The 72,089-nt window shown below is 40.2% G+C and overlaps 1 long non-coding RNA gene across 2 annotated transcripts; it reads right to left on the reverse strand.

Moving 5' to 3' along the window:
* Positions 1-26,336: 26,336 nt before the first annotated feature.
* Positions 26,337-37,719, reverse strand: LOC124100739 (uncharacterized). 2 transcript variants are annotated; one of them, XR_009227971.1, is made up of 3 exons: positions 37,199-37,719; positions 34,128-34,202; positions 26,337-27,944 (listed from the first exon to the last, which is right to left on the reverse strand). It is a non-coding gene; the product is annotated as an uncharacterized LOC124100739 (long non-coding RNA). The 2 variants fall into 2 exon arrangements; XR_006854395.1 differs by lacking the exon at positions 26,337-27,944 and adding an exon at positions 30,776-31,904.
* Positions 37,720-72,089: the final 34,370 nt, after the last annotated feature.

Here is a 72,089-nt window from a genome sequence, read left to right on the forward strand (position 1 = left end):
TTTGTAGAAATGAGTCATGTGCAGATTTTGTGAGGCTGTCAGACTCAACAGTGTGACCATCTCCTGTTGCCCTGTGACAAGCAGTTACTTTGCATGGCCCGGCCTTTGAAGGAGAACTCTGGAATGAAGCCGAATGAGATCTCAGCAGTTTCCTAAGTCCAGGTGTAGAAAGTGGATGACTTCAGCAAGAAAGACAAGCGCTGGGGAGAAGGAGAAGAGCAGAGGACGGATGGATGAGTCAGTCCACATTCATGGAAAGCTGGGGTTTTGTTGGGTGAATCTCAAGCTTTCATTTTGCAGTGTTTGGAAGCTTAATTCCCAGCTTCTAATTAAATGTATAAACTGTAATCACAAAGATATTTCACAATTAGTTTATTAGATCTGGACGAGGTTCTATGAACCAATCTGAAATGGGGGAGGAAAGGAAGAGGCACAGAGGAGTCGGGGGAGGGTTGAGCATCTTGTCAGCAGGAGGAGGCTGCCAGCTGACTCCGTGCTGGGGATTCTACACCTGCGCTCCAAAATTGGAGGTCTGCAGAGGGATAGAAGTGGAAATGGAGACGAGGGTAGAGCCTTCTCCTTCTTTTCGTCCAGGTTCTGCCTTCCTGATTCTTCTGACTGACCTGCTCCAAACCAGACTTGGATATGCATCCAGGTGTTTGGTAACACTGCAAACCAGCAACTGCACCCCAGGTCATCACTCAGGTTCCTATGTGGGCATACCACCACCTCAGAAAGGAAGGGCAAGTAGGCAGCAATGGGGAACATGGACTTAAACCACCTTCTCTTGCTCTTACTCTCTCAGCTGCCAACCAAGAACATTGGGGGGAGATATTTAATCGGGCTTCTCTCCTTTGACCCCAGTAGTAGTATTGTTCCCAAATCATCTAACCTCTCTATTGTCCAAGTGGAATTTGCCAAATACCAATCATATACTAGCTAGGGGCTGAGGCCCTGGGAAGGATTTTATATTTTCTGGAGGGGAGAATATGCAGAAGTCCCAACTCAAAGAGAAATATGGAGTCTTGAGCACTTCCTGCAAGGTTGCTCTCTGATCAGCTGTACCATTGACAATTACTTAGAGTTTTTATGTATACAAAGAAATTCATAGTCGTATACTATGCATCCTTTACATATACCCATCCCGATATTCTAAATGTATCAGCATGTTGAACATACTCAACATTCATAGAACAAATGAATCAAGATGTGCAGTATTTCTTCACTGACCACTTGTGCAGTATTTCTGATTAATCAGACAATAGACACAATTCTCCTAAACAAGAGGTGAGGCTACAAGATACAACTCGCAAAGGCAGTATCTGTACAACAGGCTGTAATTATTATTAGTCTCTCACCACAACTTTGTCCAGCACCTACCTTGAGCCATCAAGGTCTTGTCCGCTAGAAGCACTCAGACCTGGAAGTGCCTGGGCCTCTGCATACCCACCATCCAGGGGTTCAGAGCCAAAGATGGACTGAGGCAGGGGGATGAAAGCCCAGCTCCTCTGTCTCAAGCTAATATAATTTAGTCTGTAAAATAACTTAGAGATCATAGTTGTCCTAGGTTTCAAGCTACAAATGGGACTTTACCTGAAATTATACCCTTGCTAGGTTTCCTCCCTTACCTATCTTTCTCCCTCCACTCCCTTCCTGATTTCATAGAGATCAATTTTTTTACTGAATCACTTCCACATGAATCCTCTTCTTGAGGTCTGCTTCCAGGAACCCCACCTAAGACAAGTCGTTAGACCCAGTTTTACCAAACCGGCTCCCCCTATAACTTTATGCTGTAAACTCACTGTGCTCTAAGCTGCACTCAAGAAGGAAAACAATGCAGATTTCAGGTTTGAGTAGGTTGGCGCTTTGCAACACAGCCTCACCAGAAAACACCCACATTTCAAAGCAACCCCTTAAGAGGGAAGAGTAACTTCTTCAGCACTCTTTACAGAGCCTAAACTCAGAGACATTAGCCACCAACAAACTTTCATTCAAATTTGTTTGCACTTTCCCTCTTTATTTTTAGAATCTATTTTGACTACCAATCCCCATTAATACCTGAGGAGATTGAATAAGCATTCCATTGAAAAGCATGCATCTTAAATGCTGAATACCTGTTTAAAGTTGGGAAACCTATAGTTAAGGAAGAGTCCAGATAAGACTAAAATGAAACAGTGAAATTTGATACATGTTTCAATACGTAAAGTGGTACAAAGCTAAGTTGATTGAACTGGGTGATAGGGCAATACTCCATAGAAAACTCAACAGAGCTATTGTGCACCCACATAAAGGACATTATGACATAGGGTCCATGGTCCTAAAACAGATGGGAAGATGGCTTGTCCTTAGAAATCTAGAAATGGAAGGCTCTAACTCTTGGGTAGATCACAAAAATTTGGATGCAACAGCTACTCCATGACTTTCCATTTGGAAAACACTAATGGATCATAGAGAACCCAAGAGGGAGTTAGGCATGGTGATGCATGCCTGTAATCCCAGTGACTCTGGAGGCTGAGGCAGGAGGATTGTGAGTTCAAAGCCAGCCTCAACAACTTAGTGAGGCCCTAAGCAACATAGCAAGACCCTCTCTCTGAGGTCTGAGGATGTTGCTTAGTGGTTGAGTGCCCTGGATTCAATCTTCACTACAAAAAAAAAAAAAAAAGTGTGTATGTGTGAGAGAGAGAAATTCAAAAGGTCCCTTGTCCCATCCCAGACAGTTGGCCATTATGTCTTCTCATTTTGCATAAGGGGCAATGTGCAGCTTTATGAGGAGAAAAATGATGGCAACATCTCATGGTTCTATTTACTCCTCCCAAGCTGCTCACCTCTATTAGACTTTCCATCTGCAAATGTCCAAATTCACTTATTCTCACCCCCTCCCTCCTTCAGCTGAGTTAGAAATGGTGGTGGGACAAGTGTGGATGAAGACTTCAGTTCTAAGACTTGAAACCATGGGGTGGAAATTCACATGTATTTTCATCTATGGGAAAGAAATGTCAGCTGAAGAACATTGAAAAGCCAAACAGCTCAGAGAAGAGATCAGGTCGGAGCCATACTGCTAGTTCAGAGCCAATGGCAGCTCACACCCACTGTGCATCCTGGGACAAAGTTCTCCCCCTGTACAGGCCTCATTTTCTCCTTTGTCAAGTTAGGATGATGATACTGGGACCTACCTCATATAGCATTGTTGTGAGGGTTAAATGAGATAATATTTGCAAAGTGCTTAGTTGATTCCCTAACTCAGAGTAAATGCTCACTAAACATAACCTGTAATTGTTTTGCAATTGCTACTGTTATTTAAATCATCATCTTTTTCATCACCATCATTGTTGTTATCAGCCAGCCCTTCCCTAAGAAAGCTGACAAACTGGAAGCAATGTCTTTTTTTTTAAAAAATACTCTTTTAGTTGTAGATGGACACAATACCTTTATTCTGTTTATTTTTATGAGGTGTTGAGGATTGAACCCAGTGCTTCACCCATGTAAGATGAGCATTCTATCACTGAGACACAACCCCAGCCCCTGGAAGCAATGTCTTTATGTCTTTTTAATTCAAGGTATAGAAGCATCCACCCTGGCCCAGAAGTCCCCAATATCCATGTAAATCCCTCAGATTTGTCTCTACCTGCCTCTTGATCAAAAAAATTTATTTATTCTGTATAATTTTTACTCAAACATTCTTGCCTGTAGCCTGTGTAATTTCCCTAATGGCTCAGAAACTCGAGGGTCTCACAATAGGAACATTTTACTTATTTTATTTTATTTCATTGCTGTATGGATTGAATCTAGGGGGGCTTTCCCATTGACCCACATCCCTGGCCCCACACCCTTTTTTTTCATTTTGAGACAGGATCTTGCTAAGTTGCTGAGGCTGGCTTGGAACTTGTGAACCCCCTGTCTCAGCCTCTGGATATTGAACACACCATAAGAAAAGTATGGATCAAATAAATTGATTCAATTTTTTTTCCTTCCTCCTACACAGGCCCATTTCTATACAGTGTTTTAGCACTAGGTAAAACCAAGAATTATATTTTCATTGTCCTTTGCTTCTTGTTATTCCACCAACCTAAAGTGTTTTTTTTTTTAAAGTCAACTGATGTACAAGAAAAATTTGTTCCTCTTCTCTTCTTTCTTCTCCAGTGGATCCTACATTCAGTAGCAAAAGTATCACTAGTGTATTCATTAATTCTTAATACTGTTCTAATGCTCAAACTACTCTAATACTCAATAATACTAATACTGTTCTAATACTCAAGTGCTGAGGCTGTATAAGCAATTAAGTAAAACATCTGGTCATGACCAACTATGTAGTTGGCCTTTCTAAGCATGGGGCTGCATGTGGCTTAGATGGTCACAAGCTTCTAGTCACAACACAGCTACCACCCTCATCACCACTCAAACCCAACACTCTGTAAAGGCTGCCCACATCTCTTGCTTCAATGCAGCTTTCTTCTCAAGCTAAGAAAATAATAGTGTCCTTTTCTGTCATTTCACCTTCGGTACCCTGAACACCCTAATTCAACCTCTTGAGTCTGTTCAAGGTTTTCAGTCTCCGTGAAGACTTTCCAGACCAGTGCTGAGTAGCTACGATTTAGATAGAACATGGTAAGAACAGAACAGGCTGCTTCCCGTGTGGACCTCTGATCTCAGGATACTAGAAAGTGTTCTATCTCAGGATAGAACAGAAACATGGAGTGTGTTCCTTGTCTCTACGAACTCTCATCACCCCAGATCGCCTTGTTTGTTTGCATTTCTCATTTCCCAGAAGACCTAGTGCTGATATATATAGCTCTGAAAAGTCCATGAAATGGGACTGTGGCTGCCATCGCGTTTTTAGCAGGGTGTTTGTATTGTTATAGTCCCTGTCTCTGAAACCTCAGGATGTAAAGAGAAGACTAGGTATGGAATCAGAGCCTTGATTCCTAATCTAGATGCACACTAGTTGTATGATGAAGAATAGGTCATATAACCTCTCCAAGCCTCAATTTTCTCACCTGCAAAATGGAGTAATGAACACCTGCCCTGCCTACCTCATTGGATTGAAGTAAATCCCAAATAAGATTCCATGTGGGAGCATGAACCCCTCAAAGAAGGATCTCTACCCCGTTTGCTCTGATTCAGTCTCATCTCTCAAAACACAGCACAGGGCTGGTAGAGCCCTTGCCTAGCACGTGTGAGGTACTGGGTTTGATTCTCAACACCACATATAAATAAATAAATAAAGGTCCATCAACAACTAATAAAACATTTTAAAAAAACACAGCATAGTGCTAGTGTTCAACAAATGAATGAATGAATCAAAACCACTGTGACTTAAGCAAACTGAGTGAGGGCAGAGACATTTCTCTTCCATTTTTAATTCTATTATCCAGAGGTTTTAGAGCACCTTCCCAAGAGTGTAGGAGCATTCCATCCTTAACACAAATGGCTGCATTCCCTTCCCTATAGTTTCAGAACTGTAATGTGAGTACACAGTCACTTTTAAATTCTTTCCCATTTTCCACTCTTTAATTACATGGTGTCATGGGCCAAAAGATAGACCATGAGATCTTGAGGTTGCTACAACTTGCAAGTGACGCAAATTAGCATTAGCAAACTGCATCCGAAACTGAGTTAGAGCTTCACCCAAAACAATCCCAGGAGAAACAGCCCACTCTAATGACAGAGTGAAAGCAGAGGCGAGTTCACAGCTTAAGGAACACATCAGGACCAACCTGCAAATGTTTTAAAAACACTACTTATTGCTACAGCAGTTCACAAGGGAGACCAAACCAACTGCACTTATCTGTAACGTTTTTTTTTTTTTTAAATAATGCTACCAACGCATTTCACACGTGCTGAAAACTCCAGGCAAAATTGGTTGCGAGACATAAGGCCATCAGCGCATTCAAAGAAATAGTTGCTGCAATTATCACTAATTAACCAGCCCTTAACAGTTGGGAGCCAGTTGGAGAGGTTTACGCTTGAATGTAAATGAGGGAGGAGGGGCCTGCTGGAAAAGAAATAGTGTGTCATATTTGTTTTGTTTTGACTTCTTTCCAGACATATTTCAGTTTGCATAAATATTTGAAGGTTGGATCAGACAGGATTTACAGCACAATGGTATCAGGAATGTCTTTATAAAAACTTTGATATGGCCTAAATTAGATTGCAAGAAGGGGAGGGGCAGCTGTGAAAGCAGGAGTCGGCTTCTACATGTGGTTTCATACTGCATGTGTGACCTCCGGTTGACCTTGGGCTCTGGGATTTGAGGGTTAAAGTTGTCTTTTGGCATTGGTACCTGACCTTTTTTTCTCCAGAAGTATTTAGAGAAATGAGAGCAAGCCCCACCCTCTGCAATAGGGCAAGCTGTTTCCTGCAGGAGTTAGTGACTGTCCCAGTTATTCCCTGTGAAAAAATCCTTCTTCAGGAGAGAAACTCTTTCTCAGGAGGACTGTTCCTATGTCTATGTCAGCTTCGAACTTTCCATAGAGCTTATTTCAAATTATCAAGGTCTTCTGCGTGAAGGCAGATAAAGCAAAAGCAAGGTATGAAATGCCAAAATCTATGTGTTCTCAAGGTGAGAATTAGACCAAACCAGGAATCTGACAGGTTAAACCAAATGAAAAACTCCATCCTGCACATGAATTTCCTTAGCACCAACTGTTTCTTCCTAAAGGCGGATTGTGAAGAGGCAGGTGGATTATAGGAAACTTAAACACTATAAGCATTTCTCTAATAACTACATATTCATGGAACCCCAAGGTTGATTAGGGATATACCATGAAATAAATTAGCTTATTTCTGAGTGAAGCAGGAAAGTCTGCATAGAGAGGTTTAATTGTTTATATTCAATGAAAGGAAAAGTCTGACTTGAAGTACTCAGATTTAATCTCTGTCTGAATTAAAATGGTTCTATTGTACTGAGAGTTCGAGTGATGTTAGGGAAGGTGAATCCAGGATTTTTGCCCAGCCATAGAATCCCTTTATACAAGGGAGCTATACATGTAACCATGAATAGAAAAACATGCCTGGCTATTGGCAGCCATCCTCAGTGCAAGGAGAAGAGTTTATTTTCCTTTAGGAACCCACAGTTGAACAATGTTCTGGTGCCTGAGCTGTTTCATAACTTTCCGTGTAATTAAGCAGTTGGCATGACCTTGCCCAGCAAGATAATAACAGGAGTTAGTAAAGGCAGGGCTTGTACACAAGAATACTTTGGACTACCCAAGCTTTCAAATGAATACAAAACTGTCTTTTCAATTCAAAGAGCTTCCCAGTGCAGTGACACCCCCAACACACACACACACACACACACACACACACACACACACTGCAAGTGATCATGATGCAATTTCCCATAACTCAAGAACTGCAAAGCACAATTCAAAAATGTGGAGGGGAAGCAGAAACATTTCTCATTTCTCATTTCATCATTTCTCAAAAGCCACCTCCAGTGTCCAGATTAAGGGTGCATATCCCAGCCAGTTGTTTGTAAATGGCAAATCACTATAGCTTGCCAGAAGTGTGTTGGTTTTGAAAACATATATATATGATTTTTTTTAAACCATGGGCAAAGAGCAAATTACATGGCCACTAAACACCAAGTGGTTTAAAATCAAGATCCACTACAATAGATGTGTACCTTTCTTGGGACAGGAAAATTTGATCCTTTCTCTCCCTTGAGTAGCCCCAAAAGTAGGCAATAGATTGGAGAGTGTGGCGAAAAGACCCTAAATATGGCTGCATCATTGTTTTCCCTTCTTATACACGTGAGCTGCTTCTTTCACCAACATGGATAATTTAAATTCTTTGAATCTGAGCTTGCCTGAGTGCCAAACTGGAAAAGAAATATGGCAGAAATGAGGCTGCATGACCTTTAAGCGTAGTTCATCAGAGACTTGCAGCTTCCCTGGGGTCTTTTGCACCACCCACTTGTGGGATGCATCCTTCTGGAGCCAGCCTCCACACTGGAGGGGCCTGAACCTCAGGCAAAGCCACATGTAAGCACTCTGGTCAACAGCCCTGACTGCAGCTGCTGCTGGTCGCTGGCTCCCCACGACCAGCCAGCAGCAGCTGCCAGTCATGCAAGTCAGTCACTGTGGGTGTGCAGCCCCAAGCCACATCTGCCCACAACCGAGTGACGGATTCCAAGCAAGAATTGCCCAGCCGAGCCCCAGTTAACAGACCATGAGAAATAATGTGTGGGAACAAGGTGTGAAATTTCTTTGTTCATCTTTTTCTTCCAGTTCATAAGAGCTTTTTGTCAATGAGGGATAATAACTCTTTGCCTGATGTTTTAATACTAGACATTTCCCCCCATTTTGCCAGGTATCTTTGTTCTGCTATATGGAGATTTTTTGTTTTGTTTTGTTTTTGATGTAGTCAGTTATTTCAGTTATTTGCTTCTAGGGATTCTGCTTTCATCTGCTCTTTCATAGGCCTACTCCCCAACAAATCTGTGTTCTAAATCTATACTTATCTGATCATATGTGTGTGAAACTAACAAATTTGTTATTGAGCACCTATTCTGTGGCCACTTATTCTCTGAGTTGCTAAGTATACAGTAATGAATAAGATAGAATGGGACCAGGTCTTCAGTGAGCTCAGTTTTCCTATTGTAAAGTATGTCACCTGCAGTGATGAGCGGAATCTGAGCTGGTAGGCTGCTACGGAAGCCCATAGTGGAGGCACCTATTAACTTCCAGGGAGGTCAAGGAAAGCTGCCTATGGGAAGTGATGTATGTAAGTTATCTATGGCTCTGCACTGGAAGTTTTTACTTGTGAATTCATTTTACATTTAAGTCTTTGACCTATCAGGAGTTTATGTAAGTTCAAGTAGCAATTACCTAGCAAATACAGTATAAGTGTTATTGTTTTCATATACTGGATTTCTATGTGCACTCTCATCTGTTTTAGGGTCCTTTATCCTGTTTTATAAACCTATCTCTTTTGCTTCAAAGGTGCTATCCTTATAGTTGTTATTTTAAATTTGTATTTGAGCTAAAATAAAAAATCACTTGCTTTGCTTCAGTTAATATTTTGTACCCTAAATTATTTTTCTTAACATGCACTTGTACTTTGTTCTACCTTTATAACAAAATTACAGTGTTTTTATTATAGTTATATATTTTTTAAAAAACATATTTTGCTTATTATATTTACTAAAGTTTTTAGTTTCATGTTTGTAAATGATTATTATTAAAAGATTACACACCCTAAAAATGCACCTAACTTATATGGGCCACTTAATGAAGAATAATTTCACACCCCTACACCCCTTCATTGCTGTCACCCAAGTGGAGGGCCTCGTGTGTCCCTTCAGATCTGTCCACTGTTAGAGGCAATCGTATACAGAATCAGTACTAAGCATTCTCTTGATTTTCTTTATAATTTTACCATATATGTATTTTCCCAAAAACCATATTATTTTATTTGCCTTGTTTCAATTTTTTCCAAGTAGAATCATTCTAAATGTTGGTGGGTTTTTTTTGTAACTTCCTTCTATGGTTCAACATCAAGTGTGTGTATATATAGATGGATATATAGATAGAGATAGGTGGAAATGGAGTATGCCATATGCCCTTATTCTTACTGTGATGTAGTATTATATGTGTATTCCAAGTAGCTTTTATTCAATCTATTGTTGATGAATTTTGAATGATTTCTATATTTTTGCTAATAAGGATAATGCTTCTCTGAACATATCTTGATTCATGTGTAAAAGTCTCTCTAAAATAGATATAGAGGAGAAAAATTGCCATGTTGTGAAGTATGCATACATTCAACTTTATTAGTTAATGCCAAATTGTTTCACAGAATATTAAGCCACTACACTCCTGCAAGTAGTCTTTAACAACTCCTATTGTTTAATATTCTTGCCAACTATCAGTATTCACTGCTTCATCTTTGTTCATCTGATAGACATGAAAAAGATACCCTTATGTTTCTTATTAACATTGTCTTGATATCTAAGACTTAAAACATTTTTACCTTTATGGCCGTATGTTTCCTCTTCTGTTCACAGTCATTCTTCATTTTTCTATTAGATTATTCATATCTCTCTCTCTCTCTCATACTGGATATTGAATCCAGGTGGTGCTTAACCATTAAGCCATATCCTTAGCACCACCCCACTCCCATTTTTAAAAAAATTTGAGACAGAGTCATACTAAGTTGCTCCGTCCTCACTAAGTTGTTGATGCTGGCCTCAAACTTGCGATCCTCCTGAGTTGTTGGGATTATGGGCATGTGCTACCAGACCCTTCGCTATTTACTTCTTTTTTGATGACTTGAAGGATTTCCTTTTGAGATTATTATATATATATATCCAATAGCTTCTCTCTCTTAACTAATTTTATTTTCTTTCTGTGACAGAGAATTTATCTTCTGATGAGCTGAAATTCTTGATTTTAATGTAATCAAATATTCTAACCTTTTCTTTTATGGCTATTTTTTCAATGTCTTACATAGGATATTTTTCCATCCTAAAATCATAAAGATATTCTCTACTTTTTCTAAAAGGCTCAAACTTGGCCATTCAATTTTTAAGTCACAAATGTATCTTGAATTGACTTTGTGTCAAGTGTGAATAATAACGCATATTCATTTTTTACTTTCCAAAAGACAATCCCCTCCCTCTTAACTGAACAGTCCTTGCTTATCTGATTGATTCTATATTCATTGAAAATGACATCTTTTAGGACTCTCAAATTTATCAGAGGTATTTAGCCCCTACCCACCTACCTTAAGCTAGTTTTCACTCCTGTCCCCTGAGAGCTTGACCCACTAAAATCCAGGCAAACAGCACAGGGGATACTGCACAAAGCCACTGCTCACGTTTGCCTGCAAAATCACACTTTCTTTGGTTTCTGGCCTCCAGTTTTCTTCTCTTTGCCAGCTCAGTTCTACCTTTATAAAAAATATATTTCAAGCATCCACCTAAGAGATCTTGCTACACTTTCAATGAAACATATTGCCCTTAATTTTAAATCTAAGTCAAATTCATCCTTCTTCCAGTTCTCTTGACTTTGCTTATCAAGTTGGCTTGCTTTCTTGCTTCTTACATCATTGTTATTATTCTCATTCTGGTCGACTGAGTTATGTTTGCAAGAAGTTTTCTAGGAAGGACACATGAATGATTCCATTCCTGACAATATTTTAGTGTTGCCCTCAAATAAGAAGACAACTTGCTGAGTGACACTGGCTCCCTTCTGCACCCTAGAGATGTTATTCCAGTGTCTTGCATCAGGAAATGCTCTGGAGGAGTCTGATATTTGTCTAAACTCTTGGTCTGTTTTCATGTCTGTGGGGTGAGGTTTGTGGAGGTAGGGGAAGAAATCAAGTAATACTGACCTGTTTTATGTTTCGGTTGTTGGATTGTTATAGAAATTTCTCTCTGTCTCTTTCTCTCCCAGCTCCTTTTCTTCTGTAATGTTACTTAACTGCACCTGAATGCACCTTCATATGGGTTGTTATTTACTAAGTTTTCTTAGGTCACAGTAAACCCTTTCAATCAGCAGGTGCAGATCTTCTTTCATTTTATGAAAGTTTTCTTATATCTTTGACATTTTATATATTTTTTCACTTATATTTGGATTGTTATTTTCTGTGTATTGGATCTCCATTGATTCTTCTTTATGTGTATTTGTCTGTGTGTCCTCTATTCTGTACCATTGGTCTACAAATCTATTTTGGTGCCAGTACCATGCTGTTTTTGTTACTATTGCTCTGTAGTATAGTTTAAGGTCTGGTATAGTGATGCCACCTGTTTTACTCTTCTTGCTAAGGATTGCTTTAGCTATTCTGGGTCTTTATTTTTCCAGATGAATTTCATGATTGCATTTTCTATTTCTATGAGAACTGTCACTGGGATTTTTATTGGAATTGCATTAAATCTGGATAGTGCTTTTGGTAGTATGGTCATTTTGACAATATTAATTCTGCCTATCTAAGAACAAGAGAGATCTTTCCATCTTCTAAGGTCTTCTTTAATTTCTTTCTTTAGTGTTCTGTAGTTTTCATTGTAGAGGTCTTTCACCTCTTTCATTGATTCCCAAGTTTTTTTTTTTTTTGAGGCTATTATAAATGGGGTAGTTTTCTTAGTTTACCTTTCAGAGGATTCATTATTGATGTACAGAAATGCATTTGATTTATGAGTATTGATTTTATATCCTGCTGCTTTGCTGAATTCATTCCTTAAAAGAAGAAAAAGTCAATAAATGACCTAAGATTATATCTCAAAGCCCTAAAAAAAAATCAACACCAAAAATACTAGAAGAGAGGAAATAATTAAAATCAGAGATGAAATTGAAGCAAAAGAAACAATTCAAAAACTTGACAAAACAAAAAGTTGGTTCTTTGAAAAATTGATAAACCCTTAGCCACGCTAACAAAGGAGAGAGAAAAATCAAATTACTAAAATCCATGATGAAAAAAGAAAATATCACAACATACACTACAGTAATACAGAGGATAATTAGAAAATATTTTGAAAATTTGTACTCCAGTAAAATAGAAAATATTGAAGACATTGACAAATTTCTAGAGTCATATGATTTACCCAAACTGAATCAGGATGATATAAACAAGTTAAACAGATCAATTTTAAGCAATAAAATAGAAGATGCCATCAAAAACCTATCAACCAAGAAAAGCCCAGGACCAGACAGATTCACAGCTGAGTTCTACCAGACCTTCAAAGAAGAACTAATACAATACTCCTTAAATTATTCCATGAAATAGAAAAAGAGAGAACACTTCCAAAATCATTCTATGAGGCCAAGATCACCCTGATTCCAAAACCAGGCAGACACATCAAAGAAAGAAAACTTCATACCAATATATCTAATGAACATAGATGCAAAAATTCTCATTAAAATTCTGGCAAATCGAATACAAAAACATATTAAAAAGATAGTGCATCACAGTCAAGTGATACAAGGTTGGTTCAACATATGGAAATGAATAAATGTAATTAATCACATCAACAGACTTAAAGATAAGAATAATATGATCATCTCAATAAATGCAGAAAAAGCATTCGATAAAATACAGTACTCCTTCATGTTCAAAACACTAGAAAAACTAGGGATAATAGGAACACACCTCAACATCGTAAAAGTTATCTATGCTAAGCCCATGGCCAACATCATTCTAAATAGAGAAAAATTGAAAGCATTCCCGCTAAAAATTGGAACAAGACAGGGATGCCTTCTTTCACCACTTCCAATTCACATATTTCTTGAAACTCTAGCCAGAGCATTTAGACACATGAAAGAAATTAAAGGGATATGCCTAGGGCCTGGGGATATAGCTCAGTTGGTAGAGTGTTTGTCTCACATGCACAAGGAACTGGGTTTGATCCCCAGGGATATGTATAGGAAAAGAAGAACTCAAACTATCACTATTTGCTGAGGAAATGATTCTATACTTAGAGGATCTGAAAATTCCACCAGAAAACTTATAGAACTAATAAATGAATTCAACAAAGTAGCAAGATATAAAATCAATACCCATTGATTCTACTTTGTAATTTCATTTCTAATCTCTTACAACTTAGACCTCTTCCTTAACTGTTTTTGCATTTTTCTCAATTTTACCCTTTATCTAATGTCGGTTTTTCATAGTATAAATATTCTTCTTGTACAATTAAATTTCTCTAACTAGATGGCCTGGTGGTCAGGCAGTGCTTCAGATTTAAAACTTCATGTTTTGAACATGAAGGAGTGCTGTATTTTGTCGAATGCTTTTTCTGCATTTATTTAAATCGCACAATTTTTAAAAACTTCTATGAAGGGTAAAAATAAAATATATTATTGACTTCACCATGAAAGGAAGAAATATATATATATATATATATATATATATATATATATAAAATATTCATAAATGTATTATACAAATTAGCATTTTAAATTTCTTTACATCTTCTTATTCTCCTCATGCATTCCATTTTAAGAAGGAACTAAGAAAAAATATCCAGAACTGAGTAACTTTGACCACACCCAAAGAGTGAGCTGACAAATTACTTTCCCACTCTATGATCCTATAATATATAAGCTATAATTATGTCTTATACTGTTAAAAGTTTCCATCAACTTCTCTAACCCATTAAGAGCATCTTTTACTATTATTTTCTCCCTTTTTAATGAAATAACCAATGCTTCCTACCAAAATCAAGAGCCACCAAAGAAAATCCTATGCAAAGTATCAAAAGAAAGATATGGCAATCAGTGTTCCTCATTCTTTAGAATCTAGAAGAAATCCAAAGAAATCCTCTCTGTATGTAGATATACTCAGGCCACTGCTGAGCACTTCTCCCATCAGGTTGGAATAAAATTGCATTGTTTCAGCTATGGAATGACTTTACAGATTCTAGTTTCAATTATTATGTCCCCTTTTGTGAGTGTGAGGCTTAAATGCAGTGCAAGGAGCAATTCTAAAAATACCTGCTGAACAGAGAGTTGTATAGACCAGAACTCCTTATTCGTCAATGTATTTTTAAAAGCACATATGAGAAAGTTTTTGTAAGGACACTCTTGCCCCTTAAGAGTAGGTGGAAGTGCTACTCCAAAGTTGTCATTTTCAAGGGAAAACTCTGTGGGCGGCTTCCTTTATGCCTGGACAAATTAGAGCTGCACAGGGATTCGCTAATTAGTATGTGGTGATGGCGATGGCTCGGTTAGGTGGCCCTGCCTCAGGGCTTGGATCAGGATAACACGAGTATTTTTGAAAGTTTCTTCTCCAAGGACAATACCTAGAAGAAAAGATGAAGAGAATTGGAATTATTGGACTTGGAAGAAAGAATGCCCAGGGCTCAACTTGCTATTTTTCAAATAGCTCAGAAGAATGACAATTCTGTGTGGTCCTCAAAAAGGAAAATTAGGTAATTACAGCAGGAGTTGTTATACACCAAACAAAGAACTTTCCAATTATAAAGATCAAGAAGAAAAGCAGTAGAGAAACTGCAAAATAATAACAACAACAATTATAATCGGTATGATTTATGGGGCATTTTATGTGCCATTTTTAATTTTAAGTGCTTTATAGATATTATCTCATTTAATCCTCATAATAATGTTCTATTCTGTATTGTACTTCATCTTTAGTCTTATTTATTCATTTAACTATTATTTTTGAGGGCTTAGCACAGGCCAATCACTGTTCTGGGGAGTAGGATTAGAAATTCAAATATTGACAAGGACCCTATAGCTTTGTCTTAAAGCTTTTATTTGAGTATGGGCTGAAGGAGAGTGAAAGTAAAGAAATAAACAAAGCAACAGAAATAATAAATTAATGAGTGAAAACTAATAGCAAAGAATTGAAAATAGAGGGCTAAGGCAATTACCAGTGAGCTAGGTAACCAGTGAAAGTATCTCCAAGAAGGTGACATTGATTGACTGGCGGGAGACAGCTGGGATTAGGGAAGAGGCAAGAACATTGCTGGTAGAGAGGGTTAGGTGCAAGGGCAGCAATAAATTTGGCTGCTTCTAGAAGCCCAAAGAAGACCACCAAAGGATAGTGGAGAAGGGGAAGTGGTGCTAGGTGAAGACCCAGGAGCAGCAAAGAACAGGTTGGGGCCCTGGGAAGGTCAGGGTGAAGACTGATTATACACTAAGTGTTATGGCAAGTCCAGGGAGGCTTTTAAACTTTTAAACTATCAGTTTATATTTCTTACAGATTTCTGTATTTTCCTTCATACTTCTTAAACGTCACTCTGTCTTCCATGTATGGAGGCAAGAATGGAAGCACAAAGGTCATCTCAAGGACACCTTTCCCTGGAAGCAGGAAGTGATTTCCCCAGGAAAAGGAACCAGGCCGCTGACTACTCATCTGTGCTATTGTTTAGTCACAACTGGAGCCTAAGAAAAAAATCTGCCACTTCACAGCATGGGGCAGAGCCCCATATAAATATCTATAGTGGTAAACATGGTCTTCCACTTTTATTCTGGACTCTGAGTCTTGGCAGAAGTCACCTGCCAACATGCCCTAATTTCTACACACACATACACACAAATATTATACAAACATGTGTATCTATATGCGGCTCTTATCCTGCTTCAAATGAATACACACATGCACAGGGACGGGTGCATGCACACATACACACTGTGAAAAAAAAATCACTTTTGCACTGGCTTTAATCATGTGGAAATGCCTTAGAATGGAATGCGCCTGGCTCGGGTCAAATGTTATCTGTAATGCAAGGCCAACTCAGAGAAATTTTTTTCCCTTTCTAATAGTTTCCCAGAAAAATCAATAGCCATGAAGTCTCAAGGAACTTTTTGTGCCAGTGTGAAACTCAGACTGTCAATGTTGCCGAAAGGAAAACAAGTTTCTGCGGAGGTCACCCTTTTCATTTTACGTGTAAGGAGGAATTGATAATGTGACACAAAGACCCTTGTCCCTTGATGAATGGGACACTATCAAACGAATCATGATCATTGATGATGTCACATACACATAACCCATATTTGTTGAAGGTATCTATAGGTCAGGTTTTATTTCAAGTGTTTCTAGATATTTTCCAAGAGGTAGAAAATGTCTCCAGATCTGCTAGTGATGTGTGTATCCAAAATTGAGAGGAATCTCTATATTTTTATTTGGGACTTAATAGAAACATTTTTCTTTTAGGGAAATTTATTAGACAAAAGTAGTGCCTGGTTGTTCTGTTCCTCCACCCAAAAAAGAGTTCAGGGGATTTAATCTGGAAGAGCTCCCTAATGCTGAAAATATTAAAACAAACAAACCAGGTACATCACTGAAATCACACAGAGAGGAAAATACTAATACAGAAAGCATTTTATTCTTTTCTATGTATCTCTGTGTAAATGGTGTACTTTGAACACAAAAAAAGGACCCAGAATCAAGGAATCATAGTTAATATTATTATGTAAGATAACTATGAAAACATTTGAAGCAAAAAATAGAAAGCTTTCTCTTAATCCTTCTACCAAAATTCAGGACTTTCACATTAGATAATCACTGAGAAATATCGCCTCTGGTTCCTTTTCTTAGTGACTAATGTCACATTCACATTACTACGTTTTTAGTTATTTTGATTTTAAAAGTAGTGTCTTCTCACTAACTAAATCATGGAAAGTTAAGAACATTACAAAGATGAAAAGAAATCATCCATAATCCCACTTAGTGACCTTAACTTTTTGGTTGATTTCATTTAATTTTTTTCTTAAATTTGATATTTTTACACAGTTAAGGAAAAACTGTATGCACACTTAAAAAAAACTGTTCTTTTATACCCATGGGCAATTTCCTGTCATTAAAAATTCTTCATAAATGCTTTTTTGATAGGCATAAAATAATAACTTTCTAAACCTTTATTTTTAAACATTTAAGCTACTTCTAATGTTTTGTTACTATTTTTAAAAAGCATTCCAAATGCAATATTTATGACATCCCAGCACACCTCAGAGAAGAGTAAAATAGTTTATTATCCATGAATAAGTAAATAAAGATAGTATTCTTTCCTCATTTCTTGCCTCAACTTGGGTTACAAAGCTATTAATTGAAAGACAGAATAGAGGGTTCTCCCCAAGTATTGCATATCATTGAAAGGATAAAAGGCCTCAGCAGAGACCTGAAAGTTATAGTTCTTTTTTTTTTTTTTTTTTTTTGCCCATCTCACTACCATTTCATATCTTTCCAAGAAAATTGGAAATTAATTCACCCAAGATCTATTACATATCTGGAAATGCTCCTGTGCATCACAGCTTTCAATTTCCTCCAAAATCAAACAGTGATCTAGAATGTGCCCCCACATAGTACCACTGGGCCATATAACTTGAGGAGTACCATCTGTAGTATATTCTGTGTGAAGTTCTCCCATGGAGTAGTGCACGACATTGCCCCAGACTGTGTCCCCATGTTTATGCAAGAGCCAAATGAACAACAGAAGGACAGAGCAACCTCTGGCTACATAAAAAACACTTTTGTTACTCTCACCTCAAAGCTAATGCTAAAATCTCCTTTGGCTATAATACCCAAGGCTGATTGATGGACTTCTCAAATGATTTTGAACACAGAAAGACTTCTTAGGTGACATCAAACATACAGAGACAGAGCTTCTCTAAGACAAACTCTGAACCAGACAACAAAGAAACCCTCAGCCTCCTCTACCAGGTTTGTCACTTGAAGCAACAGTTTTAGGCTGGGTGAAGGTCAGGAACATTGAGAGAAATATTGACTGAGGCACAGAGCACAAGAGAGACTGAAAGTTAAAGATGGAAGAAGGACATATAAAAAATACTCCACTAATCAAACTTCTAAACTCAGCACAAGGTAATATTAGAAAACTTTGAAGTCAGTGACACACTGATGCTAACCATGACAGCCAAAAACCAAACATCATTCAATTCCTGATTAGATTGACTCAGCACTACCACCTGCCTCTCCAACAGATCACCTAGCAGAAGAGATATATGTCCACTTCTAGGCATAAAGAAATTTTGGACCTCAGTCTCTACTCTTTTACATGTTCAATTAGTCGATCAATTAAAAATTATAAGATACACACACACAAAAAAAAAAAAAAAAAAAACAAGGACTAACAACACACTGTCAAAAGACAAAGCAACCAACAGAACCAGACTCAGTGATCAACCAGAAGTTGAAACTATCAAAGAGGAAATTTTAAATAACTAATATCTTAAAGACTCTAGTAGAAAGGGTGAGTAATGTAAAAACGAATGGAAAATTCCAGCAAAGCAATGCATGTCATAGGAAAAAAAATAAAAATGCTAAAAATGGCACATGTTGGAACAGGGATAAAGAATGCCTTCACCTAGTGCTCATGAGACTTAACAAGCCAAGGGGAAAAATCAGTGAACTTGAAAGTAGATCAATGGAAATTACCCAAACAAATACAAAGAGAAAAAAAAGAATAAATAAGAAAAAAACAAAAAAACAAAAAACAGCAAGTAAGACCTGTGGGTCTAACGTGTGTGGAGTAGAAGAAATATTTGAAGAGATAATAGCTGATAATTTTCCAAAAACAATGAAATTCATTAAGCCACAGGTCTAAGAAACTCAGAGTACCTCAAACAGCTCAAATAACAAAGTAAAGAAGGAAGAGGAGGAGGGATAAAAATGAAACTCACACACAACTAGACCAATCAGCTAAGTGTTTCAAAACTAAAGATAAAGAGAACATCTTGAAGAAAAAGAAAATTATGTACAGAGGAATAAAACTAAGAATGATAGCAGGTTTCTCATCTGAAATTATGCAAACCAGAAGATAGTAGAATGACACCTTTAAAAATGGCAAGAAAAAAAAAACAAAAAATTCTAGCACAGAATATCTGTACAATGAGAATGTATTTCAAAAATGAAAGACAAATAGAGGATTTTTCAGATAAACAAAACTGAGAGAATTACCAACAGGCCCATACTACCAAAAAAAAAATGTTAAAGCATATTCTATAGGTTTAAGAAAAACAATGCTAGATCAAAACTTGGAGGGACTGGGGATTTAACTCAGTCAGTAGTGTGCTTGCCTCACATGCACAAGGCTCTGTGCTCAATTCCCAGCACCACACACACACACAAACACACACACACACAAATTTAGAATATGAAGTCAGCAGAACTCCAGAAATTGTTGAAATTAAGTTTTTTCTAGCTCTAGGTGAGCTATTTATAATACAGAAGTCAATCTAGCAGACTCTATTGGTGCCCACCAGATCTCCTTTACTGGGATAATGTACCTTTTCCATCTGGGGGAGGTGGGCAAGGGCACTCTCAGCTCACAGCTGTACTCTTCTGAACTTGCCCTTGGCCTATGGCAGCCTCTTGGACATAGACTATGTAGGAAGCTATGCCTTGTTTCCAAAGGTAGTCCTATGGTTTGAAAGTAGCTCCCAAAATTCATGTGTTGAAAATTTAATCCCCAATGTAATGGTATTGGGAAATTGGACCTAATAAGAATTGATTGGGTTATGAGGGCTCTGCCCTTAGGAATGGATTAATGGTGTTATCACAGGAGTAGATTAGTCATCACAAATGTGTGCTTCTTATAAAAGCAAGTTTGGTCCCCTCTTGCTCTCTCCTTTGCCTTCTCTTGCTTTTCTGCCTTCCACCATGGGATGATGCAGCATGAAGACCTTACCATATGCAGTGCCATGCTCTTGGGATTCTCAGCCTCCAAAACTGTAATCCAAATAAACTTATGTTAATTATACATCATCCAGTCTTGGATATTCTGTTATAGCAGCATAAAATGGACAAAGACAGGTGGTCCATAGCCTATGACTAACAGATGTGGAGGACCAAAAACGCTTGGTCCCTTGCCTCAAGGTGGCATACTCTGTGGTACCATTCATGTTTCAGAGTTCCCTTTGGGGTCAGCTGAGGTTAACTTCCTCTGAATCCACATCTGTGCCTAGTTTATTCATCAGTCTGATCCTGTTCCATCCTTTCTGGTGAGTTCCACCTGAAAATTCTCCCTCACAAACCCCCTTTCTTAGTCCCTGCTTTTGAGGACCCTCACCTAAAGCACTCAACATTTCACCAAAAAGCATAATATTTGCTATAAGCCTTTGTACATGCTGCTTATCAAATGAATAACTTCTCTTCTATTTTTATTTTCCTGAATAGTTCATATCAAGAATGAATATTTTTACAAAAATTTTCCCACATTTATTCATATGATCATATGATGTTTCTCCTTTATTTGGTTAATGTAGTGACTTATGCAGAATTGACTTAGAATTCTTGGAACAAATGCAACTTGGTCATAATTTTTAAAAAAAAATAATTTGCTAATCCATTAACTTAACACTTTTTACAACTATCAAGGCACAACCTGATTTGGAAAAATTCCAAATATATTCAAGCCTTCCAAAGCCACTAAGCATAAGAATATCACTGGCACATTTCATATGCAATGGGTTTGCGCTGTCCTAGGTCTACAAAAGGAGCAGTCCTGCCCATGGGTTAGGGTGGAACAAGAAGGTCCATAGCACCCATTATGTCTGGCTTCTAAAATAATTTTTTGCTTTACAAGGCAGTCAAACTCTATGCTTTAGTCCTTGGACAGAGTCCTTTGATGATCAAAATGCATGGCTGATAGATGGATTGTGAAAATAAGGAATATAAAATAAACCAGAGAACTGGTAGAGAACAGATTTTTAATAAATGTTGGCTATAAAAATATTTTTATAAAGGTTCTATCATAGAAAACCTTCCTCATCTTACTTTCTTCATTTAAGAAGGGGAAGAATAGAAGTTCAGTGGATTAGACAAAGGTGAATAAAGGGAAGGGAGGAGTTACAGGAACAGAAAAGACAGCAGAATGAACCTGACATCACTTTCCTATTTACGTACATGAATACACCACAGCAAATCTCCACATCATGTACAACCATGAGACTGGGATCCTAATTAGAATAAGATGTACTCCATGTTTGTATAAATATGTCAAAATATACTCTAACAACAAGTATAACTAAAGAGAACAAATTTTGAAAACATGAATTTTCAAGTATGGAATAATGTCACTGGCATTACTCAGCTTCACATCATTATACCAAAGACTCAAAATTCAACTTATAAAGAGAAAAGTTCTATCTTGACTCACAGTTGGCCCTTGCTTTCAGGCCTGTAGGAAGGCAACGCATCATGGCAGAGCCAAACCTCTTACCTCATGACCAGGAAGCAGAAGAAAGGAAAGAGAAGGGGCTGGGTCCCATTATCCCCTTCAAGGGCACACTTCAGTTATCCAAAAACCTTCTGCTAGACACTTCTTCAAGTTTCCACCACCTCCAATAACTCCAAGCTGAGGACGGAAGTTTCTAGCACATTAACTGTTGTGAATCATTTAAGACCCAAACTATAGCGGCTACCAGAGAACCCTAAAATACACAAGCTCTCTGGAATGATGATTTTACCCTGGTCCAACTAATTTATTCAGTTTTTCTTGTGGCCCCTATTCTTGAAATGGTCATCAGGGCTGATGACAGCATCTTTAGCTACAATATTAAAAGATTTCCATGTTTTTATCTACTGCAATTGTATTTTTGCATTTGCTGCTAAATTTGAAATGCTTTTAAGGCTGTGAATGTATCTTTTTTCCTGTCTTCACTATAAAACTATTAAAGACACAAGGAGTTGCATCAATTATTATTGAATTAGAAACAACTAGCCCTTTAGGATCAACCTCAGACCTTGGCTCTACTAACACTATTCTTTCACCAAACGTGTAATGAAGAAAGCGTCCACAGTGGCAAGGAAGACAGAAATACTCTGCCAAAAAGTAATCCTGATAAACTCTGGAATCATCAGCTTTCTCTAAATTTCTATCATCATTCCCATGAATTTATGATGCCCAGAGCTTACTGAATAATTGCAACCTGAAGATGTGCTGGTTATCTGTGAAAAAAAAATTTAAAAAAAAAAAAAAACTTGTAGGTTGTCTACTGGCCAATGACTTGCAACTTTTTTTTTCTTTTTCTTTTTTTTTTTTGTTTCAGGAACCCTCCCATGGCTCAATTTAATCATTCCATCAATGAGAAATCATGCCCTTTGTCAGATCAAACCACTGCCATAGGAGAAACTGGCCTCTCCCTGACTCTCCCAGACTCAATCTGTTCCTTCCCACACTTCATTACCTCCCTAAACAATCTTATTGGTGGTACAATTAGTATTGATTTGCCACGAGTAGCTTCCACTTCTTCCCACGACCCCAACTTTGCTCCATTTTTGGAGAAAACAACCATGAAAAATGTCCAGTGTGCCTTGCATTCTTGGCTCTTACTTTACACCAGTGTCCTGATCCTAAGCATTTTGGTTTAAACAACAGCATATTAAGGTACACCGCTTAATCTTATTTCATAGATCTCAGATATCATTGGAATTTAGAGCTAGAAGGAGCCTCAGTAATTAGTCAACTCTAGCATTTTACAAAAATCAAACCCCAGAGTAAATGCCTTAGCCTAGATCTAGAGATATCAAGTCTGGACCCTTTCTAATGAATACATGATATCACCCTTTATGCATGAACCAAATCTGAGAAGATGAGCAGGACATGAAAATGTTCCCTGGATCAGTATGGTCATTTAATTTAATCAAGCAAGACCTCAGTCCAGGTCCCCTCCCCCATAGGACAGAATAGCAGGTCAGGCCTGAACATGGACACCTCCTAGGGAGTCCCCACCTTATCCTGAGGGAGAAAGGGGCCCATGCTCACTTTCAACAGATCTCTCTCACCTGCCTGATCCATGGATCTTCATAACTGACACATGTTAAGGTTTTATTAGAAGAGGCCTCAAACACCTTACAAAGGAACATTTTAGAATCTCCCTGTGCTACTACTTGTCCTGCCCACCCCATCCTCACACTCCGCCTCCTGGGAATGGCTCCACAAAGAGGAGAGAGCAGAGAGTCTGGGAAGAGGGCCTGCTAAAAGCTGCTTTCCTTTCAATAGAAAATTATTTGTCTAAGCACCATGTGAATAGAATTTAGAAACTTGAACTTTGGGTTATGATCCAATACCTGAAATTCCTTTCATTCCATAATTAAAGATAAGGCTTTCAGTGTAAACATAGCAGGCATAAGCATTCTCCAGACTCATTAATGCCCATGAAGGGGAAAAAAAAATGACTTGACACGGATCATTTCTTTAAGCTGATTTTGAAAAAGAGGAGGGAAAGGAGAGGTCAAGGGCACTAAAGGGAGAGTGAGCACAGGATTAAGGAAGGCTGGAGGCACTGAGGAGAAACTGCCCACTTCATCATCTGCCCCAGTGATGCTAGATTTAATTGTTTCCAGGATCTGATCCTCACATTTTTTTAACCTCCTTTGTCCACAAAGCCAAGTGGTATAGCAGAATGAACCTGACATCACTTTCCTATGTACATACATGAATACACATTTTTTAATGGACCAGGGACACCTGGTAAGTGGCATCTACAGAGAAAGATGAATGGGAAATACATCCTTATAAACAGGTGTACTAGAAAAGGATTTCAAAACATAATGCATTTGTGCTATTGATTATTAGATTGCCTAATCAGGATCATATTTTATGTTAGTATGACCCAACCAATGGAGGATTCAAAGTGATAAAGGAACCATGGATTAATAGAAAATAGCAAAATCAGTTTCCTGAACACTCAGCAGTGTTGTATGTACTAGAAATCATATCCAAAAATTGGAATATAAAATCACTATACACATTAAAGGAATTTTTATACTGGTATAATTGTTTCCACAAATGGACAAGTGACATTAGAAGCAATGATAATATTGAAGAAATGGTAGAATGTAGTCTCTTGGTACTTTCTGAAGAGAGGGATGAAAGAGAGGAAGATCATACTCCTGTTTACAGACCTCCCTGGTTAATGTGTAATGGATGAGATGAGTGGCAGCTAATATTTGCCTCTCTTGTTTACTGTCTGGATGGTGGCCAGACACCTTCCCTCTCGGCCTGCCAGTGGGTTTGGGGTTGTAAGGAACGTAAGGAATGCAGTAAGTGGCTGATAGGGTCTCTGTGCCACGTGTAGGCTTGCTAAAGAAGACATTCAAGAAGACCTCCGGGGACATCTGGTGACATTCCCTCAGGTGGGCATGCCTCCTTGGCACTGTGGTAAATAGTCTCACTAAAAACAGCTGGGGTGAGCTGTGCTAAAGCAGAGCTGGGCTCAGCCCTGCCAAACTGCTCCACTGAGGAGGACAAAGAAAGGCAAAATGTCAGGATCCAGAGGAAGTTCTCCTTCTGTCCTATCCCTGCTGGGAAACACAGAACAGAGTGCTCCTCTGTCTGTAACTTGTCCTGCCCTGAGCGGTACTGAGGCACGCCTGGCCCTCCTCTGCAGGCTTACAGAGATGTGGAAGGCCTTCCTCCCCATCCTTCCCCATCTTCTTTCTAAATTCTTCCCTCTTGCCTGGTGTGATGTGGGACGAGCCAACAGACCAAGACCTTCCCCGACAAAACACAGACAGGAATTACATGGAAGGTACCGTGACCAGACTGCTCCCCTGCTGATCGTGTCTTGTCTTGTCTCTCACGTGGACCGGCGCGGTTTCACCTACAGAAACAAGAGCTCTGTGATTCTTCCTCACGTGGCATGGTTCTGATGTGGGTCACAAGTGTTCCTCTTAATAACCCCCACAACTTTCCTCATTTCCTAAGAAATCGAGTTCAGAATTCTGGCATGGGCTGAGCAGGGCTCTGTTTTGCCCCAGCTTAGCCAAGCAGTTTTGAAGTGAGACTTTTTATCACAATGTGAAGGAGGCACGCCCCGCTGAGTGAAAAGAGGCAGGTCTCCTTGGAGGTCTTGAATATCTTCTTTAGCAAGTTTACGTGTGGCACAGGGACCCTAGGGCTGGTACCATCCTATCTTTCCTACCTCCCCTCTCACCCCAACTTAAACTGTTTTTTTTTGGGTGGCTCTATGCTTTCCTCCTTTTACCACATTCACCTCCTTCTACCCACTGTCTCTCAGTGATTGAGCATCCTGAATCCCAAAAAGTGAACTCCAAAATTCTCCAAAACCGGAAATTTTTGAGTCCAACATGATGCCATGAGTGGAAAACCCCACACCTGACCTCATATGAAAAGCTGTAGTCAAAATGCAAGCACAGTTAAAATATTGTATCAAACTACCCTGAGACTATGTAGAGAAAGTATGTATAAAATACAAATGAATTTTGTGTTTAGACTTGGGTCCCATCTCCAGGATACCTCATTATGTATGTGTAAATATTCTAAAATCCAAAAAATCCAAACTCTTAAACACTCAGAAGCTTTTCAGACAATGGATGCTCACCTGTATATCTAACCCCTGCCCCACTAATATAAACTCCCACACGGTTGGTACTTTCCCTTCAGAGTACTCATCCCTACCATTATTAAATAATCATTTGTGTATCATCAGTGCAGTGGCTTTCTCCCTTGCTAGGCAATAGGTTCCCTAAAGACAAAGGATTGCACATATGGTATTCTTTGAGGTATATCCAGCAGCCTGCCTGTAGTAGTTGCTTAGGTTATCAATGAATGGCACCCCACCTCCAGCCTCTCCTAAAGGATAGGCTTTTGTTAGCAATTATCTGAGGCAATAGGGAAACTTTGTGCTTCCTATTCTCAACATCATTCTCCACAATCCATCATCATCATCTGAATCCTGGTCTTATCTCTCCTGCTGCTCCAAGGCTCCTTAGATAAGGGACTCTCATTTATTTTTTTGCATGGTTCACAACTCTGGACACCAAATTTTGCCTAGCTGAGACTCAAAAATTCATTGGTTCCTGAAGAACCAATGAAAGGAAAAGAAACCACAGAAACCAAAGCTGGGTGTGTAAAGGGTTATTTATTTGTTTATTTGCTTTCCACAGACCCTCATAATGCACATATATCACCTTTTCTGTCGTAGAGTAAGAAATTTAAAAAATTTCCCCAGCCCATAACTTCTTCCATCATTTCAGACTTCCAGCAGTACTATACAGGCTCCTTCTGGGGCATTCCATTCCGATCTGCAGTCTTGAGTTTTATATATAAAGGCAGGGCATGAAGGAGTTCTATGTTTTTGATCAGAGACAGCAGAAGAGGTAAGAGACTTGAGCAATGGGGAAAAGGACACAGCAAGAAAAAAAAAAAACACTTGCAACATGTGGTTGGGGAGAAAACATTGAGAGTTCTAACAAACTCAATAGAGTGATAGACTCTGAGCTGAACTCTTTATTCTATATATACTCTGAGGCCTTGGGAAAGTCACTTAGCTCCCTGGATCTATTTTCTGATGGGCAAAACGGCATTAATGATGCCTCTTTCTGATCATTTAGGGGATTAATATGATAATGTCCAAAATTGCTCTGTCAATTCAAAAAGGTTTATGCAAACCATTCCCTACATGGTGGGTGAAGATGGAGAGCTGGAGGGAGTCATCTGTATGGGGTTTGGGGGTTGATTAGCAGAAGCTTATATTCTGTCTGTAGAATTAAGAGTCTGTTTAGAACCCTGGGGAACCCAAAGTCTGAATGAGGAGATAACCAGAGTTTGAGAAAGGCACTGGGAGATGGGGGGAAAGAAGCAACTCAATTGGGTATGAATGAAGCATAAAATACACAGAGTGTTAAGGTCAGACCCAGAGCTTCTTGCTTAGAGGCAGGTGACAGGGGAAAGAGGAAGGAGGAGAGTTGAGCACTGACAGGCTGAAGTGAGGAGAGGGAGGTTGGTTGTTCTGCTGGAGATACAAGATCTATGTAACGAGAGAAGCTTGAAAAGAAGAAATCAGGATCCCATCAAAGCAGGTTTCAAAGGACAGAGAAAGCTTTGCCACAGAAAATGAACCTGGAGCAGGAGACACAAAGAGGTAGCAGTTGGGCATAGTGGTACACACCTGTAATCCCAGCAACTCAGGAGGCTGATGCAGGAGGATTACAAGTTCAAAGCCAGCCAATTTAGCAAGGCCCTGAGCAACTTAGCAAGACCCTGTCTCAAAATAATAAAAATGAAAAGGACTGGGGATGTGGCTCAGTGGTTAAGCAACCCTGGGTTTAATCCCTGGTACAAAAAAAAAAAAATGTGGGACAAAGTCTCTCCAAGGAGAGTCTACGCTCTGCTGAGATTACATAGGAGGATGGGCAAGGCATTCCTGAAGAACCAATGAAAGGAAAAGAAACCACAGAAACCAAAGCTGGGGAAAGTGCCCGAGCTAGGCTGTCTGCTGAGACAACAATCCCTTTTCTTCTTCCTGGACACACAGCCAACTGCATGTCTTAGGCTCCCTTGAAGTAAGATGTGGCCCCAAGACAGAGTTGCAGCCAAAGCAATGTGAACAGAATGTTAGGAGATGGTCATTTCCAGAGCAGGCCCAAGTGAACTTCCAGCTGTCTTTCTCCAGACTCTTCCTGTTCCGAGGTGGGTTCTCATGCCCTCTGTAACTTTGGAAGCCAAATGTTGAAGATGATGGAGCAACAAGTCAAAAAGACCTTAGGTTCAAAGGTCACCCCTGGAAGACAGAACCCTATCAATCAGCACATCCACATTCAGAACAAAATAATTCTTTTGTGTTCAAGCCATGTACACGTAGGGGTGAGTATATTACAGCAGCTATCGTTACCTCAATTAGCTCAGCACGAGGAGTCTGGGAATGACCAGGAGCCCACTGGCTGCATTTTAAAATCATTTAAGTGAGAATTGCATGAGATGATGTGAAAAAAACCTGTGCACCTCATGACCTGCCTGATTCCTGTCCACGCTTGCTTAGTGGCTCCCATCTACTCTTTGGCCATGGTATTTTAACCTTAAATTGGCTTCTATTTATAGCCACAAAAGAAAAATACCAATCAGATGTCTATAAAAGGTTTTTCCAAAACTCCAAGTTCTTTCTCTTGCTTTCTCTTTTTTTCCCACCAAAATAATTTTTAATTGTTTAATGTGGGAAAATATTTTATGGGAATTGCATTCCTTTCTGAGCCACTGCCTAGGCAATTTAAAAATAAACAATAGACAAAGACAAGCATTAACTTGGGGGGGGGGGACTTTTTATAATTACCTTCAGGATTGATTCAGGATTGGCTAAGAATATAAAAGGAGTTTGAAGATTGGTGGCCATCCAGGCTATAGGAAAAAAGCAATTAGCTTTCTTTTCTTCTTCTCCTCAACAGGTAAGTTCCAAATACAGACAATGCCTAATTCATTCCTGTTAGTTCTAGTATTGCTAAAATGTTCTTAGATGCTCACATAAGTTATTGACCAACCAGTGGAGATACTGAGGGTTGTTTTGCAGAGACTCTGAAGACATTCAAGCAAAGGCAAGGTGTAAACAGGATTTATTGTAATTACTATTATTATTTTTTATTGTTTTAAGCAGATAGTCCTATCTAAGACATGCAAACTTAGCTTTTGAGTTTTGGTCATAAACCTCTGGGCACTTTTCTAGTCCTTGTAATATAGTGCCAATGAGAGATTAAGCTAGAAAATAAATCTACAAATGAGTAGCTGTCTTATAATTAGTAAGCACTCTCCTTCATATAAAATTCCATGCCAGTGTCTAATAGCCACACTTTATACTCACCTAAAGCCTTTCATCTGAAATGCTCAAAGCGCTTCTTGTTAATACCAGTGCTAATTCTCTCAAAATTCCTGTAAGTCAGGGAGCTAGAATACCCATCCTTAAGGCACCTTGGCCATTGCTGAAGTTGGAGCCTTTCTGTCTCTGACCCACGTAGTTGTGGGTGGCACCCCTTCCCCAGGTTGTTGCCCCACCCCCAGCCCAATGAAAAGCAGAAGGGATTCTATCAGGGCAGGAAATTCGAGTTGCAGCCACATGGGAGGCAGTCATATAAAAGGAAGCTCAGCCCTTTGAATTAGACTGACTATATAACCTGGCTCTGATGTTTAAACAAATTATCCAAACTTTCTGAGCTTTAATTTGCTCCTCTACGATCAAGAATGTAAAATAATACTATGGTTATCCACACACATTAAGCAGCCAATAAATACTTGCTTTAGGGTATTTACATCCTTAATTTCACTGGATCTTTGGAACTAACCTGTATTGTATCTGGTTGAAGTTCTGCCACAGTCTGGAGGGGCACAAAATAACTGAGCCGCCACACAGCCTTGTAGGTTCAAAACAGGAACTCCTTTATTCTCCACACCCCCGCGAACTCCTCGCACTCGGCCTTCTCCCCGGACATACACCACACACCAACTGGAAATCCCTCCTCCCGAAATCCCTCCTCCAGCACTTCCCCAACCAATGGGAACTCTCCAGGGATTCCTGTGAGAACTCCAAAGTAGCAGGCTGAGGCGGACAGCAGGGGTCTAATATACAATTGAATACACAGCTTAACATAACCATTATCATCAATAGCTTGTGGCGTCACCTCTCAACCACTCCATTCTGGCAAAAATGCCATGCATCATTCCGACTCGGCTATGGCTCTCAGCAAAGTTCTACTTGGGAATACTGCCCATAGTAGACATTCAATAAATATTAGTGGAGTTGTCTTCTTTAGAAGAATTCTATCTCCAATGCTCATGCTACCCAAGCCAACTTAGGTTTTCCATAAGAATAGCTCCAATTTTGTCCCAAATAAATGTGAATCTCTGGATGTAAAACATTTATTTAAGCACAATTATAATCCTCTTTCTTCAATAACCTGGGTTGATTTGCTAAATCTCCCCAAGTTCTATATTTATTACCAAAGAAGAATATTGTTATGGATTAAATCACTTTGTTAAATACCAGATAATAAATTATTCATTATAGGGATTTGTTAAAAAGATTTGATCTATAAAATTATCTTATATATACTCTAATGTATGAATTATAGTTTATGGATTTGTGTGAATTATTTTTTAGAAAGTAATCTTTTACTCCTTTCAACTATTTAAAGACAAAATAGTATACTTTGGATTTTAAGTGTCACAATTTTACTAGATTTTTCATTCCTCTACCAAAAATCTAGCCAAGTCACCCATCAAGGAGTCCCCATTTTCTGGATTTGATAATAAAAATACATTTGTGAATTTGCTTAGAGGGCCATGATAGTGATATGGTATTTACTCAGGACTTAATTGTCTAATGACCTTGGCTGGTTCAAAACATTGTAATAACTAAAAGGTAAGAACAAGATTGGAGAAGAGAAGCTTCCAAGTAAGCAAAATAGATATTAAAATGTCAAACACTTATGTCTAGTGGCTGTGAATTTCAGGGATAAGAGATCTTGCAGGATGTGACTCAAAGCTAAGTTACTCCTACTTGGTCCACAGTTCTAACAAGTTTTCTCCATTGTGGGCAGATGAAAAGCAGCAGGCCAGAAATGTGTAGACATTAGAGAGATAAAGATTTCTTACAGCCTTCAACCTGTAAGCCTCGAAGGCAAAGCTTTGTGTCAACTCTTTGTCTGGCACTCGAGCAGATATGAAGGACAGGAAAGTCACCATCACTGCCCTTGCCTCCCACGGTCACGCTTCAATTGGATGCAGAAAAGAGCAACACACTACAAACAATCCGGCAACAAATAAATTGTGTGCTACCTGCCATAAAAAACATTCAGAGAAGGAGGAAACCAGTCTGGGAGACACTAGGGGAGATTTTACTGGACCGAATCTTCTGAAAATTCCTAATTACAACAGGCTCTAAGTCTTAAAAAAGCATTTGAAAAGTGATGCCCGAAATCATTGTGGGAAACATTTCTATTTGACCCAAGACCAATTTTGAAACAATCACATTTTATTTGATCAGATGATAAGTTAGTTGAGAGTGGGACCTGTCAGAACCTATTCCCTTCTCCCCCAGAGCAGAAAGCTGTGCTGTGACAGCACAGCCACAAAACAAACATGTAGCAATTTAACTTTTCAAGTGAGACCAGAGTAACATACTGTGTTATCACATTAAACTGAAATTTAAATGAGAAAACACAAAATTGGTTATGAACTCAAGTAGGCAGGGAAATACCTAACAGGTTGAAAGAAAAGGTGGTAAATACAAGTTGCTCAGAAGAGAAGATGAACAGGGAGTTTTAGGAAACTCCAGATGTCTAAAACATAATGAGAACTACTTCACACATACCTGGAGTAAAGTGGAATTAACTTAAGGTGTAAAAGGAAAGGTTTAAAGAGCAGGTATTTGGAATGTGTTCTTGAATTACATTGTGTTTCTGTTTGTCTTGGTTTTGCCTAAAGTCTTCCTTTTTTATGCTCCTCTTTAAATAGTTTGGGTGAAAGGGGTGAGGGCAGAGTCATGGGATCAGTGACCTGTTTCTTAGTCCTGGTTTGGACTTGTGTAGGATGTGCCCCCTGACCCAGTCAGCTCTGCCAGTCCACAGGAGCACCCATTTATTCCAAGGAGCATCTTTTCTTAAGCTGGTCCATGTTGGTTTTCATCTGTAATCAGGATTCTGAACAAGAACTTCACAAACACTCTGTTCATGACCCAGGTTGGGAAAAAGAGTCAACCCTGTGGAGAATCAGTGCAAAACAGTGATGATAAGACCATGAACCAAAGGAGAATACCACACACCAAACTCCTTGGAGACAGACAGAAACTGGCTTAGTGTAATTCGAAAGGCCTCAAGGTAATCCCCCAAATCTCTCTCCCCGCAACTAGAAAAACAATGTGGTATAGTGAAGAGAGGACTGGGCTGAGCCTGAAAGGGGCCAAGTTCAAATCCTGGCTCTGCCATTTACTGTCTGTGTAAGCTTGAGCCATTTATTTAGCCTTTCTGGGATTCAGTTTCCTCATCAATAAAATGGGGAAAATGCCACCAATAATATAAGGATGTTCTGAGGGCTAAACAACATATCTTAAGTCCCTAGTGCAATAGAAGTCACAGAGCCATAGTACATGCTCAGTATATGGTAGCTTCCATTATTTCTATGGCTGGTCTTTCTATTTCACCACATTGATCTGCCTTTGGCCTAGCACACCATTTTGTAAGTAGAACTAGAGAAGTAGTTGCTCCAAACAGCCATAGAGCAAAACACAGGTAAGTTATCCTCTATTCCTGGAACTAAAAATCTTTATAGGCAAATCCACAACTAGCTTTGTCACCCTAGGAAAGAAAGTTATCAGGGAAGCACATGAGAGGGTGGTTTGGAGAAAATTAAATCACTTCAGCAGAATTCGAGGTATAAAATTTAGCAAGAGGGAAAAATGATGTTCTAATTGCTCACTGTAACAGAATATGGAGGTTTTGCATATATACTAAAGAGCATTTTAAGAATAACTATTGTTGACATGAACATCTTTGGACAAAACCAAAAGGGCTTTGACTCCATCCCAACATAGAAGACACAAGAAAGGACAATCACAACTGGTGTAGCAGAAGCACAGGATTCTCACCCTGAGACGACCTGTTGTGGGGGGGTGCTTCAGCTTGTCATTGTCAGCTGCCCAGTTAACTGCCCTTGGAAGAAAGATCTGACCCAGATGGAGTCATTGAGCATGAATGCCTTACTGAGCAAGCAGGGCCCTGTAGGACCAGGCCTGCTATGCTTCTATAATGAATTGCTTTTGATGGCAGAAACGGAAACAAACCAAAATCTTAACTGCCCACAAACATAAGTGGGTCCCCCTAGTCCCAAGGCTAGGACTGGAGTGAAAGCTAGTAAAACTAATTAGAGCTGTCTTGGATCATTCAGAAAAAAAAAAAATGATAAAAATGAGTTCTAAAAATTGGGAGTGGGACCTGTCCTGATTTGGCAAGAAAGAAGATAGAAGGGTCTGGAAGCAAAGAATGATACTTTTGTTTCTAAAGAATGGAAGTAAAAACAGGCAAAGCAAGTCCAGGATGCTTTTTTCTGAGCTTAAGGGACTCAGACAAAACTAACCAGATTTAATAGTTCACTCTGGTTCCCAGGACATAGAGTCTTAGGTCTTCCTCCAGAGCTGTTAAGGTCAGATTTTGTTTTTGTTTTTGTTTTTGCCTCTGTGACCAAAAAGATCTGATAAAAACACAATTAGAGGAGGAAATGTTTATTTGGAGGCTCATGGTTTCAGAGGTCTCAGTTCATAGATAGCTGACTCAATTCCTCAGGACCGAGATGAGGCAGAACATCATGGCAGAAGTGTGTGGTCGAGGAAAGCAGCTGGGGACATGGCACCAGGAAGCAAAGAGGGAGAGAAACTCCACTCACCAGGGACAAAATATATACTCCAAAGGCAAGACCCCAGTGACCCACCTCGTCTAGCCACCCCCTACCTGCTTACAGTTATCACCCAGTTAATCCCTATCAGTGGATAAATTCACTGATTAAGTCACGGTTCTCATAAACCCAGTCACCTCACCTCTAAACCCTCTTGCATTGTCTCACACTTGAGCTTTGGGGGGACACCTCATATCTAAACCATATCAAGAATTTAAGGAACCTGGATAGAATTAACTAAAGATAACAGCTCACCCTACTTCCCAAGACTTGGAGTCTCAGTCCAGTGACTTCCAGCCCCCTGTTGAACACAAATATAAAACAACAGCCAATACCTAATGATTATCTTTCCCTCTACTCAACAAAGGCAGTATAAAACAATAAAATTCCTAATAATAAACTAACAATATATGTTGCACGCAAGTGGCTATTTGCAAATGTGTCCTAGATCAAAGATCGCAGAGAATTCTTTTTGTTGTTTGGTCTTCCTGTAGACGGGAAGGCAAAATCGGGTTTCCCAGCCATGTGTACTTACTTGTTGCTTAAAGAAGCACGTAACCCATTAGAACTTCTTGATGACTTGTGAGACCAAGGATGTGGTTTCCATTATCTAATAAATGATAAGTAGGGAATAAGCATAGTTGGTTTACATTAGAGCCTAAGTGGAGATGATATTGCTGTAAATATTTATTATAATTTTCTAAAAATACTCATGTATGTGTCTGCCATATAAGAAAAATGCTTCTTAGGATACTAAAAAAAAAAAAAGTGGCATAAAAGATTGGCGAGACATCTGGTCTATCAGAGTTTACAATCTAGGAAAAATGATGTGAACTTAGCGTTATAACAACAACTATAACTTAAATATTTGCCATATGCAAAATGCTACATACACATTATTTTACTTAATCCTCACAAGAACCCCATGAAACAATCAAATTTTCTCAATTTTGCTGAGAATCAGAAAGATAAAGTAACTTGCCTAAACTCGCACGAGGAAAAGAAGAATGTCTATTGTTTCATTTATTTATTTATTTATTTATTTATTTATTTATTTATTTATTTATATTTGTCAACACGAACCCTTCTTCTTTTGAGGATCGGGTCTTCAATATCACACACACACACACACACACTCAGATACACACACACATCACACTCCCATTGTGTGCTTCTGTTGGGCCAGTCACACTGCATTCCTGCTCATGTGATACAAATCAAACCAATCAGTTCTTCCATGGTATCTTCAAATGGAACTAAGGGGAGAATGCTCCTTCCTTCTTACCCTCTAGTGAAATGAAACTGAGAAATGTGAACTTTGAAGCTTCCAGAAGACATACCTCCAGCCTCTTGTCAGATGCTAGTCTGAGGAAATAAAGTCAGTATGGAGAAATAAATAGAAAAAGAGATTTTTTTTTTTTTAAAAAAAAGCACCTGTGACTTCAGTGACTATGGTTCCATTCAGTGGTTTGCTGGTAAATGTTTAACAACCAACTCTCCAAGTGTAGTTCCTTTTTGTTTATTTGCATGTTTGGTACCAGAGATCAAAACCAGGGCCATTTAACCACTGAACCACATCCCCAGCCTTTTTATTTTGAGACAGGGCCTTATTAAGTGGCTCAGGGTGGCCTCGAACTTTGCAATCCTTCTGCCTTAGCCTCTTGAGCTGCTGAGATTACAGGAGTACACCACCACACCTAGTCCAAGTATAGTTCTGACATGAATGTTGGTCAGCAATTTAAAAAAAAAAATTTTTTTAATTTTATTTGTTCTTTTTAGATATATATGACAGTAGAATGTATTTTGGCATATTATACATACATGGAGTATAATTTATTCTAATTAGGATCTTATTCTTGTAGTATTACATGATGTGGAATTACCCTGGTCATTTATTCAAGGATAGGAAAGTTATGTCTGATTAATTCTATTGACCTTCCTATTTCCCTCCCCCTCTTCCCTTTGTTCCCCTTTGTCTAATCCAATGAACTTCTATTATTCTCCTCCTCATCCTCCCTTATTGTGGGTTAGCATCCACATATCAGAGAGAACATTTGGCCTTTGGTTTAGGGGGACTGGATTATTTCACTTAGCATGATAGTTTCTAGTTCCAGACATTTACCAGCAAATGCCATAATTTCATTCTTCTTTATGGCTGAGTAATATTCCATTGTGTATATATACCACAGTTTCTTTATCTACTCATCTGTTGTAGGGCACCTAGGTCGGTTCTATAGCTTGACTATTGTAAATTGAGCTGCTATTGATGTGGCTGCATTACTGTAGTATGCTGATTTTAAGTCCTTTGGGTGTAGACCAAGGAGTGGGATAGCTGGGTCAAATGGTGGTTCCATTCCAAGTTTTCTGAGGAATCTCCACACTGCTTTCCAGAGTGGTTGTGAAGCCAGATTTAAAGTTAGGTAGTCATCTTCAAGCAAACTTGAAGATGCTGACTTGGAAGTGCCCAGATTACTTCTTTGGCCCACCTTTGTCCCACCCCTCGGGCCTTCCCACCTACATTCCATCACCCAAAACTATAAAATGGAGAGACAACCGCACTTCCATGGATTCCACCTCTTGGGTCCCCTTCTTCCTCTGGGAGAAGTCTTTTCTGCTGTCCTTTAATAAACTTCTAATTTCTACTCTGACCTTGCCTAGGCGTGCTTCTCTGGTTATTCTTCAACATTGGGGAAGCAAGGACTCGTCACCGGTCAACAGCAGTAACAGTTGCACCAATTTGCAGTCCCACCAATAATGAATGTATGAGAGTACCTTTTCCCCCACATCCTCACCAACATTTATTGTTACTTGTATTATTTATAATTGCCATTCTGACTAGAGTGAGATGGAATCTGAGTATAGTTTTAATTTGCATTTCCCTAATTGGTTAGCAATTTTCTTTATGTAAGATGAAAGGGAATCAGCAAAGACATTGGTAGAATTTTACTCATTTTTTAATGGTATAACTGACTTCTTTGGTAAATCAGTTAATAGTTTTAAAAAAACAGACATTTTTCTCAATTTTTGGATATTATTCACAAAGTAACAAGTATAGATGTATACACATTTTCAAGTTTAATTTGCATTGTCAACATTTTTTCATCGCTTTCTTAAGTCTAGACTCTAGGGAATCAACAAAAGATCAAGTCCTGATTTGTAGCATTTGTCAATCTCTACAGTGTGAATGCTTCTGCCTTGACCAACGTCAAACTTCCAAAATGACATCATTGGTGTTGGGGAGAGATGAGCAAATCATATTGTGTTTTCACCCTACAGACACCACAGATATAAAGATTCACACATGTAGGAGAGAGAAAAATGCAGTAAAGTCATGAGGAAATGATAAGATTTTAGAATTTATTACCTTTGCATCTAATATAATTTTTAATCATGATCTTATAATTTAATTTTTAGTAATGGTTGTGTTTAACAACCGACTCACAAAGTCACTGAAAACCTGGACAAGTGGCTTTCAAGAATCAACATGATCCAAATACAATACATCATAGGTTTCCCCTGATCCCTGGGTCCTACCTATATTTCCCACCCTAATTCCAGGAGCAAAACAAAACAAAACAGAACAAAAAAATACCAAATTTCTCTCACCTACAGAGTGTCTTCTCAGTCACTTGCAACTTAAAAGAATCCTGGCTCACTCAAGGGGACCCTTATACCTAGAGTGGACAGGGTGGGCTTCTTCCACAAGGCAGGTTGAGGCTCCCAGCTTTGAAGGCCAATTTCCAGCCTACTTAGCTGCATTTAAAACAAAAACAAAAACTGTGCTTTCCGCCTTAGGAAATACAATGTTCAGCTACGGAAAGCCTGGCCATGCCACATGATGGTCCCTTTAAATGTCTTCCTAGATGAGGAATGTTTAATCAGCTGAGCAGAGCCTCCAGCCCTGCAGGAGCCTGGAGGATGTTAGCAGCTCCCAGCCGCTTGCTCCCAGGAGCCCAGCATCATTTTATGCAACCGCACAGGGTGGAGACCAACCTTCTCCCTGGAGAGGAAGTGGCTGCAGGAATACCAGATGTGGCATTCCCACAGCAGCTGGTGGAGGGGCCCCTGTCTCCCAGGGTGAGGAGCTCCACAGAGACCCAGCCCCGGAAGTTTGCAGAGTTTCCACAAGCAGGGAGAACCCAAGCTGCATGGGGCCAGAGGCAACAGGGGATGGTAAACAGAACACTATTTGGGACTGATTCTCCCACCCACTGCCTTTGTTTCTGTCCACCAGTGTTGGGAAACCTGTTTAAAGAGTTATTCCATGGGCTGGGGATGTGGCTCAAGCGGTAGCGCGCTCTCCTGGCATGCCTGCGGCCCGGGTTCGATCCTCAGCACCACATACCAACAAAGATGTTGTGTTCACCGAGAACTAAAAAATAAATATAGAAAAAAAAAACATTAAAAAAAAAAATTTAAAAAAAAAAAAAAAGAGTTATTCCAAGTATTTTTTCAAGCCTCTAATCTGTCTTCAAAAATATTCTGGAGGAGGAAGCAAAGATTGTTTGCTGCGGTAGATGAGGGTAGAAATGGCCAGGAAAAATCTCCCCAGAATACCTAAGTAAGAACCACGAGGGAGGGTCAGGGGAGCATGGACAGAAGCCAGCCGCGGCTACTGGAGTGCAGTTCTCAGCTTGTCATGCAGATTTTTAAATAGGGAGCAACTGAAGTCCATTGCTCTGTGTGAAAGCTGGAGGGTGGGGGTGAAGTGGAGGGAAAGGGGAGGTGGGGTTGCTATAGATGGTTGGAAAGGGTGAGAGGGCTGCAGGTGGGGGACCCAGGGAAATGGAGTGTGCGGTTCATCTTAAATCTTGTTTACTGTACGTATTCTTGGGTGGGGGGGGTGAGCTGGACCCCTTAGTCCCCACATCCAAAGTTGATTAAAACCCTGAAGTTTTCCATAATTGGACCTCATTAATAAATTCCTCAGGGTACCAGGAGGCTCTGAAGAGGTAAAATAAGGGTTTGGAGAGATGAGAGCAACAGGAGGTTGTAAGACCCCAGACTGTGGAGTTAATTCCACTTAATCAGCTTGGACAAACTCCATGTTCACAACAAGCCCCAGGAGTCCCTGAGCCTCCAGCCCCCGCCCTCTTCAGCAGGGCAAGATTTTCTGGCATTCACTTCTCCCTTACTTTTTAACCTGTTTCCAACGTGGTAACATACTGCCCCATGTTTTAAGAACATGGGGCTGCTCTTTCCTGAGGACTCTCAAGGTTCCTAAGCTAAATGTGATGGCAGCAGCTTGGAGAAGGACAGGCAGCACTTCGAGCCTCCTCTCTTCCCTTTACCATCCACCAGCACATACCACACCCCTGCCCCAAACTTCTCCCCTCTCACCTTCGAGAACATCTGTTCTCAGTTGTTAGTTGGACCCCAGACTCACACACAGTCCCTGTACAGGTTATTATTAATGTGCTAACTTGACTTGGCTAAGGGATGCCCAGAGAGTTGGCAAAGCCTTACTTCCGGCCGTGTCTGTGAGGGTGTGTGGAAGAGATTTGAATTGGTAGACATGGTAGAGAAGATCATTCTCACCAACATGGGCTGGCATCATCCAATCCCTTGAGGGTCAAAGAGAACAAAAAAGGAGAGAATTCACTCTCTCTGCTTGAGTGGAACATCTGTCCTCTCCTGCCTTCAGACATTGGCCTTCTGATGCTTAGGCCTTTGACTCAAACTGGGACTTACACAAATGCCCCCTCCCGTTTCTCAGGCCTCTGAATTTGAGGTGGAACTACCACACCGGCTTCACTGCTTCTGCAGTTTGCAATGGCAGCTCATGGAACTCTTTAGCCTTCCTAATTGTGGGAACCAGTTTGCATAATAAACCTCTTTCTATCGATCTTTATATTTGCCATCAGTTGTGTTTCTTTGGATATCCCTAATACAATCCCAAATCTTAAAGTAAGACATCAGCATTAACTTGTTATCATTTCAAGTCTTCATAAGTTAGCAAATAGAGGCAAGTTTTAGGGATTATTAGTTTTCATTTTTTTCTTTCTTTCTTTTTCTCCTTTTTTGTACTAGGGATTGAACACAGGGCCTTGCATCATGTTAAGCAAGTGCTCTACCACTGAGCTACTTCCCCAGCCTTTTATTTTATTTTGAGATAAGGTCTCACTAATTTGCCCAAGCTGGTCTTGAGCTTACCATCCTGCTGTCTCAGCCTCTTAAGTAGCTGGGATTAAAGGTGTGCACCACCATGCCCACCAGTGGTCATCTTTAGTGTGGAGCTTACTTGGTTAATATGGTTAGCACAGTACCCTATTGTTTTTCTCTAATAGAAGTGAAAATGAGCTGCAAAATATCCAAGGATCAGATACCTAGGAAAAACAAGAAGCAAAGGGCCTCAGGGATGTCCAAATTGGGAAGCCAATCTCTGAGTAAAAAAGATCAAGGGTCAAGTGGAGGATTTTTCCTGGACTCCAAGTGGCTTGTTCTCATAACATCTATCTATATCTTACAAATGTCTCCTTCCTTTTCTGGGAATTTCAGTGAGAAAGGTTATGTAGCAAGACTATCAGGCATAGAAACAGCCTCCAGTTCAACCTCCATCTCCAAGAATTATCAACCTTCATTTATATGGACTACAATGTCACTAGTTCTTGGTGTAGGACTCACTCCAGGTCAAGGATAGAACAAAATAGCAGATGACTGTGGTGGAGGAAAGCAGGTCAGGTAATGGCCATTAAGAAACAGAGAAAGAAAGAAAGAGAGAGAGCTCCACTTTCCAGGGACAACATTTGTATCCTAAAGGCACACCCCCAATGACCCACCTCCTCCAGCCACTGCTATCTGCCTACAGTTACCACCCAGTTAATCCCTGGGAAGGATTAATGCTGAGTGGGTTGAGGTTCTCATAACCCGATGATTTCACTCTGAACTTTCTTGAATTGTCTCAAACATGAGCTTTTGAGGGATGCCTCATATCTAAACCATAACAATAGGCTAACACATTGATGATTTTTAATTTGGGGGGGGAGGCGAAAGAAATTGATAAAGGTCTGATTGTAGGTGAGAAAAGAGAAAGGTTTTTTTTTTAATCTAAAATTAATTTTTCTGAAAACTGGGTCTGATTCATCCTATTTTTTTACCAGATCTATTTTTAGAAACATTTACTTTTAAACTAATAAATGAATTAAACTGTAGCCATAGCTGCTGTCTGATAACTCTTTCCTGGTGAAAGAACATAGTCTTTCCCCCAAACAAATACATCTTCACATAACCAGAACTGATAAACCAATCCTCAAATTGAGAGACACCTTCAATAAATGGAAAAGCTGTATATCAAAATAGTTGATAAAGGCAAATTTTTATCTGTAAAAGGCAACTTTTTCAGTAATGTATTTAAAGAGTTCAGAAGGGTTGGGCAATGAAGGGAGAATTTGAAGTAAGTAGCTGCTGCTTCATCCAGTTCTCCTGTGGGGTACTGGCCAGTGTGGGACCAGATGAATGGGCAAGGTGGGTGGACTTAGATGGCCCTTGCTGCTATGGCATAAACTGGCCCAGCTCAACTGCATGACATTCTGGAAAAGTTAAAACTCTGCAGACAATAAAACATTAATTGTTGCCAGTAGAAAGGGTGAGGGAGGAATTGAATAGGCAAAGGACCGGGGATTTTGACAGTACTGAAACTCCTCTGTATGATATTGTAATGTTGGACACATGTCATTAAACATTTGTTCAAACCCATAAAATAACACAACTCCAAGGGTGAACTGTGATGTGAACTGGGTGTTAATGAGCTATCCATGTAGAATCATCAATCATGACAAATGTACTACTCTGGAGAGAGATGTTGATGAGGAAAGCTGTGTGTGTGTGTGTGTGTGTGTGTGTGTGTGTGTGAACTCTCTGTGTTTTACCCTAAAAAAAAAAAAAAGTCCTGGCCCAGGCATTGATCTGGATTCCCAGGGGGGAAGGAAAGTGCCATCCTCTTATGTCTTACCTGCTGTCTACGGCAGAACACTTTTCACCCATAACTGGCCCCTTTAGGGCTTAGCCAGGTTCCTCGTAGAATCTGGGAGTTGAAGAGGAATTACTTTTCTATTCCATATATAAGTCGGAATTTTATAAGCATGTCTCCATACATTTCTTCTATAATAATAAAATAAAATAAAAAGAATGAACTTTGCAGTATTATTCAGGGGAGACTGATTTTTCAATTGATAGACCAGATGTGTGCTTGAAGTTTTCCAGTCTCTTGGATTGGCTGAACTTGCGCTGAACCACACTTCTGAAGCTTGAGGTAGGTCCATCTCCTCCCTGTGTTTTTTCTGGCCCTCATTCCTCATCTTCCTCTGCCTTCACCTTGCCACCTCCCCCCCCCCAACAATGTTTTAGAGAAACATGCCGGTATCAGACTCCATCTCCTTTTCTGTTTCTACAAGAAACTGAGGCCCACTCAGCATTTCATGAGGATGGTAACTCTGTGGGAAGTTACGATAGGGGGAGCAGGGTTCCACCTTCAACTCCTGCTCCCCACATTTTCAGCCTCTTGGGAAGTACATTCTTCCACTTCCTACCTTCCTTAGCCCCTTAGAAACTCTGGTGAATCCATTTCTTTCCATCTTCTTCCAAAATAACAGAAACTGTTATTTTTAATTTTTAAAGCTAATTTTTAAAAGAGCAGGGGAATAAGTTATAAGGATACAGGGGTCTCAGGAAATTCAGTTGTAACAGAAGAACTGGAAAGCCCTGCGCAGGATTCGGTGTCTCCCCTTTCTGGTATCCACCTGCTGGATTCTTCTCTCTGTGTGGTTGCTTTCTCTGTTCTCTATCCTCTGCTCTGAGCCCCCAAGTGTTCAGCTACATTGAAAGACAGACCACCTGGCTCAGAACCCCAATTCCAAATTCCTGGAAAAGAGAGCCAGGTTGTCCTGGTTGGATGACGTCAACCAGGAGGAAGTAGTCTTAGAGCAGCAGGTAACCTGAGGGGGAGCTCATGGCCAGCACCACACAGTGTGATCTGGAGAGTAGGTGATATTTATCCCTCTGAAGACCTGAGGTTTGGATATATTGTCGAAAAGGGTATTCATGGGCTGGGGTTGTGGCTCAGTGGTAGAGTGCTTGACTAGCATGTGTGAGCAGTGGATTCAATCCTCAATACCACATAAAAAAAATAAGTAAACAAAATAAAGGTATTGTGTCCATCTACAACTGAAAAAAAATTTAAAAGGATATACATTTTGTTTTCACTGAAGTAGAACAAAGCACAGACCTTGGAATCAGATCTGTTTAGCTTTGAGTACTTGCTCATTCACTTAATAATTTAATAAAACCCTCCCTACCCCAATCCTACCACTCATAAAAAGGTCCTATCTTTCAAGATAATCTAAAAAGCCCCCAATGGTCTCTGACCTCCTGTCTTTGATCCCCCCCCACACACCCATATCCCAGCCATACAAACTACTTACTTTTCTGCTGAGAAAAGTATAATGTCTTCATCCATCATAATGTCTTCCTCCCCACACATCTTCTTCCCACCCACTCCCAACCTTGTTTGCCCAATGGGATAATTTTTTCCTCAGGAAACTTTCTTCAACTCATAAGGTTATACTCACTGTCCCTTTCATATCATCCTGAGAAGAAACTCTTCTTGGCATCCCTGGAAACCAGTTCATCAGCATAAATTGTTCTAGGACTTTGCATGCCAAGGTAGCCCATTCCATTACTGATCTAGAAGGTTCTGCTGCCCCCATCCCAACCTGCAATAGAACTGAAAATATCTCCTTAAATCTTCCATACAGTGGTCTTAGATTGTACCCTAGAATAACTCTCAAATTTCTGGATGCGTCAATCAGTTATCCCCTCTCCAATGTCCCCAATCTCCTCTCCATCCCCAAAGATTCATCATCTCATAATATCCTCTAGTTTGTTACTGTTCTTCTCAAAGCTTGGCACTCCTAGATGAGTCCAAACACCAGCTCCTTCGTATGGACCCTACAGGCCTATGCATTCTCAGATTGAGTGACTTTAATTCATGTGAACCACCTACCTGGGTCCTGTCAGCCACATCCCCTCCAAACCCTTATCATATGATCAGCTATTCATGTCAAGTTCCATCTCTTCTTACTCCCAGACTTATGCAATTGACTGAAGTTACACAACAAGCCAAGGGCAGAGATGAGATGTCTCAAGAATTATGATTTCTAGTCCAGTGTGTCTCAGCAATTCATTTGTCCACAATTTTTTGAATGGATGGCTGTATATATAATAATGATAGCAAATATAATAGTAAGTGTGGTTGATGCTTAATGAGGGTCTCTTCTGAGCCAGGTTCTGAACTAAGCAATATACAAGCATTTCCTTACTTAACCCTCACGACTAGTCCCTAAAGACTTTACCAAAGAGGAAATGCAAGTTTAGAGAAATTAAGATATTTAATCTACTAGCCCAATAGAATGAAGTAGTATGTTAAACATCAAAGAAATAAGATATTAGAATATTCAATATGACTGCTGTGGGTTCTCATATTTCTTTCCTAAAATTAGGAATGACCAAACTTGATTTCATTTAAAAAGGGGAAGAGGACTCACATCAATCAGTTAACAACATCTAAGGGAGAAGAGAAATAGCCCAGCAACTGAAACAAGTTTGCCCTGGTGTTCTTTTTTTTTGATTGATTTTTTAAAAAATGACAGTGGAATGCATTACAATTCTTATTACACACATACAGCACATTTTTTCATATCTCTGGTTGTATATAAAATCTGTTGACACCAACTCGTGTCTTCATACATGTACTTTGGATAATGATGCCTATCACATTCCATCATCCTTGCTAACCCCCTGCCCCCTCCATTTCCCTCCCACCCCTCTGTTTTAGGCACGGACTGGCCCCTTACAAGATGTTCAGAAGTCATTGAGCTTTGACCTCAGTACCCCCACACCACACACACTTTTTAACCCTGAATGTGGTATGAGAACAGATTTTATAATTTGGCTGAGGTTCTCTAGGCCTTTACTGTCGTCTTACATTCATATAACAAAGCTACATATCTGATTGATTAATTTGATGATATCCAGCCAATCTGAAATCAGAACTGCAAATCATGGTGAAATCTTGTTTACTTATTTAATGCAATTCCAACAGTTTCTAGTGTTCACCTTTAAAGAGCCAACAAAAACTTCTTTTTTTTTAAAACCATGAAATGGGAAATGGCATTGGTCTGGTTGGTTTCCATGTAAAGAAGAACTCATGAGCCTAGTGGCCTTCTGATAACCCTGATCTGCTTGGGACTGGCAGGTAAAGATGTTCTCAGTCACATCTCTTCCCTTGTAGCCTGTGAACAATAAAGAAAACTTTTCCACCATGCCTTCGGGACTAAAGGCTGTTAGACAACATTCTGGACAAATGGTCTCCATGGAAACTTGAGATGATTGAACTCAGATCTTGCCTTGCTTCCTCTGAAGCAGGATCAGAGATCTGCCTGTTGACTCTGTGGCTTCTCAGAAGATTTGGAAATATCCTTAATGTGGGTATGGGATGGGGACAGGGGAATTATTGTGGCATAGGGGACAGAGGAAGTTTCCAAACACATTAGGGTTTGGCAAAACCCAAGAACCTCATGCCTGGGCCTTTTCCCTTCACTTTTAAGTCCATATACATTTCAAAGGGAACTTCGTCCTCATTTCAGGAGTGACTACACCAGTGTGCCAAGACAGTGGCAATGGAGACTGCTACCTAGCATGTCCCATGGTGTTTTTTCCCATTCATTGCTACTTAGCCACCAAAACTCGTTCATTTTCATCAAGTCTTCCTCTCCATCAAGTCTAGCCCACTGTGACCGCTACCTTAAGACAATGTAACATATCACTCACAAGGTGGCTCTTGAAAACCACATGCAGACTTACTGGCTTTATAAAAATTGTTTTAACTATATGTAAACACAAGCATAGAAACAAATGTGCATGCACTTTTCATGCACTTACTCAAAACTATTTACTAAACACCTTTGACAGCCCACCACTGTGTTTGGCACTGGGCTCCAAATGGAAAACAAGATTAGCAATGTCTTGACTCTTACCCACCTCACATGGGGAACTGTATGTCTTGATGTCTGAACCCATGGGATTTTCATTTATCCAGGTGATCAAGCAATGACACAGAAAGGCTAATGTTCTTGAAAGAAGATTTATTATTATTATTATTATTATCTGCATTTCTTTAGAGAAAGAGGTATGCCATGCATGGGAAGCATGGGGCTACATGGGAAACACCGGGTTTGGTCAAGAGACAGCAGGAGCAAGGAGAGGCAAGCCTGGGCTGGGGAGTTTATTGGGGTTTCTGCAGGGAAGGCAGAGGGAACGCTTTAGGAATGGCCGGTTTGAATAATTGCAGCAGGCTTTGGAATTTTTGCCTGATGTCTGACCCTGGGATGATTTAGGGCAGGAGAAATACTAGTTTGATGTGTAAGAGTTAAAGGGGAGCTATTGGGACATAGGAATGGTGGGTCTATTTGTTGGTTTATATATAAAGGGTGAGACTTTTACTGTCTCTAAGAACAGTTAATCTCTCCCTGAAAAGCAAACTTTTTAAGATGCTAAATCATCATAAAATACAGAAAAAAAACTTAAAAACTTGATTAATAGTCTGTATCCATCGGGGTTTAGTACAGATAACAAAACCCTCCAGGTAATCCAAGGCAAAAATAATTTAGTGTAGGCATAGAGTATTTACAAAATACTAGGTCAGCTGAAAAGGAAGAGAGGTGGCCCCCATCGGACATTTAATCATTTCAAGGGCATACAATTCTTACTTTGAAACAGAGGGAAAGGTGTTGCTGCTACTGATCCAGTGATCCCCACACAACTGACTTATACCACAAGGCTGTTGACCCGACATGGAGTGCTGTCCACTTACCATGGCTGACTGACACCTGTATAACCTTGCTTACCAGCAAGAGAACTTTATATGTTTTCCTAGGAATGGAAAGGGAGAAAGGAGGGAACAAGGATGGCCATGGATCTCTGTGGTCTACACAGCACAGCACCCCAGACAGATCCATGCTAACTACACCAGGCTGTACCTCCTCTCTGTCCTGTAAGTGATAGAGAGGCTTACCTGCCAGACAATGGCCCACAGCTGACCTTCCTCTCGGGCTGCCCTCTCTGCTCTTGCTCTTTCTTTCCTTCATTCTTTCATAGCAGAAAACCTTCTATGCACTCTTGAAGAGGCAGCTCAAGCATTGCCTCCTTTGTGGCAAACCCTCCTTTTCTTCATCCTGTTAAAAACTGGCCGTGCCCTCTACCCCCAGAGGGGCAGAAGCAGATTCTCATCCTGGGGTCTGCCATGTTTCTTCCGCTCTTCTGTGAGTGTCTCTGCTTGACTGTGATCTGCTTAGGGCTACGACATGGCACACTCTAGACACAGAGTAAATGATGCTAGGTGAATGGGCAAGACTGGGACTCTCACCACAGACCAAAGATGCAGGTAGGGAAGCCAACAGAGTCCAGTCCACTCAGGGAGGAACCAAGTGGATGAATCCTATTTTTATCAAGGCTGAATGAACTTGAGCAAACAGGAGGAAGCAGAAAATAATATCTTTGATATCACTCAGAGATACTAGTTAGTTTCCATTGCAACTCACAGAAACCCAGCTCGAATGAGAATAAAGAAATAAAAAGGAATATACTGACCAGCATAGCACAAAGGCCACGGTTCTGGTTTCAGGTAGAGCTGGATCTGGTCTACACTCTAAATCATAAGGGGTCTGTCACTTTGGCTCAGTTTTCCTCTGAGGCCTATATTCTCACACTGACTCTTCCTATGTGGTAGCAAAGGTGATCACCACCACTTCCTACTTATAACATACCTACTTGGCAACCTTAGTAGAAAGGGAGTCTCTTTCTCAATACTTTAAGCAAAATATTTCAGGATTGACTGTCTTGGCCCAGTCTGGTCCCAACCACTCCCCATCCAACGTCAGGTGGAGAGAACATGTCTTGTTCACCTTCAAAACTTCAAAACCAGGGGTCTCCATAGGTCCTATCAAGCCCATGGGCTGGGTGTGTTAAGAAGTGGCCCTCAAAGGAAAACTGAAGTGGTGTTACCAAAAGAGAAGAATTTATGGTGGGCAGGAAGAACCACAGATGTTCCCACAGTGGACATTTGGCACTTGGCCGCCTCTAAACCTCACTCTTCACTTTGAAAGAGACTTTAAACCCTTCAAGAGCAACAGCAAAACTGAGACCACTCTCTGGGTGCCTCGCGGATGGGCTGCCCAAGAGTTCTGGTACCAAACAGAAAAATTTGACACCATTTCTGAGTTTCAGTTGAGATTGGGGGAAAAGAAGGAAAATCCCATCAGTTTTGGGTCTTGAGTAGTAAGACAAGAGAGGCAGAGGGGAAAACACTTGGTATGTAAATGTAATGAACAACAGAAAATAATGAAAAAGGAAGTGCTTCCTCTCGTTTGTCAGCCGGGCCTGTGAGGAACAAGAGAAGCACCTTCTCTGGAGCCTCAGCTGCTCTCTGCCTTTCCAGCCACCTCCTTGGGAAGAATGAGGCTTTAACAACCAGCATGGGGTCCGGGCTGGCCTCCACCCAAGCCTGAACAGTGCCCCCATTGAGGGACCTCAGGGGCAGCCCTGGATGCCTCTCCCTTCTCCTACTCCCCTCAATGGGCTATTTGTAGGACTAACAAGGACTGGGAGACATGCTGCCCATCTCCTCCGAGGCCTCAACAGCTGCAGGATTCCTCAGGAACTCCACAAGGCCCTGCACTTCCCTGCAAAGAAACCCACAGGAGGGATGCCGGATTCAGGAAGGGATGCCTCCTTGATGAGAGAGAAAAACACTCCTCAGTTCTCTCCTTCCTCCCATCTCCTGGGGTAGCAACGGTTCACCCCCAAAATATCTGGTATTCTGCCTTCTTGCAGCTCGAACACCCTCCCTGTGCCATCTTCCTTGCTGGCTGGGAACAGAAAGGAGGAATGATGCCTTCCTCTAAGACAGAGTTTATGATTGCAGCCATATCCAAATAGTCCATCTTCATCACCCTCTTCCTCTGTGACATAAAGTGACCAAGAGTGGAGAGTGGCAGCCAAAAAGTTCTCATCCAACACCAAGGCCACAGCCTACACAGAAGGACAGTAGGCAGTGGTGTATTCTGTTTCTCCAGTGTCCCTCAGGTAATGACTCCTATTGCGTGGGGAAAGAGACCATCATAGTGACCAGACTGGACAGGGAAGGGCAAATCATTTCTGATTTTCTACTTCCATAGGATACAGAGGTTTCCTCATGTGTTTTCATTTAAGATATGCAAGTTAACCCGTGCCCAAATCTCTCCCTCCTGCAGTTATTGCATATGAAAATCTCCCATTCTTGTGGAAATTCTCTGTGCGTAGATTGCAACACAGCATGGCTAGAAATCTGTCTGTGTGTAGTTTACTCAAGTGTAAATACTCCTGGACTCTAGATACTGAGCCTTATAAGTGATTAATATTAGGGTTCCGTGCGGCTGTTCCTGTCTTCCCCAGAGCAACAGCTGGGATAAAGGAGAGAAGGGGAGCTCCAGAAATAAACTGCCCACACTATGCACTGGACAGAATCCGAAGGGGGATCTGGTACAACTTCAGATCTGGTTTCCTCCACAGTCTCCTTGCCAGACTGTTGGATTTGGCCTCATTCTTCAGGACTGGGGAACTCTTTAGCTCCCATGCCAGTCCATGCCAATTTTGAATAAATCTTAGAGAATTCTTCCTTGAATCAACCTCTCAATGATTTCCCTCAAATGCCCACACATTGATCCTAATCTTTCCCTAGTGACGTATACTCTGATTCCATGAAATGCTCAACTCTTCAGATAAAAATTTCCACACAGAAAACACTCATGCAGCCTCCTGAACATTTCCATTTGGGGATAAAGCATGGTTCCTGCAATCCCTTGACAGTTCAATGTACAATATAGTTACATGATTTTTAACCACCTGGTTAACTGATTTATTTGCCTTGGACACTTTTAAAGATGAAATTCCGCTGAGGCTTGGCCAGGGTTAAAGTACAGATCCATCACCACCTCAATAGAATTCTTCTTTGAATGCACTCTGAGACTTGATGTTCATCATGTGACTTTGGACTCCTGCTGAACTTCCTTGGTGAAAAAAAACTCATGAGACTTTTCACATGAACTTCTGTTAAGCCAGTTATCTCCAGTTAATTGATTTTTTAACCAAAGACCTAATATTTATTTCTTATTTAACTTCTTCCTTCTAGAGTCAGTCTGTCAATATAACATGTAGAACATTTCTAATATTGATTCAGTTAGGAAAACCTCTGAAATGTATGTAATTTAAAATATCCAAATGTTTGTTTAATATTTTTGTTCATATTGTTCATAAAAGTGAAGGCCAAACTGAGAAGCTCAGATACAGAGATCTGAAACCCAATGTCAGACACAGTGCAATGTCATGTTCAAAACCATGTCAATACAGCTGGGCATGGTGGCACACGCTTATAATCCCAGTGGCTTAGGAGGCTGAGGAAGGAGGATCAAGAGTTCAAAGCCAGCCTCAGCAAAAGTGAGGTGCTAAGCAACTCAGTGAGATTCTGTCTCTAAATAAAATACCAAATAGGGCTGGGAATGTGGCTCAGTGGTTGAAGTGCCCCTGAATTCAATCCCCAGTACCGCCTCCCCCCACCGCCACCAAAAAAAAAACATGTCAATACAATACAGACAGATGCCAGACATTGGAGGGTTCAATCCTATGTCTACAGATCCAGGTAAAACTCATGTAAAAGAACAATTATTATTGGATGTACCCAAGTATTTTTATGTTTTCTTTAAGTTGACAATAGATAGGAGTGTTCAGTATTTTTTTTATACTAAGATCTTATGGGTACAGAGGTCCCAGCCTCTTGTGCATTACATGATGGGCTTGTGCGTTACGTGATGAGTTTTAAATATTATTATTTTTATTAAAACAACCTTCTTGATAACATCCTATATTGCTTCTTTCTGTGACAAATTCCAAAATCAAAGCCTACCCAGTCAATATGATTATCAAATTCACATCCAAACCTTAGCCCTGTGTTTCCCTGGGATTTTCTAAACCCTACCCAAACGGGTATTTTATTTCCATTTTCCAGGGAAAATAAAGCCTTTCTATAAATTATTTGTACACACTAGCTTAAGTCCAAGTTCTTACAAAACAGATTTGAATATTTAGTCAAGACAGCTCTCAGGGAAGAAGCCTCCCAGTTTGAATAAACCCCTTTTGGCTAAGTCATGTGAAAGTTACAAGCAAGGCTCAACTCAGATGTTTTTCCAGAGCCATTCCCCAGCTTTATGACTAATAGAAATTGAGTTCGATCTGAAAAATGGATTGAATAATAACATGAGAATAACTAAGTCACTTATTTGCGTGTTTTAATGTCATTTTTAAAAAGTCTCAAACTAAGTTCAGATTTTGAGCGAGACTGATTATGGGACAAATGATGAGCAGGAAAGCCCAAGTAAATCTATTACTGCTGGACCTCAAGCCCTCCACAATATTAATTCTTTTCCTAGGAGACCCTATTAAAATAATAAGTTGGATCATAGCTCACCTTGCCGCATCCCAGCCTTGTGAAAGAAGCCTTCCAAGCTGGGTGCACAGGCACGCCCCTGTGGTCCCAGCTACTCAGGAGGCTGGAGCAGGAGGATCCCTCAAACCAGAAATTCAAGGTCAGCTTGGACAACACGGCAAGTCCCTGTCTCCAAACAACAAAAGCAGAGCTAAATAAGCCTTTCAGGAGTTAGCCTCTCTCTTTCCAAAATGCTTGTTCAAATCCTAATGCAGTCTTCTCATTGCTCTGCAGGAGCAATGCTGATAAGATATCACTTCTGTCATCCACTTCTAATGTCCATCACCCTTCACAGGCAAGTCACCAGTCCTTCTCATAAAGCATCTCCACATTCAGCACTTCCTTTGGTTTCCCTTATTTTCACCTGTCAGAATCACATACATCCTGAGTCTTGAAGGTTTCAGGGATCACTCTTTCCCTTAGTATCTAAATCTAATTATTGGGACTGCAGGAAGTCTGGTGCCCACCTCAATGTCTCAGAGGCTCAGCCATAGGATGCTCCTCCTGGTTGCCAGTCACCTCATCCTCCACACCCTGCTCCTGGACGCTCCTCATTAGTCCTGTCCTTCTTGGCCATCCTCACAGCCCTTTCTCCTTCGCATGTGCTCTCTTCTTGTCCCCTCATTCTGCAAGGCACTATGGCATAGGCCACATTGTGTAAGACTTACACTGAAGGCCTGGAAATTTTGGAAATGAGTTAGTTATAGAACAACAACAAAAAATTAATTGAGGCATCACTTTTGCTAATTTCTATCCATAAGTATTCCCTTCCTGCATAGGTTGCTGGGCCTGCCCTCAAAATGGAATCCCTGGCACCACTCCTTCCTTCCTCACTCGCCACTGGTAACTCAATCTTCCTTAATATGAAAGAGAAGGAGAAGAGTCATACCAGAGTAAGACTTCAGCTCCACAAACCGTCTGCAGGAAAGCATGCCACATCATCAACAGGGATTACAGGAGCAAAAGCCATGGAGGTTGTATTGTTGGAGGTTTCCTGTGCTTTTATGAACATGGAGACCTCTGAGATTTACTTAGGTGGTCACCCATTTGGCAGCTGCAAGATTGTGTTCGGGTTGGGGCTTACCCTCATCCCAGGGAATTATCTCATTTCACAGACTCAGCTCAAACATCATCCTTGGAGCCCACTGTGCCCACCCATGTTCCCTTCCTGCTGGGCAGCTTCTTGCTTCCTCCACCTGCAAACTTTATACTCTCTACACATCTTTTTCAGCCCTCTTCATGACTCAATCAGTCAGGGTCTCAGCAAGAGACAAACAGTATCTTCACATTGAAGATAATTAATACTATTTACAAGAAGCAGGATATAGGGAAACTAAATGATGATGCATACCCCAGAGCAAATAAGAGGGCCTCTGTCCTTACCCCTAGACTGAATAGGTAAAAAGAGGGAGTGGTTCCCAGAGACTGGGAATAGAAGGAGAGGGATGTTTGACAAAAGCACTGCAGCCTTCAGCAAAGGGATGCAAACAACCTAGAGCAAACTCTCAGGAAAGGGGCTCATGGGAAACCCTGGGAGCTTCACTCTCCTATCTCCATCCATCCTAGCTGGAAGCCAGGGGGGCAAGGCAGCCCTTGGATTTGATCCATTGAGGGCCACCTCCAAGGCAACAATGGAGGAGAAGGGTAGTAAGTGGACCTGGAGGGCTAACCAGAGATCCAGCACAATAACATACCATGATTACTGATTGACAGGCACAGTCCAAGAGTCTGTTGCCCAAGGGCCTCTCTTTGATTTAACTGTGCAAAGAAGATAGAGGTCCAGGCTGCATCCTATGTACTGCACAACATCCACACCTTCCTGCCTGCCCCCTTCTAATCTTTGAAGTGTTTGGGGTTGAGACTTCTCATGAGCCTCTCTTTGCTGCCCGCCCCCTGGGACCCCCATTTTTTCTCCTCTCTCACTAGCCTACTTCTTCTCGTGATGGATAACACCCTTCTTCCTTCTTTTTTCCCAAATCAGCATGAATTCAAGTGTTACTCTATGTGTCAGACTTGTAACTGAAGGGTGGGGAATGAAGGAGATAATTAGACTTCTCTTAGGAATTTATTAGACTTCTCTTTCATAAATATTCATTAAGCAGTCTCTACCATGAAGAATTTCTCAATTATGCTCACCACCGTCTTCTAGAAAACCCACGGTCTTCAAAGGCCTTCACATCCTCCTCTAATGACAACCTTCTAAAACCCAAATTTTGTTATTCTCTTCTTTGCCTAAACCTTTGGATATCTTATTTTAGTACAAAAGTTTTTTCTAACCAAATTGAAAAATTCTATAAATAAGATTTTATTGGAACCAGGGCCAGGGTTAGGGTGAGGAAAGTGAGGCAAAGTCCTACTGATGCAGCATCAGATCCTCTTTTTTCAAAGGTTTTGTACTTTGTTCATCATGGGTGTCTTTCATTAATTCTAATTATTAAAAATATTAGAATATAAGAGTATTTATTTTGATCACTACATTTTTTTAACTAGGGATTGAACCCAGGGGCATACTGAGCCACATCCCCAACCCTTTTTATTTTTTATTTTGAGTTACGGTCTTTCTAAGTTGCGTATGGCCTTGCTAAATTGCTGCGGCTGTCTTTGAACTTGTGATCTTCCTGCCTCAACCTCTCGAGTTGCTGGGATTACAGGTCTACATCACCATGACTATCTGATCACTACATTTCTTTGCATCTCTTTTTTTCTGTACCCAAAGTAAATGCTTCACTGAATTAATCCTAGTGGTGGCCATGCCAGGGAGGAGTTGGATGAAGGGACTCATCATTTTTACAGTAAATGTGCCCATTAAGGGATTCTTCCAAACCAAAAGATAAATTCTTTTCCCAAGCACTTGCTTTTCCTTAAAACTCCTGCTAATTTTGCAAATTATTTTTTTCAACTACCCCTCCCTCATTGGGATAAAAAATGGTGTCTCATCTGTCTCTGTTTCCTTGGTGTCCTGACTTAGCAGATGAATTCTAAATACTTACTGAATACAGGGATCCAGTGCAAAGCTTTATAAGTTTAGTCAGTTAATTGTTTAATCTATTACTTTTTTTAGGTAAAAATCCAACCTTAGAAAACCAGCTGGCAAAGATCATTTAATCTCATTTTTTTCATTTTACACATTAGGCAGCTGAGGCCTATGTCCAGTTATACTTACAGGGAAGTTGCCTAGGGTTTATCCAGAAGAATTAATATTTCCCACAATCAGGATACCATCCCATCTAAATACTTTTGTAAGATCTTAGCAGACAGAATAGAGTGAAATTCTCCTGGAGGTTCAGAAGCCCTTGCATTAATACAATGCTATTATTTCTCCTAATAGACAACCCAGGGCATGAAAAAGGAGCTCATTATATGAACTCACACAAAGGAGGCTAAATGGAAAAATTACTGACACCCAACCCAATAACCTGAGTCGGAGCAACTTCTATCATAGTGAGATACAGAAATATTAATTTCAAGAAGTTTTAAATCAGAGCCAGATAATGTATTTGCCCAAGGTAAAGGCATGCATGGAAGGTCTGCAGAGAAGGACGACGGTGATAAGGAAACCTTGCCTCTTTTCAATGAGCTCATTGTGGCAACTGTGCAAGGCCCTAGCAGGCAGACAAGGGTCCCTTCACTCCTGCACGCAGGACAGTTTGGCCAAAGGACATCTAGGGTGACACGCCTCAAACAGTCAGCACTAATCTCTGTATCCCGGAATAGCCCAAAGAACCAGTCCAACCTGACTGTCTGCCTTCTTGGTTCTTTGTCCAGCTCTCCTTGGTTTATGCTGGAACTTCGGGGACTTCTCTGGTGACATGATCTTTGTCCACAACAACATCCTTCAAGAGATTGAACAACCCCCAGGTTTGCCCAGCGGGTGATACTAATATTAGTTCCAATTAGAAGTAACGATTCAAAACACATGAGGCACACATTGACCAACAGGGCCTGCAGAGCTGCCCCAGATTCATTTCTTCCTCACAACAACCCCTGGCAGAAAAGAGATCAAACTGACCTTGAAGAAGAAACCTCCTTTTCTGATCAGTTACCATGGCAACACAAACCCTCCCCCCCCAAAGCACCTGCCTGAGGGCTCCCACCCACCAGCTGGTAGTGAGAGTGGACCGTCAGCCTGGGCTCCCAGTCACTGCTCAGTCCATCAACAAAGGTGCCAGCAGTGCCAGTTGGCTTCATGATATGGATACCTGCCCGCTAAGCATTGGCCCAAAGATCGGGGACTTTCACAAAGGCCAGCCAACAGCTGGCAGGCAGGAACCACAAGGTCATTTTCATCCTGGGCTGAATTGGAACGTGCACTGAGGAGACAAAGGCTGTCTGTAACCACAGCTTCCCTCCTCCCGGGGTGTTTTATTTACAGCTCTAGGTCCTTGCTATGGGAGGGCGGAGTGGCTGAAGGTGCCTTTTCTGTGCTTTTCTTTTTTACCCTTTTCACATTGCCCTGCCTTGTGTTTGCCCACATAGAAAAGCTTTCTGTGCCCCATGTCTCATTTTATCGCAGATCAGAAAGCTCAGCATAAGTCACCCAGGGCCAGTGGGTTCAGAGGTGGAGCTGGTAACCAGAAGCCGTGTCAAACTTCCTCTGCTGGCTCCACACCAAGGCCTCCGAGGATTTCTTGTCACATGAGGTTAGTGTAGTTTCACATCCTCTAAAGCAAAGCTCTGTCGAAACTCTCTAGTCTCACATGGCTTCAGCTCAAAACAACCACCCCACTCAGCTGCCTTCTGAACTGTTTCAAGAGCAGGTCAGGAGACCCGGGTTCCAATTGCAGCTCAGTCAGCTTGACCTTGAGCAATTACTGGTCCTCAATTTTTTCATCAGAAAAATTAAGGGGCAAAGTAGCTGTCATTAGAGCATTGAAGTGCCTTTCTTTCAACACATTCTTTTCCCCTGTTTTTTGTTTTTCTCCTTAAAAACAAACAAAGACTTGATTTTCCTGGCTGCTCTTAACGTGTAAGTTGTTGACTTATCAAAGGCTAATGGAGATTATTTCAGTTTAAAAGATAAATGGATATGCACAACATGGATGAATCTCAAAGATATATTATGTCAAGTGAAAGAAGCCTTTTATATAAAAAGCTCATACTGTATAATTCTATTAATACAAAAGTTTCAAACAGAAAAAAACCATTCCATAGTCAAAACTGTTAGGCTGAGGGTTGCCTCTGGGAATGAAATAGGAGCAGGGATTGCTGGGAAGGAGTGAGAAGGAACTTTCTAGATTGAAGGTTATATTCTATATCTGGATAGGTTTGGGTTACACAGATGAAAGTCTTTGTCAAAACTCATAGTATGCTACTCCTAAGATGTAGTGATTGATATAATAAAGTGATTTTAGCAAAGTGTTAATTGTGGAATCTAAGTAGTGGATATATGAGTGATTACTGTGTAACTCCATCAATTTTTCTGTATATTTGTAAATAGTCATAATAAAATATTGGGGGAAATATACACAGTGTAATGTTACAAAGTTCCGGCCCAACCATCACTCTTGCTTCATTTGAACTTTTCTCCCATTGAGTCAGTGGAAATGGGAATAGTCATTGATTAGGTAAGATTAATCACTGGTGCTCTATAATGACTAATTACTCTATCACTGCCCAGACTTCCAGGGAAGAGGATAAGTTCTGTACATCCAGAACCTGCCCTTTGGTCTCACCTGCCTTAGCACAGGTATTAGAAGCAGGTTCCCACCCATACTACATAGGCAGTTGGTGGCTCCTCACTCTGAATCTCTCCGCTCTTTGATGACCAATATCTTCAATGGTCTTTCAATTAACACAACCCAATTAAAGCATTTTAATTCAGCCCTAAATCTAATAGGGATATAGATCTTTAGAACCACTCTGATATTTAACGTATTAATTACTCAGGGACAGATTATAAGCATATCTTTTCCTAGACTCACTGCTCTGTTAACCCACAGTAAATATAAATATCAAACTTGGTCCCTGAAAGACTGACTTTTGTGACCACTTATCTTTAAGACCCTGAAGGCATTCTTCTCTGTTCCTCTCCAATTTGCTTACTTCTCTCTGAAAACCTTCAAGCCAGATCCATGCAAAGAAGCATATGGTCTGCTATGATCTGCCCTGGGAACAGAGAGACCCAACTCACTTTGGTGAGAGAGGAGAAATAAAGGAAAGAAACACAACTAAGAAAGTAGAGAAAAATGTATCCTGGGTGCAGAATTCATGATGGGTCCATTTATTTAATTGACAAGTCACTCAAATCAAATAGACATACACACACTTCCCAAGCACCAGTCATGGTTTAACACTTAGGCCATCCAAGGAGTCTTATATTTATTGACCCAAACTAGTATCTAACCTAATTTAGTGAAGAAGATAAATTATAAGCTTATACAAAGTTGAATAGTGAAATATTTAGACAATTATTGAATATATCATTAGAAGAACATCCAAGCTCCATGAACTCAACTGAGGTAGGGAGGCCCTAGGAGTTTAGAAAGGAATATATATCATTTCTAGGTGGAGGAGACCAGGTACCTCACAGAGTGAGCTTTAAGCCATGTCTGGAAAAAGAGGTAAAATGTGAGAAATGCAAAAAAGGGAGAGACTACCGTGGGCAGGTAAAATAGGAAAATTAAAGCAGAGCTTCTCTTCACATCCCTTAAGCAACAGAGAAGCATCATTCATATACAAGAGGCCTCTGTGATTCAGTTCCTTGAAGAAATTGTTTTCAAAGATATCCACCCACCATAAAAAAAAATGCTTAAATAAAATTGATTTACTTAAAAACCAGCCTGGTCTACCCTAATGTGTTAGAGCAGACAGAAAGTGGATCAGTAAGATCACTTCCTTAAACCAAGACACAGACCACATTATCAGTGTTTTGTCTCCCCAGGGGACCTCACAATAAACTAGAACCTCTGGAGGACACATGAGAGGATGTTAGTTGGCCCTTAACAGGCATGAAGAGCAGGCCTAAGGGTCCTCACTCCTTTAGCCAAGTCATAGCAGGAAAGAGAGAGGTCCCATGTGCTCCATGGTCATCTTGCACATTAATGTTCATTTCCAGCTGCCAGTCCTGGATGTCCAATAAGCCACTGGATTTCCACAAAAAGGAAAAATGTTAAACTTTTCTCCGCAAAAAGTCCAAACTGATTTTTCACTAAGTAGATTTCTCACCATTTTAATTGCAGCAGATGATGATGTCTGCTCTGGATAAAAAGTCAAATTGGATCTGCATATGTATATGCTCAAGGTACCCACCCCACAGTATAACCATTATGTTACAGAATCAGCAAAGGAGTTGGAGGCAGAACACCTGAATTTAAATCCCAACGTTGCTTCACATGACTAGGCCAGTCCCAGGATGTTTTTGAGCCTCATTTCTTCAGATATACTGTCAACTACCATGTAATGTGGATGAGAGAATTGGATAGAACAATAGATGTGAAACCTTTGCTAAGGATGCTGGCCCATAGCAAATGCTTTCTATATGTTTTCCAGATTGAATTTAGAACTTGCTTTGTGAAGTGAGAACCATATTAAATTGATCAGAAATCAGATATGAACACCCATAGTTAATCAGCGATTGCATTGTTTTTTCCATTTCACAAATTCTTCTGAGTTTCCACCCATACTAAAAAAAAATCTATTAGGATTGCAGATTTGATAAACGTCTTTCAGGAACATTGCCCCTCACCCCACTTTCCTCCATATGTACATTTGTTAAAAATTAACATTCAGTCCTTTTTGTGGAGGTTTTTATCAGGAAATCTCAAACAGCACACTGAAGAGAAGTTGAGATGCTTCTATTTCCTCCATTTCTCTGTACCTGTAGAAACTGAGGCACAAGGGTAAAGACACAGGAGACTTTTTGAGTAATCAGATAATGAATGGCTTTGGGGCCGGGATATTCACCTAGAGACTCTAATATGGTCACAGGAATGGGAAGTAAGAGAAGTGGAAAAGCAGTTTAAAAATACTGCAGTATTTAATGTGTGTTGACTAGAACAGAAGTTAAAGACGGATTTCAGAATTTTCATGTCGCCAGTTTCTAATCAACAGTTTTCTGTCCTCTCACTGACAAGTTTAGAGCATAAAAGAAATCTCAAGAGAGTTGCTCTGTTCTACTTACTGCTTCCAGGTAGAATTGGTGATCATTCACAGAAAAATGGCTCACACTATGTCTACAAATGAATATGACTTGTCCTGATTCTATGTAGGTGACCACAGCTTCAAAGAAACAAGTCAAAACAGGCAAACATAAAAAAGTAAGAAGTTTAACTTCACCAGAGCCACTTATATTGGGGCTAAGGAGGATCCAAAAGCACAATGAAAACAAAGATTATTAGACTTGGGAGGGAAAAAAAACCAGTCTGTTTTAGACAAAATTTTATTTTGCAGCAAAAGAAACTGGTTTCCAATTTAATAGAAATTCCAGGTAAGAGTCTAAAGCCAAGAACTTTCATGTACCTCTCCAAAATAAGGTTAGAAGTAATATAAGTATTAGATTCTAAATCCCTCACTTCACCAATGAAGAAACTGAGGCCCAAAGTATTTAAATGACAGCTTTGAGGCCTCACAGTCACAGAGTAGGATTAAGTCCCATAGTGTTTATACTTCTTAGAGGGAGCTGTGGTCCCTCCTGCCTTAATCCTGTCAGAGGCTTTCATCAGTCTTTGGTTCTTTTACATGGGCAATCGATGTTTTCGCAAGTTCTTATATAAATAATGACATCAATATGGCTGAAAGAGCCACATCTTCTTTCCAACCAGCTTAGCACCCCTGGAGAAGTTCAGGAGCCACCAGTTGAACCCAGATGAGTGTAAACTTTGCCAGGTAATATCTAGGCAATTTTAAATACCTGCCTATGTTTTATAACCTTTCAGCCTCTTTCAGCCTGTAGATCAATTTGGAGCACAAAGCATCTTACCATGTTAAAAATAAATTGGGGTACTGAAAGATTTTAGCAAAAAAGAAATCATTTTTACTCATTGCTAATAGGGCTGGTGTCAATCTCCTGCTCTTAATGTTAAAGCTACAGAGCCAAGAGCCATTTATTTTATTAATTTATCAGACAAAAAAAAAGAATCGAGTACTTACTCTGTGCCCAGAAATTGCTAGGTGCCCGAAATACAGCAGAAAACAAAGTTACTGCTCTTCTGGATCTTATTTCAATGAGGGAAACAATCAACAAACAAGTCAAGTCACAATGTGTCAGGTGTTGCTATGTGTCAGGGAGAAGAAGGTGGGGAAGCAGCAGAGTGAGCACCAGGCTGGAGAGCTAAGGAAAGGCGGTTGCTATTTATTGTATAGAAGATGGTGTCTCTGATAAACAGAGGTGGAAAGTGAGGAAGCAACCTTTGTGTATATTGGGAAGAAGCTGTTTCCAAGCAAAGGGTGAACAAGTGCAAATATTCGAAGCAGGAGTGGCATGTTCTTGGAACAGCAAGGAGACCAGAGCTGAGAATGCAGAGTGCGTCAGGGGACAGTGGAGGGAGGTGCTATCTGGAGGCCTTTTAGGACATCATAGAGGCTTTGGCTTGTACTCAAACTGAGGTGGAAAGATATTGGAAGGTGTGGAACAGGGGAGAGGTGTGATCTTATTTCCACGTAGAATCATGTTGCCTGTGTGTGGAGAAGCAACTGCAGCATAGTGTGGCCTATTATACTAACAGAATGGTGGTGATGATGGTGGTGGTGGTGGGGATGTGGACCTTGAGGTTAGCAGCAGAGGTGGTGAGAGGCAGCAAGATTCCTGGAAGTAGAACTGGCAGGATTTCTTGGTGGATTGGATGAGGGGTATGAGGATGACTTCAGTGATGACTTCAAGGTTTTATATGGGAGCAGCTCTCGGATGGAACTGCTATTTGCCAGAATAAGGAAGGCTAGGAGGGGAAGAGATTTGGGTTGCAGGGAGGGGATTTTGAAACAGGAGTTCAATTCTAAGCATGCTGGGCTGCTGATGCTATTAGACACCCAATTGATAGAACTGATTGATGTAAATAATAGATACATCCTATTAGACACGTGTCTCAAAATTGGAGTTGGATACACAGTGGAGATTTATTTCCAGCCTGGAGAAAGGTTTGTGTCATTAGCATATGGATGATGTTGAAAGGGATGAAAAGAGATGAGATCAGCTAGTAAAGGAGGATTTAAAAAAAAAAAAAGAATTCAGCGAGACCCTGTCTCTAAATAAAAGATAAGAAAAGACTGAGGATGTGGCTCCGTGGTTAAGTGTCCCTGGTTCAATCCCTGCTACCAAAAGAAATTAAAAAAAAAAAAAAAAAGAAAAGAGAGGCCCAGGGACACTCCAGTGTTTGGAGGTCATTGAAAAATGGAGAAATAAGCAAAGAAGGTAAAGAAGGGACCAGAGAGGTAGACAAAGATAAGAGGCTGGCCAAACCAGGAAGGACAAAATATAGCCTCCTGTGTCTCCTGTTACCAAATCTCTAGTCTCCTGTATAAACCAGTAACAATAACAGCAAGAATAGTACGAGTAAGACACTTACTGGGTATCTATCCTGTCTCAGTTATTGTGTTTTGGCAAATCTCACACATCACCACTGATGGATTGGTAGTAGTTACCTGGAACATTGTGTTGAGAAGGATTCTGAGGCTGCCTCTTAACTTAAAGGAAAACAATTGCATTTTGATATATTCCAGAAACAAAGAATGGGGAACTGGCATCACATTGCCAGGTATTTGTGATCACTGTGCTGGGACTTTACGTGTATTGTTTGAGGAGCTAACAACACCACGTAATGATGTAATTAGCCCCATTTTTCAAATGCAGAAACATAGTTCAGAGAGGTTTATAACCTCATACAGTGGCATAGCGAGATGTGGCAAAGGAGAAAATTGGCTCAGCTGAGTTTTGCCCCACATTCCACAACCTCCTCTTTCCTTTCTCCAGTGGATCAGAAAAGTGCATGGACTCTCAGAACCCCAGGACACACCTTTTCCAATTTAAACTTATGTCTCAAAAAGCATAAAATCATGCTTGAACTGATATAGAAATATATTTGCAGGTTCAAATATAAGAAAAAAAGAAACATTCAAAAGAAATAGTACAATAAAAAAGCAAGTGTTTTCTTTTTTTAATTTGTTTTTTCTACTTATACACAAGAGTAGGGTGTATTGTGACACATTATACATACATAGAATAAGTATAACTTGTTCCAATTAGGATTGTATATGGTGTGGAGTTACATTGGTCGTGTATCCAGGACAGGAAAGATATGTCCAATTCATTCTGCTGGCTTTTCTATTCCCATTCCCCTCCCTTCCCTTCACCTAGGCAGTTGAAGATGACACAGTGTGACACTGGAGGAGCAAATGTTAAAAATATGACTATTATTTTGTCTTCATCATTCACATAGCAACCTGGTATTATTCCCTGCCAAAAAAAAAAAACAAAACAAAACAAAAAAAAACCTCAGTAGCATCAAGAATTCTCAGCTTCTCTTTTAGCACCAAGCCCTTCCCACAGTCATTTGTATTAACATTTGCAAAATATTTATTTCTCTTTGATTCAAATAATTCCACATTCCCAAGAATATCTGGACTGGAGCATGGCCAACTGCCTGCAGGGTCTGCAGCCGTTTCCCTGCTCCTGGGGAGCTCTCTGGGTGCTCATGAATGGCTCATTGTTAAAGACGAACCCACTGCAGAGAACAGAGAAAACACAGAAGAGGAATCAGTGTCATAATCTGGGGACCAGTCTGGACTTTGAGCAATAAAACTGACAGGAATGGTGAGCACCTAAGGCTGTTGTGAGTCAGAGTGATTGATGTCTCCCAGCTCAGGGTTCCCCCAAAATGGTATCAACCATCAACTTCTGGACAGTCCTTCATGGGACCAAACAGAGTGCTAACGCAGGCCCTAAACTGAAAATGATCTCCAAGCCTTTGTTAAGCACTAACTGCATTCAGGATTAAGCAGTGATGTTAGAGAAAAGTCTGAGGCTACCATCAAGTGAGCTGTATAGTTTGAGCAACTGATGAAAGTCCAAGAAATCATCTTTTAAACACTTATTTAGAAGACTGAGAATCCAAATCTTGCTCTGATTTTTGCTTCTGACTTTCTGAATATACTCTGCTTATTTATCCAAGGCAATAGGGTACTTCAGAGGAAAGACCAAGTGCCCACTTCAAAAACTTCTATAATTTCAGCATTTTTTGCTGTTGATCAACTTTCACCAAATTTAATTGCAGAAAACAGACGTTTCCTGATGTCAGCTTGTTCCATTTGAACCATATTTATTATTTCAGAGATGTATTAATAGACCCCACCACTAATATTTAATGATTGTAATTTAGATAAATTAGTAGCCACATTTTATTTTTCAGAATATGGCTCTTTTTCAAAAAATTACATTTTTCTTGTATTGATTCAGAACTTTTTATTGTTCTTTTTTGAGTTTTTTTTCAGTGGTCAGCTACCATATTTCAAGATTACTTCCCATGCAATATCACTTCTCTCAACCTGCAGAAATGCACCAAAACATATTGGAGAAAAGCAATGAACTGACTCAGGGAAAAAAAAAAAACATGTAATTGAGTTGCAGTCACAATTAATCCTTCTGCAGAAACAATAGCTATGTCTGCTCATGTGAATATACATCTACTTTGTGCTACAGAGAAAAATCCACCTCACTTGCTAAGGCATGCCTCTGTTCCCCAACTGCCCACCTCACCATCTTGCAAATAGGCAATAAGGCTATATGGAGTATGACCTTTTACTCTGTGGACACTTCTTAGTCTTCATTGAGGCCATTAGTATATTAAAAACACTGATGAAGGGCTATTTGTTGGGTAAAGTCATTTTCCCCTTGACATTTATTATCAGTAGAAAAGTTTTTCTGTTTTAATACCCACATTCTGGCATATAATTACTGTAATAAAGTCTACTTCTTCACTCTGGGTGACTGCTGCCAGTATTATGAAATCATGGCAATGGTTGTAAAAATAAGGGAGGTCACAACCCTTCCACACACACACACACCCACTCTGCAGCTGATATTAAATAGCTTCGGTGGGAAAATGCAGACCTTTAAACTTTCTCTACCAAATTCAATGCATTCTGTATTTAACTTCTTTTTTAAAACAGTTAGTGTTGTAAGAATTCAAAAACTGCATATGGCCATGGGGAGAAGAAATAAAAAGAAGGAGCTTATACTTAATTAGCTACTAAGTCCAACTTGGACCAAGCACAATAACAACCATTTCTTTGTGCTAACTATTTTTAATGATATGCATTACATGCATTGGCCTGTCTGTTGCCCAGACTGTTCCAGCATCCATCTGCTTCAGTCTTATGCTTTTGGCAAAGGACAGCACTGGGGAAAGTCTCCATTTTGATGTTTTGCCGTTTGGGTAGAGATAAGTCTTAACAGAGAGCATTCGCTCTAGACCTGAAGCCACCACCACAGATTCATGATCACAAGATGGTCAACGTCCAAGCACATCAGATGCTGTGTAAAGATGCTTACTACACCTCAAACGGTACTCAATATTATTTTGATTCATCCTCTCTGGTTTAAAGAACTTGGATATTTTAATCCACTTGCTTCAAGCTATTCTCTTATATAATTGTTGGATACAATTTTTCTGCTTCCAACCAAGTCCTAAGTCAAGATAATTCAGCATCATCAAAAGGACAGATAGGCCATGACAGCATGTCATTTAAAAAAATCTTCTAGTACTTTATGTAATAGGAATTTCCTTATGGAGGGTCTGAGGAAATATCTAGTTTAAAAGTAAAATCTTGAATTTTCAAATTTTAAAAATCCGGAGTAAAGAGTCTCTTGAGAGTCAGAAAGTCAGGATCTCTTTTTGCCCTCAGAATGGGGAATCACTGAAATCCATTGTCTTACAATGCAGCATAGAAGCAATTTAGAATACTAGAGAAAAAGATGTACAAGACCCGCAAGAAAGCACCCACAGAGCATAGTACAGAGAAAACCAAGCTCTGAGAACCTCACCCCACTCCACACAGAGCAGGTCTGCTGTTGTCTATTTTATTTTCTTGGCCTTATGAGCCATGTTTTGCTTAGAGCGGAAAAGAGCCACGACACCCACTTTGGAAAACAGTTTGAGGTTTGCAAATCCTGCTGCCAGCAGTTCTGTTCCTAGCTATGTATCCTAGAGTAATCTGTACATATATGCCCCAGAATGCACATATGTAAACATTCACAGCACTGCAGTCCACAATGACATCAAACCAGAAGCAACTAAAATGTCCATCTGTAGTACCATGGATCAATAAATACACTCTGACAAACTCACACAACAGAAAACTATGCAGCAATAAATTCAATAATGGATGAATCTTGCAAACACAGTGTTGAATGAAAAAATAAGTCATGAAAGGACAAAACTATTCCACTTATTTAAAGTTTAAAAAACAGGCAACAATAACCTACATTGTTCAGAGATGGAGGTATAAGTAATAAAACCAGAAGCAAAAGCAAAGAAATGATTATCACAAAAGTCTGAAAAATATTTGTGGGGGAGGATGGTAAGAGGTTATAAGCAGATAGAGGGTAGGAAGCAAGGGAAACTTCTAGGGTGCTAGCAATGTTTCGTTTCCCATCCTTGGAAGTTTTTCCATGTGACTATTTTATTATTCATTCCACAATTGCAAAAAGTAAAACAAACTAACACACAAAAAGCACTACTCCCTAGACACAAAATGTTTGAATCCATCATGGCTTTAATCCAACTTCTTCATGGTGAACATGAGGAACTAAGGCAGGGAGATTGAGAGTGCCTGCCTCTCCTGATGCCCCGTGTGTGGCTTCTGGGAATGGCTCTCCCCCTCTCCTCAGAGCCTGGGGACATGAACAGGACAGGACAGGTGGAAGTTCTGCACAGGATGCCCTTCTCAATACTTCACTCTGCTGGCTCCCCAAAGGCTGCTTCCCAAGCTTCTGTGCTTTTGCTTTCTCTCCCTCCAAGGTCAAGATTTTTCCTCTTGGGAGGAAGCAGTTAAGGGCTAACCTTTCTTTTCCAGTGGGTATTTTTAAGTCGTCCCATTTCCAGGGGGCTCCAGAGCCTCTCATTATCTTACAAGGCTCTTCTGTGCCATGTACAAACTGACCCCCTTCTTCTTTACCCCTCTTCCAAAGCCTCTTCTCTCAGTTCTCTGGGGTCCACAGCTGAGGTCCTCACTCAGACCCACCAGACAGATGCACATGCTGAACCTCCCTTCGTGTACGGATACATGCCCCCACTTGTACCTCCTCCTAGTCCCATGTCTTCCTGACTTGCCAGTCCTATATAGACAATATGTAACATTTAATCTGCATCCTAAAACCTACCATAATGGGCATTTGACAGATGTAACTGAAAATGTTACACTCAATGCTTCCTTGGACGCTTTTTAATTATGTTCCAATAAATCCAATAAACAGCAGAAAGTTGCAGGCTGGTGTATAGACTGATTCTTCTGCCCCTGGGGAGCCTCTTCCTGAACTCATTCTCCTTGAGCTTCCCAGTGTATAGTGCTTTTATTATCAAATTTTCAACATATTTTTATTATCCCCTTGCTTTAGAAAACATATCAGTTGCTGAGAAACATTTAGCCAGAACTCTATTTACAAAGTAAAACTGTATGTTAAGGAAATTCCACCCGAGACGTCACACACAGATGTGAATGATAACACAATTTTCAGCTGATATGGAAGTCTGTTCACTAGATTTCTCCAGGTTTGTGCCATTCTTGGAGTCTCAGGATCTAGAATAAATTGAAGAAGAAGAAATCCAGAATCCAGAAGACAGAATCTGAAGAAGTGAATGAAGGAGTAACAGCAAAAATTCAGAAATGTTAGTATTATTTGTTTTTTGCTTGAGGCACTTATCCAACCAAGAGACTTCAGAGCAGAGCCTCACCCTACAACAGAAATCCCTACAGAGGCCACCATGACAATTACCAACCCCAGCTATGTCCTACCTGTCTCAGTAATATGTATCACAATAAAACCTGCAGGACAACAAAAGAACTTGTATCATCCCTGAGCATTCAGGGCGATAGAACTTGAGCTTTCTCCCAGCATTCACATCACTTCCCTAAAGCATGATGGCTTGATGACAAAAATCCATCAGGGAATCATCATTCCAGGACCAGAAATCCCAGACCTGTCGAGGTAAATGTATAAAACTGAAGCTATGTCTCGACTGTGAGAGATTCTAAGATAATCCTAAACATGAACTTACAGAGAAAACCCAAAATCCAAGGTAGCCCAAACCACCTAGCAGAGTGAAAATACAGAAAAAAGGAAGTAAAACTGTAGGCAGAAAAACAAACAACAAATATACAAATATATATATATATATATATATATATATATATATATATATATATATATATATATATATATATGACAATCCAAATAAATGTGTAGCATTCTCAGCCCCCAAAGTAACTGCTCTCCAAAAAAACTTCATATCACTCTCAAAGAAGCCCATGTTCATGTAGAGGTCTTCCAGCCATGGGAAGAAAGAGAGAAAGAGAGAGATGAAGGGAGGGAGAGAGAAAGAGAGGGAGGGAAGGAGGGAGGGAGGGAGGGAGGAAGGAAGGAAGGAAGGAAGGAAGGAAGGAAGGAAGGAAGGAAGGAAGGAAGGATTATTTCCAGACAAACTGGCCATGGGAAAAAGTGCTTTTGTCAGAAAAACAGCAATATTTCCAATCTCCTACCATATCTGTAGAAGTCCAGTGTAACCAAAAACATCTGAAGAAGCCAAAATCCTCTATGTCATGTGGGCATACTGCCATTACCAGATAAGGCAAAACAAGAGGGTGATTGTTTATTCTTCTCTTTAGAAGACCCCACGCATACGGGTTTGATTTGCCTCTTGCTGTGTACCTTCAACAGGATGAATTTAGTTAAAATTCCAGAGGATATGACATTTTTTTTTTAAACTCAAGATTGAACTCAGAGGTATTACATCTCCAGCCCATTTTATGTTTTATTTTGAGACAACCTCTCACTAAGTTGCTTGGGGCCTTACTAAGTTTTTGAGGTTGGTCTTAAACCTGCAATCCTCCTGTCTCAGCCTCCTGAGCCACTGGGATTACAGGTGTGCACACACCACATCAGGGGATTTGTTCCCTCGTCCTCTTGCCTGTGCCTAGCTATACTTCACCCATCCCTCACCGTGCCATTTACACACAGAGCCATGGTAAAACTCCCCTGGATTTGAATTCCTGGGACAGCATCTGTGCACATCCTCATTCAGACCCAATTCATTCCCCAAGTGTGCATAGTTCAGTTCACCAACCAGATTCTAGAATCAAGCAAGACCAAGTCCCTTCTTGTGGCTTCTTATCCATCGCCTATCACAATGTTGGACTCATAGCTGGTGTTAAGACCTACTATGCTCCATGTTGCCTTCCTCCCCATTGCTCAGGATCAGCACCCAGATATAAATTCCCTCTGCACCAAGGCATGGCCCATCATGGCGGAATAGAAATATGAAATTAGGTTCCCAAAGCATTCAACAGTACCACTGATTCTGCTATAATTTGGCTGTAGATTCCTAAAAATAACCTGTTTTATTAGGAATTCCAACATTAAAATAGTCGTTTCAGTGGTTGGGGAAAGAGATTAGGATTAGAGTTTCAGACATATTATATGTTACATAATTTATAATGTATATATTCATTGATCAAAATTGACTAAACGAACCCAAAGTTTCAACCCATGCACTCAGGAATCTCATAGTTTTCTCTCCTTTGGATTTCATAATGTGATTGTTTTTATTGAGCCCCCAGTCTTAAGCTGGGAGTGAAGCAAAGTAAACCACACTTTAGAAGAGCTCACCAAGGAAATAGGTAACAGCATCTTCCCAGGCTTTGCAGGGCCCTACTTTTCTCTTCCTTTTGGGGATCCAGTTCCTTATCCATCTATTGTAACCAAAAATAGATAATGCAAAAATGAACACCTCATATCTATTTTTCAGTAGGAAGACTCCTAGTATTGAAAAACAACTGAACTCCAGGCTCAAAATTAAATTTAGGCTTTCCACATCAATCACTGACTTCCTGGGACCAAATCAATGATGATTCTGCAGGAAGTCTATGTCCATATAGACATGAGTCTTGCCCACTTCCAACCAGCCCCTCCATAGCAGGCATAATTCTGCAGGTTACATTAAAGGGGCCTGAAGCCATGCCTTCAAGGCAGCTCCACATAACACATAGGGATGTGGTTTCTTGAAGGAATGTCATCAACAATGAAAACTTGGTGGTCTCCTGAGAAAGGTGGGAATAAAAATCTGTCATCTGGTGCATCTCCTAAAGAATTTGCCAAACCCACCCTAGATGTGTGGATGAAAAGTATTACTTCCTTGTCATCAGTGAAGGCTACTGATTCCTTTTAGCACTGACATATTGATCTGAGCTCATTTGGGATTTTAACTAAAAAGTTTAGATAGCAGGTGTTCTTACTGACTCGTTCTAAGTCATGTTGGGACCCAGGGAAAGCCAAACCTGCTGGATTATTAGCACTATCACACTGCTAAGAACTCAACCTGGAAGATACAGACCACCTCCACAGCATCTCCAGGAAGCTTTTGGTAACACCACTTCACAGATGAGAAAACCAAGGCTTAGGTTGGTTAAATATTGCTATTGTCTAAATGTTTTTATCCTCCTATAATTCATATGCTAGAATGCAATACCCAAAGTGATGTCTAAGAGGTAGGGCCTTTGGAGAAGTGTTTAAGTCCTAAGGGCACAGCTCTCATGAATGATTAGTTCCCTCACAAAAGAAGCTCAAGGGAGCTCCCTTGCACCTCTGAAATGGAGAAAGCCAGATCTCACCAGATACCAAATCTGCTGGCACCTTGATCTTAGATTTCCATCCTCCAGAACGGTAAATAATGAATTTCTGTTATTTGTAAATTACCCAGTCTACGATATTTTGTTAGAGCAACCCAAGTAGACAAGGCAAGTATCTTGCTTAAGGATATAGGCCTGGTAAATTTTGTGAAATTGGGATTCAAACCTAGGCCCTCTGAAAGGACCTTAATCTGAACCACTACACCATATTGCCTTTTCTATATCAGCTGTGAGGACAAGGGTAGAAAGGACAACCGGTGATTTCCCTGTCAGCTCTACCTAAAGGATACTTTTTTTCCTTATGCCTTTCTCCTCATGTTGCATCTGCTCAACCTACCTCTGATTTCAACCACAGTCTTGGTAGACATTTCTATGAATCTTAGATTGATTTTCTCCTTTCCTGCCTCCTTTGAAGGTACGGGAACCCACACAGTCCATGTTCAAGCCAGCTTGCAAGTCCCTAGCCAGTGAGAACTGATGGGGAAATGTTCAGCCTCCATCTTACCAATGGACACTCCACATGCTTCCCATCAGAACTGTGTGGCCCAGCTCCCATTGCCCACAGCATCAGCCTGAATAATACACTCTTATATTGGCTTTCTCCTTTTTTCCACACTCACCCCTTCCCCTCACTCATGTGTCTTAGGTTCAACTCCCAAAAAAAACCTATTTGTACCTAAGATCTACTCTCAGGCTTTCTTTTGGGGAACCAAACTAAGACATCCACTTTTGAGGCTTGATGAACTGGACATTTTCTTATAACTCCTTCCCCGTCTATTATTCAGTGACTTCTACATCACACACATATTTCTGCAGTCTTCCACTTATTTAGTCCTGAATCAAGGTATAGAGGAGTTCTGCTATGGTAGAACGTGAAGACACAAACACAGGACATGGTGTTAGGACTTACCTAAAGGTGCTTGGGTGTGAGCTACTGGATCTGTGTTTCTACCTAGATTTACAGAGAAGTGTCTGTTTATCTGGGAAGACTTGTTCTACTCACTAGTCTACACAGAAGCTTGGCATGATTCTCTATCAATTATCCAGAAAGACAGTCTAGTCCTGCTATTACATTTGGTTGTGCTTCCATCCAGTCTGGACAAGTCTTGAAGAACAATCGACAGGTTCTTTTCTTCCAAGTAAAATATTCTAAGGCCAACTCCTTTCTGGTATTATGATCTTACAGGCATTCTGGATGACAGTTGGCAGGCCCCCCAGACCCCCGTGGATATGTATAAAGAATAGGTAGGCAATGAGTAAGAAGAGACACAACATTCATCTGGTCCAAATTTATCCTTTCACAGATGAGAAAAGTGAATTTCCCAGAGAATTATTGAATCATACAGCACACCTTCCAGCCCGTGAAGGCCAGCCCAGGCCTCCCCATACAGGTCTGCTTCCATTGAGAAGCAGCTAACAATCAGCCAGTCGCTGACCATCAGTGAATATGATACAACACCTTTCCCAGATATCAGCAAGACTCCCACCTTCCCATATAAATAGTAATGAAAAAGCTAAGAGTCCCTCTGAAATCGCCATGCAGACAATAACAGAGGCAATTGCTGTATAATAATCATAGACTTGCAGTGTTTGAGAACTTGAAAGAGGCTCTGTTGTTCACTGTTAAGGGTCACTAATTTGGAAAAACTATGAATTTGTTTAAATTCTGGTAAGCTGCAATTTAAAATTTTGCATTTCTCCAAATATTTTATTTTTCACTATGTTAAGTGCTCCAAATATATTACATGTTCTTTACTTCCTAGGTATAACTATCATGCCCTCAAATCCCTATAGAGTCACCATAAGCTCAGAGTTAATACAATAACATTCAAGAAAAATAATAAAATCCATGTTTAAAATTCTCAGCAAATAGAAAGATTGTAAATATTTCTTTAGTGTTCTTCAACAGTGATGTTATTGTCTTAAGACTTATTTCCAGTGAACTGATCATTATTAAGGAGGTTAGTTATTCTTTCGTTTGTTTTCTAATTGTAGTAAAAGATGCATAACATAAAATTACCATCTTGACCATTTTAACTACACAGTTTAGTAATGGTTAGTATATTGACATATCTCCAGAACTTTCTCATCTTG

Source organism: Marmota monax, unplaced genomic scaffold (assembly GCF_021218885.2).
Source record: "Marmota monax isolate L192 unplaced genomic scaffold, Marmota_monax_Labrador192_F-V1.1 WCK01_AAM20220418_F8-fsc00037, whole genome shotgun sequence".
Lineage (NCBI taxonomy): Eukaryota > Metazoa > Chordata > Mammalia > Rodentia > Sciuridae > Marmota > Marmota monax.